Source organism: Amblyraja radiata, chromosome 33 (assembly GCF_010909765.2).
Source record: "Amblyraja radiata isolate CabotCenter1 chromosome 33, sAmbRad1.1.pri, whole genome shotgun sequence".
NCBI lineage: Eukaryota > Metazoa > Chordata > Chondrichthyes > Rajiformes > Rajidae > Amblyraja > Amblyraja radiata.
In genome coordinates, this window is record NC_045988.1 from 19,710,001 (window position 1) to 19,782,089 (window position 72,089).

The 72,089-nt window shown below is 42.1% G+C and overlaps 1 protein-coding gene across 2 annotated transcripts; it reads right to left on the reverse strand.

The window, feature by feature from the left end:
* Positions 1–5,166: 5,166 nt before the first annotated feature.
* msantd2 (Myb/SANT DNA binding domain containing 2) lies at positions 5,167–37,271 on the reverse strand. Of its 2 annotated transcripts, none has more exons than XM_033049907.1 (4): positions 36,694–37,271; positions 26,352–26,700; positions 8,657–8,714; positions 5,167–6,616 (listed from the first exon to the last, which is right to left on the reverse strand). In XM_033049907.1, exons 1-4 carry the CDS (start codon positions 37,063–37,065, stop codon positions 5,749–5,751), a joined length of 1,647 nt encoding a protein of 548 aa, XP_032905798.1. In that variant the 5' UTR covers positions 37,066–37,271; the 3' UTR covers positions 5,167–5,748. The 2 variants fall into 2 exon arrangements, with proteins under 2 accessions (XP_032905798.1, XP_032905797.1); XM_033049906.1 differs by having other exon boundaries at positions 8,657–8,717; positions 36,694–37,269.
* Between the last annotated feature and the right edge of the window lie 34,818 nt (positions 37,272–72,089).

Consider the following 72,089-nt stretch of genomic DNA (forward strand, 5'->3'; position numbering starts at 1 on the left):
ATTAGGGAGTGATGTCAAAAATGCTTAGATTTAGCCATGTCAGTGCATCTCTTCAAGCTCAAATTCTATAACTTGAAGTTGTTCCTCTAGTCCAATTAATAATAGTAACTAGCACAACTGTTTAGGGATAAACAGCCGAGTGATGTGGAGTCAAGATGCACATGGTCTGACCTACATGTACGATGAAACAGCTCAAATAGCAGAATCCCTTTTTCGATTCACATTCATCCATAGTGACAGGATTGCAGGTGGTCTTGGTCATAGCCACTCCTGTATATCAGTCACTGCCAGTTTTTCCATCTCCATCAGCTCGTCAACCAATTCCCAGCACAGAAACATCTTGTGATTGTGGTCCAGGTGTTATAGAGTGCGCCTCGTAATGTTTTTAAATAAATCCTTATTGCTTCTAGTGCTCAAAATCTGAAAGGTCTCTTTCATTAGATAAGGCATCCACACACACAGTTGATAAAGTCATAATGATCTTTAATATCTAATAATTTATAGCTTAATGCTGCATCAAGAGAGTACAAGACATATCTCACCAAAGCAGCCCAGAGCCACTAGGAGTTTCCATTGAAAATAATGGAAAATCCCCAAAGTTCATTACTGGGGGCAGTGAGAGAGGATTATATACCTCAATAATGTGAATCAAAAAAAATGTTGGAACCAACATTCTAATCCATACCATACATATTTTTCAGTCTCAAACATTTGCTAGTCAGCAGTGATGCCATATTTTTTTCCTTGAAGGATAAATCATTTCATAAAGTATTACAATATAATCAATAACAGCAGGGATAAATACGACATAATATTTCAGTTGAGAAAAAAATGGAAAGAAACACGTTGCCATTCTGTGATTACTTTTACTCGTTGCAAATTCAACATTAGGGTTTAATACCACCACTAAATGTGGTTACTTGGACATTAGTGCAAGGTTCAGCTGCACGCTGATGAAATGTCTTCACACCATGTCCTGATCTGGCTGTCATACTGTCCATGTGCATCATTGGTCAGCAACACAAGAGGAATGACTGCCCTGTTTACAATCAAAGCTTTATACTGTTCACTTACAGCAAAGAAAAACATTGGAAATAAAACTTTGGAAAAAATCAAAACAAAAATGTAAAAATTGTTTTTGTTTAAAGTTACTTCTAGCTATATCTTCATCTTTTTCTGATCAACAGTGTCTAAACTAAGAATTCTACAGTTCAGCCTACCTGGTTGGTCAATGCACAGAACAGTGGGTTGCTCTGGGGATTTTCTCCAGTGTTGTGTTGCTGACTGTTTCATTTGGTCTTCAATTATATGGGAATTGCAGTGGTCCTATGTAAATCAGGGAGTGCTTAAAACTGATCTATTTGAATGCTTGTACAACGCTGCCTCAGTGTTACACCGAGGCAAGTTTTCAAACAGCGTGTCCAATAAAACAATGAAAGATCCACTCTGTAATTGCAGGTCCAGGAGGCTAAGCATCCGTGCCTTTATAGGTTGGTCGAAAGCTACGCACAAAACAGTCCAGCACTTTGTCGTGGGATTGGAATGTTTGCAGACTGCCCAAGTTATAGATTCATGAAACTTGTCACCAGCACTTAGAAACTAGGATACAGATGCACAATCATTCAATGCTTTCCTTAACAGAAGGATCACAGATCTAATTAAAAGTTAACAGAATAGCTGATGAAAAGAGCAGAATTAAACATTTAATGATTTCCAAAAGAAGGAGACTGGAGGGATCTTCTAGTCTAATATAAACTTGGAAGCCACCCCAATAATCTTGTGGTTAAGGATATCATCCAGTATAGTGCTAAACTTTATACACCACACAATTCCTGAGCTGTATTTCATTAGCTAATATCCTGGGCAAAAGCTATTGGTTTCAATGCCCTTCGATGTGGAGGATGGGGAACTGAATGAATGTAAATGTTCTTGATCATTATCCAGTGACACCTTAGGAAAGCAAGATTCTGTGAGCAGGTGATGTGAGTTTTTTTGCAACACTTGCCGTGTTGTCTTGTATAATGTGCCAGCATTCAATGTTTAAGTACCAAAACCAAAATTATGCAAGATACCAGAAGGCCACTTCCACCTGCAGAATCACACCAAGAAACAGTCAGCATCAGGACTAGTGTGGAGAAGGTACGAGAGGCATGCTGCTTCAAGCAAAACTGTATCAAATCTATGCACTAATCTGGTTCTGAAAGGTGGACAGCTTGATTTAAGTTAGACGGACATCCACAAATCATAAGGTGCATTTTATTCAGGATCAGTAAGTTGGGAATCAAATCCTAATTAAAAGATAGTGAATGTCCAACTTTGCAAAGTTTCCCACAAACTATGTTTCAGATATAAACATTATGAAATCTTACTAAAACTCTGCATATCACTCGTTTATTCTGATAACGATAAATGTTGCAGGACAACTCCGATGAATGCATTTCCTCTCTTCTTGTAAAATTTCAAAGCATTGGACATTGATAGTTTATACTATTTTGTTTGATTGGGTTTAGTACAATTAGGGGTTTATTTGCAAATTTAGTTGTCAGATTGGTTTATTGGTCTCAGTTATCTTTAATGCTCCTGTTTAACAAGGCACATCGGACATTAAAACTGTTGCATTGTGACTACAATGTGGCAATGCTTCTTAAAAAAAAATCACGTCAGGAAGTCAAAGCCAGATTAAATAAAACAAAAAAAAACAGATAACGAGTTGCATTGGTGATGCACCAACCTAGACTGGAAAGGAATAAAATTAGCACATTGAACTCTTTTCAACGTGGGGAGAATAACAGGACCGATCTCTTACTATTTTGCATACGATAATCCAAATTGCAATTATTTACAGGGACAAATCCCAGCCTGCCAAAACATCAATGTTCCCACCATGACTGTTCAGACTAAATGGCCTAAAATACTTAAAGCTTTTTGCTATATACTTCTATATATATTGCCAAAGGTACCAGCTCGTGAAGTCTGACACAAGTCTGGATAACTTTCATTATCTTGGCCCGTAGTGTGCAACTCCAAACAGCGAGTGGCTGCTCAAAAGAGGGAAGGATACAAGGTTGACATGACCCAGCCTGAAAAGGTATGGACTGTAAGTATAATGGGCCAATGTGTAATTCTCAGCAGCAAACAGAAATAGAATGCATGATAGTCTATTTACTTCAAAGCACAAAGTAATACTCCTGCTATCTCCATATTGTAAAAGCACAGATGGGAGAGCAAATCTGGAAAGTTTCTCATCTATTTGGTAGTGCTTTGGAATCTCTAGAAGCATACCAACTCAGTGTCTTTCATGTGTTTTTATTTAAACTGGTGGAAAAGAGAGATTTGCAATCTCTGGTGTTCCACTATTACCCTGAAAATTAAATGAGGAAGATTTTAATTTATTTTGCTGTATTTTTGAAAATATTAGCATATTTCCCACTTGGTTCTGTCTGCCATGGGCTATCAACAGAAAACAGTATATATCTGAAATTTTAAAGTTACTCCAGCATTATGTACTCAATAGTGCACTGGGGATTTTTCCATGAAGTTATAGATTCCCAACCTTTTTACACTAGGGAGAATGTATTCGACAAAGTAAGATTATACTTGATTTGAAATACTTGGATTGGGGTTAAAGCTAGTTATAGCTCCACAGCTCACTCCAATAAACTTAGCTGGCCTGAAAGGTCTGAACTGTGACGGCAACTGTTATTCCTTAGTCTTGAGTCTTTAAAATATCAAAGGCTCGCCATATTATATGTTTCAAGCCATTCACGTTCCACTAATAATTCAACAGGGGCAATCACATTGAATGGCAGTGCTGGCTCGAAGGGCCGAATGGCCTACTCCTGCACCTATTGTCTATAGTACTACAACTAAAAGGTGAAAAACAATGGCATAAGATGGAAATGGCCATTATTTTTAATTGTTTGGAATATTAACTTGGAAACAATGGTTTCATTGGACCTACCTTTATACGGAGAACATTAGCAATGAATTTATACCAAAATCTATTTTGGGAAATAAAGTGCCTTCATTTCACACAATTATAGCGAATCTAATTCATAGCACACCGCAACACTGAAGTTCCAGCTTCCACCATCTCACGGGTGTCCACTGACCTGTTGCAAAATCTAGTCGAAATGTTCAAGACCACAATAGATAATACTATGCTGTGCAGATTCACAAACCCAGTCACAAGAGTAGAGTGTTCAGGTTTGTATAAGTCTTTAAGAAGAGTCCTGACCTAAAACATCACCCACCCATGTTCTCCAGAGATGCTCCCTGACCCGATGGGTTACTCCAGTGCTTTGCACCTTTTCTTAGCTTGTTTAACTAATTATGAAAGATAGCTTGGGTAGGAACTTCTCTTAAACTGCCTGGTGCTTTATTTCTGATTGTACAGCAACAGCTCTCACTCGAGTTCATAAGCTAATTGAAAAAGAAAATTGCAGAATTTTATGATTATTTTAAAGGATAATTGAAGGTAGAAATTCATGGAAGCTTCGCCTTGAACCTCGTTCAAAAAGGCGCTGCCTGCACCCTTTGTAAAGTTAGTAAATGTTATCAGTACATGTCAAGGGTGGGTCTGATCACTGATTTCAAATAGTCCAGGTAGAAATGGTTGATGCAACACACCTGGTTATTTTAGACACCATGATCAATAAACTTAGGAGATCATAATGGAGGAGGTTGAACTGGGATTCTCCTCATTAAGGGTTCGACCACACACCCCCACCACCACCCTGACTCCAATCCTTCACAAACTTGGCCATCTGCTCCCACTGCATTTACCCACCCTGGCCAAAATGTTCAGTGTGCGCTCAAATCAAACCCAGGATATTTTCAAAGGCACTGTGCACATCAGTTTATGAGCCAGAACAAGTGCAGCTGAGTAGGTTGGAGCTTGGTTAGGATCCGTACAAAATGAGGTTATCTGAACTATGTTTTTGATAACAGTCAGGTTATATTTTATCAAAGGAGGAAGATCAGATTAACACTTTGGCCAACTGAGGCTACTCCAGAGCAGCTTCTGAACAATAGAAAAAGGAACCAGAGATTTCTTCCTCATTAGTTCGACGATAATTTCAGTAGAAAAGGGGTGCTTGCACAGTCAAATCCCATTTCCATTCCATCTTTCCCTCTCGCCTTTTAGACGTTACGCCCAGACTGTCCATCTTTCCCTCTCGCCTTTTAGGCGTTACGCCCAGACTGAAATACTTGTCTGTTACTCAATTGGTGACATGGCCTGCAAACCAATGAAATCACCACCAAAGTGACAGGTCGGCTTGAATGTTGGGCAAGGCCAAGACCTCAGGATACAAGTAAAGCATGCTTCCCAATATACTGCCACAGTGTAACATGTAGGTATGCTCACAGCTTGCATTCTTGTCCTCAACTGTAAACTGATTGACCTACAGAGTACACTGTGCATCATCTGGACTGTAACCAAGACCTTAAAGCCTTTTTAAGGCTTTCCACATTCCAGAGTTGAGCTTTTATTCCACAGAACAGACTGACTCCAAACTCCATCACCATTTCAGCTCCTGTCTCGCACTTCCACTCCATCCAGTTTTGACCAAACTGGCTCGATTTCATTTCTTCATCTTCGCTCTCAGCCATTATGATATTGAAACCCATCATGTACAGCGAATGTGGGAAGCTTTAAAATCAAAACCCTGACATTATTAAGCTCTAAATGTGACCAGGCAGAAATCTTTGCACATCATAATTGAATACGTTGGCTATGGTTGGAGTTTACTTTGTGAACCGTAACGAATACCCCATGGCTTTTTCCAAACACTCTTGCACGCAGCCTGAAGAGAGATACTCTTTTTCTACTTCTATAAATTTGATGTAAATAGATCTGGAGATGGCTCCTGGTTGGCAGTTTTCAGAAAGGAAGCTGTTGATGGTACATGTCTCCACGGCCAGCATCTTGACAGGTGGTTGAAAGTGTTGCAGTATGCACTGACAAATGGTTTTCTCCTCTGCCACACCGAGATAACAGTAGCGGATTTTTGACTTCATCGCGCTGCCTTGATTAAGATCGTTCTCCAAAAGCGATGGTCCTGCAGTGGTGCTGCCAGAATCGTGTTGCAGGGAAACCCTCGGCAACACCTTAATCCCGTAATCTCGCCGTGGGGAGAAAACCTCGCCCTCTGCCTCTTCACAGCCAATGACGTAGAGGCCGTTGGTATCCGGGATCCCGCCCGGAAGCAGATATTGTACATTGTTGTCATTGGCTGCTCGGGAAAGTGCGATGGGTATCCATTCGAAAGCAAAGTGCAGCTCGAGACAACGCGCCTCACTTTTCGTGATCTCAAAAATCTTATAATATACTTTCTTCCAGTTCATTTTCTGACGCTTAGCAGATATCACTTTGCCCTCTGGCTTTTCGGGACTTAAATATTCCTTCAGTCTCTTTCCAACCGGCACTTGGGAGCTGATTTCTGTGTAATGGTATCGTATGTCCTCTACCCATCTCGTATTATAACCAATGGCGAAGATACCAAGTTTATTTGCGAAGTATGTGCTGCTGAGGTCGTCGAAACTTTGGAAATCATGCCACCTCGGCTGAACTAAGTCTAATAGTGCCATGAGAGCCTGCACAATCTCTGGCTTCCTAGAAAAAAAGCAAATAGTGGAAAGTCAGAAAAGTGTATAAACTGCTTGCAGGCTGCAATATGCAAATAATTAAGAGGCAAAAAGGCATGTTATTTGGTAGATCATGTCTAGTGATTCCACTCTTAATATCAATTACATTCCTGCAAAGTTTTCTTTCTGCATGCAGCTCCCTACGGAAAAAAAAACGTCACCAAAACTAATCAAGCAGGACAGTCCAGATCACAGCAACATTAAATGTAAATATCTTCATTTTTTAAATCATCTCTTTCTGGAAATGATCTTAAATTTGTGTCTCCCAATTACCAACCCATGGAGAACTTTTATAAGTTGTTAAATTTAGAGATATAGCAGAATGTATTTGAAAAGTTCCAATGTAATTGGAGAGGGGATATGTTTCATCAGTCAAGGCATTTACTTTGACATCAGTTATCACTTGTTAAGGCATAATGGCAGTATCAGTATTCCAACAACCAGATTTCCCATTACTTCAGCAGTCATTACAGTTGTTCCTCACTAGATGGCTTCAAGAAGATGATGTTTGCTCATGGAGTGGGTGACAAAGCTCAATGAATGACTATGACTATTGTTAAACATTAAATCTGTAATAGTCACATCAGTGTATGAATGGAATGGCTCCTCAGCAAAGGGAGAAGTGGAATGAATTCCAATGCTCCAACTGTGGGGGGCAGGGAAGGGCGGTGGAAGGAACTTGCTGATAAGGATGAATTAAATTGGTCAGCACGATATCAGCCCCAATTCTTCAGAAATTATTAGTTTAGGCTAAATATTGAGACCAAGGGTGGCATGTCGGTAGATGTGCTGCCTTACAGTGCCAGAGACAGAGGTTCGATCCTGACTATGGGTGCTGTCTGTACAAAGTATGCACATTCTCCCCATGACCTGTGTGTGTTTGCTCCATGATCTCCAGTTTTCGCCAACACTCCAAAGGCATTCAGGTTTGTAGGTTAATTGGCTTGGTATTACTATAAATTGTCCCTAGTGGGTGTAGGATAGCAGGGACCACCGTTTGGCACAGACTCGGTGGGCCGAAAGGCTTGTTTCCACGCTGTATTGCAAAAACTAAAGTGGCAAACATTTTTGTCTTCATCAAAACTTAGTATGTGGCATGAAAACACCTGCGTTTATATGAAGTATTCACATTTCCATATTTCTATTGTTGGGCTTTTACCAATTAGGATTCCTTTGACCAAGGAAAACATCGCCCAAACGTTTGGGCCAATGGAATTTATCCATCAATCAAGGAATATGTACAAGAAGGTACACAAAAAACAGGATTGAGCAGCCTGGGGTTTGGGTCTGGACTTCAGAAGTTTGAGCCACACATTGTATCTCTGATACATCAAGTTATCAGGCCTAGCAAAGTTGGACAACCAAAAGACTTTTCACAGTCCACAGGAAGTATATTTTGCCAACAATTTTAGACCAATAAATAATCTCATCTTTATTTAATCCGAGTAGATGATACCCTAGATTGTGTCATTTTAAATATGGAGCAGCGTGAAACGCGTTCCATAAAGCTATGGAATTGTATTATTTAAAAAGGAAACCAAAAATGCCAAACCAACAGAAAATGCAATGGGAGATCCCAGAAGTCAAAGATACCAGCCACTGTCACTGCTGCCTCTGCCCTCATTCATTCTGTAGGTTGATTGTTTGCAGGAATGTACTTAAAAGGTACCCTGAACCAACAAATCCTATTAAACTTGCTAAATTTTAAGCAAGATCCTCTTCACACCTGGGTTGGGAAGTGTTACCAACCTTCACTGTTTCAGCATTTAACAGCAGCAAGACAGGGGGCTTCAGCAGCTGTGAATGTAATCAGTCTCTGGATCAGGACCATCAGTAATGAATAGTGCCCAGCAATACAGATCAGCAATCGAACCAGACACTTAAAAAAAACTCAATTGCACACCTGGGAATGATTAAATAAATTTGACATTCTCGCAGACAGTGGTTTCAAATCCACGGCAGTAACCTGCTATGAATTTTACGTTTAAAATTGAGAAAGGCGACTTACTGCATATTTTCTGTGGAATCATGCCGTGCTTCCGGCTTCTTCTTTACAAAATTCATTTCTTCTAAAGAAAAATAAGATTAAAAAGTGAGCTAATTGACGAGTTTCAGAGAATAGCACATGTGCACATCACCGCTAGGTTCACCCACTTAACAGACAACAGCACATTATTCACCATGTGTTCTGAATCTGTCCTGGCCTTCTACCATAAAATGCTGCAATCTGGTCAAAGCAAAGCTGTCCGAGTCAAGTCATTTCCCACATGGAGAAATACACCACTGAACTTTAATACATTTAATCATCGGCCAATTGCAACAGGGAAAACAGAAGCATTTAACTCGTACATGCTGTGATCAAACCAGGAGTTTAACTTATTAGAGATAAAACTGACAAGACATTATTTATTCAGACTACTGAGGAACTAAAATAGACTGCCTATCTTTTCCAGCTGTTCTGATCCAGGCAGATGGCTTTTGCTCAATGATAGTTCATTCATAGAAACATAGAAACATAGAAAGTAGGTGCGAGAGTAGACCACCAGGTCCGTCGAGCCCGCACCGCCATTCGCTCATGGCTGAACACTAAACAGACACACTTACCCACAAACAGTAGACACAAGACACAGAACACAAGACACTACCCTCCCCTTTATACCGCTATCACCCCTCTCCACCCCAAGAACCGCGTGATCTCCTGGGGGAGGCAAAAAACCGGATAAAAACCCAGGTCCAATTCGGGAAAGAAATCCGGGAAATTCCTCTCCGACCCCAATCCAGGCGATCGACACTTGTCCAGGAGATCACTCAGGTCTTACTATACTAACCATACCTAGGTCCATATCCCTGCCCTCTCCCCGTAGCCCCTTATCCCCTTGGCATCTAAAAAACCATCTATTTTAGACTTAAATATATTTAACGTTTCTGCTTCCACTGCTCCCTGGGGCAGTGAATTCCATAAATTAACCACCCTCTGGGTGAAGAAGTTCTTCCTCATCTCAGTTTTAAAAGAGCACCCCCTTATTCTGCAACTATGTCCCCTAGTTCTAGTTTCCCCGATCATTGGGAACATCCTCGGTGCATCCACCCGATCAAGGCCCCTCACGATCTTATATGTTTCAATGAGATCGCCTCTCATTCTTCTAAACTCCAAAGAGTAGAGTTCCAGCCTACTTAACCTTTCCTCATATGTCAATCCCCTCATTGCAGGAATTAATCTTGTAAACCTTCGCTGCACTGCCTCCAGGGCTAGTACATCCTTTCTTAAGTATGGACCCCAGAACTGTACACAGTATTCCAAATGTGGTCTCACCAATACTGTGTACAGCTGCAGCAAGACCTCCGTGTTTTTAAACTCAATCCCCCTAGCAATAAAGGCCAAAACGCCATTGGCCTTCCTGATTGCTTGCTGCACCTGCATACTAACTTTTAGTGATTCATGTACTACTACCCCTAGATCCCTTTGCGTTGCATTACAACGCAGCTCCTCCTCATTTAGAAAATAACTTGCCCTATCATTTTTTTTCCCCAAAGTGAATGACTTCACATTTATTAGTATTAAATTTCATCTGCCAAGTTGTTGCCCACTCACCTAGCTTATCTATATCCTTTTGCAGACTCTTCCTATCCTCCTCATCCCCTACTTTTCCTCCCATTTTTGTATCGTCCGCAAATTTTGATATATTACACTTGGTTCCCTCCTCCAAATCATTTATATAAATTGTGAACAACTGGGGTCCCAGCACCGACCCTTGCGGAACCCCGCTAGTTACCGGTTGCCATCCCGAGTATGAACCATTTATCCCCACTCTCTGCTTCCTATTTGTTAGCCAATCCTCTACCCATGCTAATATATTACCCCCAATCCCATAATTTTTTATTTTTAGCAATAGTCTCTTATGTGGCACCTTGTCAAAAGCCTTTTGGAAGTCCAAGTATACCACATCCACCGGTTCCCCTTTATCCACCCGGGTTGTTACTTCCTCAAAGAATTCGAGCAGATTCGTTAAACAGGACACAAACCATGCTGGTTCTGTCCGATGAAGTCATGTTTATCCAAGTGCCCCGTTAGTGTTTCTTTAATAATTGTCTCTAACATTTTACCCACCACCGATGTTAGACTAACTGGTCTATAGTTACCCGCCTTCTGTTTACTTCCTTTTTTAAATATAGGTGTTACATTGGCCATTTTCCAATCCACTGGGACCGTTCCTGCCTCCAGGGAGTTTTGGAAAATTATCACCAATGCATCCACAATCCCCACCGCTATCTCCCTCAAGACCCTTGGATGTAATCCATCAGGCCCAGGGGATTTATCCTCCTTCAGTCTCATTAATTTCCCTAATACCACCTCCTTGGTGATCTTAATAGTATTTAGCTCCTCCATTCCTACCGCCCCCTGTTTATCCAGCGTTGGAATATTTTTTGTGTCTTCTATGGTGAAGACTGATACAAAATACTCGTTTAATGCCTTTGCCATTTCCATGTTCCCCACCAACAACTCTCCAGTCTCACCCTCCAATGGACCAACGTTCACCTTAGCCACCCTTTTTCTTTTTATATAGCTATAAAAACTCTTACTATTAGTTTTTATGTTGTTCGCTAAATTCCTTTCATAGTCTATTTTCCCCGTCTTAATTAATCTCTTAGTTATTTTTTGCTGACCTTTAAATGCTTCCCAATCCTCTACCCTCCCACTATCTCTGGCTACCTTATATGCCCTTGCCTTCAGCCGAATACTATCCTTTATAGTTTTACTGAGCCATGGCTGACTGTTCTTACCCTTACCCCTTTTTTTCTTCATAGGAATAAATTCCATTCTGTTAAAACCCAAGAGAAAGCTAGAGCATCAAAACAGGCCATACTGACGTAGAAATATCACCCTGACACAATTAGAAATACAAATATTAGTCAATGCCCAGCAAATCATGGAATATTCCCTTTTGAAATATTTCAGTCAAGTTCAGAGTGATAAAGAACCAGGGGTCAGTGAGGTCTGTACATCTGCTACCAGATTAAACGAGGAACAGAATATAAAGATAGAAAATATTTTTGACCTATTACAGACCACATGACAGGGTTAATATTTTCTTTAACATAAAGAGGATTTATTTAGTTTATTTCATAGCTTCAGACCTATACTTCCCTTATGAATATCAACTAATTCAAGAAGATAGAATAAAACAGAAGCATGCTGGAAGGCCACTAAGTGCAACCAAATGAATGCATTTCATTTTGTACTGTTGGTCAAGGGAGGATCGCCTGCCAGAACATGCTACAGACTACTTCTCAACCCTTCAAAAGTCAGTGGGATTTTTTAAGCACCTCAACTAAAAGGTTGTCATTTCACCAACAGTCAAAAACCTATAAACTCCAAATCATATTTTCTATAACCCAGATCCTTTTCCTCATCATAGTTAGCCCCCTTTTCAATATGCATGAAGTTAAGTTGCTTTGCATAACAGAAACAGCGAAAACTGTATGAACCAGCTTACCGCATAGAAGTGCATTGGTTTGGATGGTCAGATAATTCTCAAAATTAAAAAAATAAAAAATGATACCCTTGGTCCCTCTTTAAAAGTTGTCTGTGTTCATCTGGAGCCCAGAAATTGTGTTGATCCTTTGTCAGTGCACTCAACAAGAAACAAGGCAGCGAAGCAGGAGAGGATTCACGAAACAATGGCTACTCCCTGTTAACTAAACAGTTATGCGGCATGATTTTAACCAAAGTGACTGAGACTCAATAAAAGTTTCAGTTCTTTTTGATAGGTTTCAAATACCACTGATTTGTGCAGAATTCACAAGTTTTCAATAGCAGTTGCAGCTTTATCAGATGGTGAACCGGGGTAGGGTCTCACTAACAAAGACATGGCACAAGTGCAGCTGGTTCTTAATCTTCACCACACACCATGTCAAAGTATTGTGAGAACTCTGGCAGAAGACTGCCTGAAGCCATGCTGGAAGAAACAGTTGGCTCAAATCAATTCCGGCTGATGACACACTTCCAATCTATATTAAAGTTACAAGGGATCCCTCTTAGTTGAATCCACCAGTCAAATGAGTAGGACACAGAATTCTTTGACAGGAGAAATAAAGTTAAAATCTCAGTTCATTCCAAATTTCTCAGACTTACGAGGCATTGTTTTAAGCTTTAACTTGGCAGGTGTATAGTTCCTTGAAGGTGGTGTCAAAAAGGCTTTTGGCACATTGACCTTCATCAGTCAGAGTATTGAGTATAGAAGCTGCGAGGTCATATTGCAGAGACGCTGTTGAGGCCGCATTTAGAGTAGTGTGTTCAGTTCTGGGCACCATGTTATAGGAAAGATGTTGTCAAGTTGGAAGGGGTACAGAGAAGATTTCCGAGAATGTTGCCAGGACTCGAGGGTCTGAGCTATAGGGAGAGGTTGAGCAGGCCAGGACTCTATTCCTTGGAGAGCAAGAGTATGAGGGCAGATCTTATAGAGGTATATAAAATCACGAGAGGAATAGATTGGGTAGATGCAGAGTCTCTTGCCCAAAGTAGGGAAATTAAGAACCAGAGGACATAGGTTGAAGGTGAAGGGGAAAAGATTTAATAGCAATCTGAAGGGTAACTTTTTCACACAAAGGGTGGTGGGTGTATGGAACGAGCTGGCAGAGGAGGTAGTGGAATCAGAGAATATCGCAACGTTTAAGAAACAATTAGACAGGTACATGGTTTAGAGGGATATGGGCAAACGGAGGCAGGTGGGACTCGTGCAGATGGGACATTTTGGTCAGTATGGGCAAGGGGTGAAGGGCCTTATTCCACACTAAATGACCATGAATCTATGTTAGTTAACTTATTTTCTGCTCCATTCCTCGGCAGCAAAGAAATCCATTTTCTTCTGGTATTTTCTTTCCAGCAACTGCCTGCTTTGGTAAGAAAGTTAATTGAAACCTCCAGTCCTCCATACTTAGTTAATAACACACACACACATTGAATTTCTGCAACTTAAAAATGTTACAAATAATTTGTAACCATGCTCCAGATTTCAAAAGGTGTAAATGGGGAGGCGGAAAATGTGGATACAAGCACATATTGGAAGGCGACAAAAATTAGATAAAGATCCTCGAGTTTTCTAAGCAAAAGGCATGAAGAACAAAATAAAATTATTGGTTAGGTCTAGTCAGTAGAGTACTCCCAATTCTGTATTTAACACTTTAGTAAGGATGACAAGATGAAGAAGTTTACTATAAAGAAAATTGCTTGGGATAAAGTTGCCTGGGATAAATGGGACAAAAAAGGTTGGGAACCCCTGCATGATTAGGTAGAGATCTGTGGTAGGCAAAATTGCTGGAGAAACTCAGCGGGTCAAGACTGAAGAAGGGTCTCAACCCGAACCATCACCTATTCCTTCGCTACATCGATGCTGCCTCACAAGCTGAGTTTCTCCAGCATGTTTGCCTACCTTCTATTTTTCCAGCATCTGCAGTTCTTTCTTAAACAGATAGAGATCTATGCTCAGTTCAGATCCATCTATGGTCTTGCTGTTCGCATTCTCTAATGCACTCCAGTTCTATAACCGCTTCCAATCTTAGCACGCTTCAAACATCGACTGCTGCACGCACTGGTCTCAATTGTGATGAAGCCTTCAACTGCTCGAGCTCAAATGTTCAAATTTTACTTCTTAAACCTCAGTTTTTCTATTGTGCTCACCACCAATTAAGCTTTCTGATCTATCGGTTATTTGTCCCAATATCCTCTTCAAATTCTCTTTCATAATTATTTCTGTAAAGTACCTTGTGCTATACAAAAACATGAATGATGCAAATTGTGATTATACTGATGAGTAAATCTATACAGTAACCGTTTACTGCACAACATCCAAGGAGAGATTTAATGTACACATTCAAAATCATGGTCCAGTAGAAGAAAATGACATTGTTGATAGTCCGTAGGAAAGAAATGTAGATGCTGGTTTAAATCGAAGGTAGACACAAAATGCTACCTTCTGTCCCGCTCACAGATCTCTATCCCGTCCACACCCGACATCAGTCTGAAGAATGGTCTCGACCCGAAATGTCACCCATTCCTTCTCTCCAGAGATGCTGCCTGTCCCGCTGAGTTACTCCAGCATTTTGTGTCAACCTTGTTGATAGTTCTCTAGCTCCTTAAAAAAAATACCACAGCATCTTCAAAGTTGTCCCTAAAGATCAAGTGAGGTTTTCGTTTAATATCCCACGCGATGAACAGTACCCATATCAAAATACCACCAGATTGTCACCTTGGAAGTTTGAGCTGAAGTTACTGGAGTGGAAACCATCTGACCTAGAGACAAGAGTGTTACCAAATGAACCATATTTGAGAAAGACATATAAATTATGTTCTTGTTGGTAAACCTGCGATCCAACAGAATTACTAACACACGAAGCAGATAATTTCACATTAATTTTGCTCCTCCTTCTCCTCCAAATATCTGACACCAATCTATTTCAATAAATATTTTTCTGCATCTCACTTCCTTCAGCTACACATGGTAGCCATGTTCACCCACTGGCATGTCACACTTCCTCACCTCATACCTTTCCAAAAACTACTTACCTTATCCCCAAAACTACTTGGCTTACATGCTGGATGCTGGCTAGTTTGAACACTTGCTCTACAATAAAAGCTTCATTAATAAGCACACATTTCCCCTCATATCCCTATACTTTAATTTCAGATGACAGGAATGCCTATTAAGTTGCTTACCAACATGGCCACATACAATCCCATGAAGAGTCACTGGACTCAGAACACAATAGTAGAAACATTGTGTGCCATTTTATCCATGGCTTCGTTCTTGACACTGCATTAAACAAATTCAGAGACACCACCTGTACATCCAACACCAAGCTAATGGGGCAGACCAGGAGGAAAGTTCCGTTCCCAAGGGGGGGGGGATGTCACACATGGGTGATTTTAATTTAATGTACAAAAATTCAACTCATGATCAACTTTGTTAATCTGGTTTCTATTACGTGCTGAATTGGACAGGGAGATGAGAAGTTACAGGGGAAAAGGAGCAAAATCTTATGGGGAGTTTGTCATTCTTTATTCAATCCTAGCAAGGAATCTTGGCAAGGCATGGAGTTTATCTTCCAGGGAGTACAGTTCCTTTCACACAAGTGCAGCAGAGACTTTTTTTAATTTTAAACAGTCCAATACTTCCATCGAGAAAACATACCTGATATGATAGGCCAAGGGACACTATAAAGGTGGAGATAGTGTTCATAAAAGAAAACATATTTTCTAAGTGAGCATCCCGAGGGGAAATTTTACAGTAGAGGTACCCAGCTGACAGAAAGTACCCATGACATAGGAACAGGTCATCGCTGTACAATGTGGCGCAAAGTTAGTTTTACACAGTACCCCATTGAGTGATGAACAATTAACCTTATAACAGGATGGTTCAATGTGTTGCTGCTCGCATGGCCATCATCTTTCCAAATGAGGTGGACTGCTGTTGGTCAAACTAGCACCCACAGATAGATACAAGTTGTTTCATTCTTGCAATGAGAACCATATTGTAAGAACTGGGCAGGTAGGTCGCCCTTCCAATAAGCTGGATTGATTTGAGAATTAAGGCCATGGTATAGTGTAAAGCTTTGTATTGGATGCAGTCCAAACAAATCAGATATACCATGCATAAATACAATCGTCAAACTTAAGTACAATAAATAGAGCAAAGGGAAAGACAGAGTGCAGAATATAGTTCATTGGTTGCATGAAGTCAATGGTCCTCACTAAATATTAATGGAAAGCCATGGCTACTTGGCGCTCAGAATTTAAAAAAAAAACAGAATGACTTGGATTGGTAAAATCTAGTAAGAGAGCTGCTAACTGCTTGGGAGTAAACCCATTTGTTGAGTCCTTTAATGTATTTTTGGGTTATAAGTGAACAAATGGACCACTATTAAAACATCCGCATTTTCTTGCCAATAATTATACCGATTCTTTTTCCCAAATCCCAGCACTTCCTACCTCCAGAGCGACGAATTAAAAATTCCCAAACAGTGCAGGTAATTACTCCTTTTGTAAAGGATTCTTATTGTTGACTTTCTTTTAACCAGTGTTAATTATATCTCCAAAATAAAATTTTGAAATTGGTCACATATGGAAGCAACACTACTGCTGCACTTGCACAAGTTTCCACTGGTGTGGCATCATTAAAAATTTTTTTAAATGCATACACAAGTAGCTGCTGATTTTACACAAAACATTTCCTTGCAGACTTGAGACACAGCGTGGAAACGGGCCCTTCGGCCCACGCCGATCAGCGATCCCCTGTACAGAAGCACTGTCCTACACACTAGAGACAATTTACAATGTTACCAAAGTCAATTAACCTCCAAACCTTATGTTTAAGAAGGAACTGCAGATGCCGGAAAATCAAAGGTAGACAAAAATGCTGGAGAAACTCAGCGGGTGAGGCAGCATGTATGGAGTGAAGGAAATAGGCACCAGGGGATACAGATTCACACTCAAATGCGTACAAAGTTACAGCACAGAAGGAAACCATTGGATGCATACTGGCTCTCTGAAAAAGTAATGCAAATAATTGCAGTCTTCCACTCTCTACCCATATTTGCAAATTATTTTGTTTTATATATTATCCAGTTCATATTTGTGAACACCATAATTAAATCACCTTCCACTTAACCTTGGTAGTGTATTTTAGAGGATATTCACTTTTGGTTATTTTTGGAATCAACTTAATTCTCTGACTTCTGCTGGTTAAACATACTTGCAAAAGGAACAGGTTCTCTCTAACTACGCTGCCCGTACTCAATGACTTAAATACCTCTTAGCTCCCCCTGCAACCAACTGCATTCAAAAGAAACCAGTTCCAGTCTCTGCAGTCAACCCACATTACTAAAGTTTCTTAATCCATGGAATCATGCTAATAAATCTCTTCTACACCCTCTTAAAAGCCTTTACATCTTTGCTAAAGCATGACGCCCAGACTGGTCATAATACCCTAGTTGTGCCCAAACAAGTGTTTTTACTTACCTTTTTTGGCAAGCTTCAACTATGAAACTCAAAATATTATTTTTGCCTGTGGAAATGCTGCAGACCAGTTGATTAATGCAATTATAGATATCAAAATGGATACGCTTCATAAAATCCAACACCTCTTGCTGGGTTTCTGCGAGGCTTTTCAGGGGGTGGAGGATAATTATTAACTAGATGACAGTGTAATTGTTGAATTAGCAGAGATACAGATCTTGTGCACACAAACAGCACCCCATGTTCCCAAGAAGACAATCGATCAATTACAAACAATGTTTCTTGTCGGGAGAAAAATCTGATCTCTTTATGCCAATAAAGCAGCAAAATCTGCAACACTAAACAAGAATTCCTCCTATTAAAAAAAAGCAGCTGCCCATATCCACCAAATAATTTTACTGGAGGTGAAAACTTAATTTAGCTTCTATATTTTAGGCTTGGTATCAAGCCAACTGACAAATTATTGAACCTAAGACGTGACTGCGTACAAAAGAAGAGGAATAGATCAAGAAAGAAGTTGACGAAGGTCAGAGTAGATGGAACAAATGGAGCTGTACTCCTGGATTATACTTTGGCTCAAGTTAAACTGCTGACACCTCCGCTTATAACTGGATATTTTTTTAGAGTAAATTCCAAATGGAAGTGCTTTCTGAGCCAGTTCTGAATTTATATATTCAATTGCCAGGCAGATTTAACCCGATATTGAATTCAGACCAACACACATTGGAGCTACAAATCCTCCATTAATGTACCGACAAACAATTCACAGGTAACGCACCAGCTGAATAAAACTGGTGCATTACCGCCTTCGCAAGAGTAGAAATGCAATATTAATTTTACCAGTGACAGTTATCAGGGAGTAACCATAAGGAATTATTTCTCTGGTGCTTTCAGCAGTATTTAGAGAACGCTCACAAAGATTGTACAGCTTCTCCTCCCTTAGAATATCTCCCAAAATAAGTAAAACAATATTAAGAGTATTTTAAAAACATATTACAAACAGCTGGCTATTAACTACACTTCCTCAAATATCTCAGTTCATTAGTTGCTCAACAGCTTTGTATCACTTACTTTGTTTCGATAAAACCTTAATGAAACATCTGAGAGAGAATTATCTACTAAATATAATCCTACATCATAAACAAGGACATGTCACTGCCTCATTCCTCCAATGCCCCTCAGTTTCACATTGTTATGCTGGCTTTCCAAAGCAAGTATTTAATAATATGTTGTGCAGAGCTTTCAGTATCTGCCAACAAGTAGAAGAAGCCTCATCAAGTCAAAGAACAGGGCTGCCTCTGAACCACAAATGTTTTTGAACAAGAACTGAATGGCAACAGGGACTGTTCAGGTGCAGTTTTCTGCAAGTTGATACAACATACGTTCAAATTAGTTATGAATCATTCCATACTTTCTATGCTCCAGTTATATTATCATTCTTTTCATTTGGCTGATAAGGAAATGTTCATCGTTGGATCAGTCTGCCCAGCAACTTAATAGGTCTGCCACACATGCACATAATCTTTGCCCCAAAGAACAAAACAGAATCTCCCTTATGAAGTGCAGGAAATTGTAGAGTCATAAATATATGATCTGCTTGTTTAGCGTCTACCGCTTTGGGCTTGTTTTGCTTATTCTGTGCTAGCAAAGTGTGGAAACACATAATTAGTTGACATGCCCTGCTGAAATGGTAGGAATTATTACCAATTTCAGCAAATTGGGTAGGAGTAGTCATCAGCAATAAAAGCAGTTTTTGAAACTGTGGTATCCTTTTAGTGAGACAATGAAGGGAAAACAGGAGAGGCTCACACATCCTGATAGAGGTATTGCCTTGCATCAGAAAATCTTTGAGAATATCAGCAATTAACTCACACTCATGAAATATCCATAAGAGGTAAATTCCATACAATTAAAACATATGGGTGGTATAATTGTGGTATAACGAGGATATTTGGCAGCGCAGTGTCAGTGGTCTTTAGTAAGAAAATCTTATACAGCCAATGGTTTTAAAGTTTCACATTCAACTTCTCACTACAATCCAAGGAACCAGGCTCTGGAATTTCTTCTTCATGCCTTTCTGCGGTTTTTTTCTCATCCTTCCTGTAAAGTTGGATTTTACGGTTGACATTAATGACAAAAATTAAGGTAAATCTTAAAATCCTAATAAAAATGTTATCACTCAATGTCAAATGCAACTTATGACACTCCAGTCAGGTGCTTTTGTGACATTTTATTATGATAAAGGATACTGCAAAATACAACATGATATTATAAAAGGTGACATTATGGACATGGTAGCATGACACTGGACTATTGATCTGGAAACAAATTCAATTATCTCCAAGGCAGCTCTAGAAACAAAGAAGGTTGTACCAGTATCAGCTGACCATGAAACACACTGAACTATCATAAAACGATGCCCGTTTCACATCATAACCCTTGGGATAGAATAGTTATCTTTACCTACCCTGAGGGATCATTAATTGACTCTGGACACAGTGGTTGGCTTTTAACTGCCATCTGAAACGACCTGGGAGAATTAGAGGTTAGCAATACATGCTGACTCGCATTCTTTGGTGGTTCAAAATATACAGCAACATATCTTGCTCATTTCCAGAATTTTATTCCTGGAGTTTTTTTTAATTTGAAATTCAGAAAATGACACTGATATATTTATAATAACTTTATCTGATTTTTCTTTAAATCACCACAGCAGAACTTTAGCCTTTATTCTAAACTGGTCATCTATAATGATTTTGCTTCAGATTTTACATGATTTTTATTTAAATTGCAGTTACTATTTCTATTCAATTTGAAATGACGCACACACACGCAACTATTAAGTGAGAAAAATAGGTTTGGGTCATATAATCCACCTAAAAAGCAAATGAAAGTTTTAACATTAAAACAAACCAGTAATGTGATGTTGGGGGTTTCAAAGGGAATGGAAGATATTACTTCTGGACTGAAACGCATGCCAACATTGTGACCATGTCAATCACCCACAAAAGTGCTATGCTGGTCCAATACTGTTGTTTTTTTAGTAATAAAGGGTACTTTGCTAAGTTTTCATCCAAATGGATCCATGTCTTAGAAACTATTCAAATTCAAATTTTAACTTTAATACTCAATTTAAAACTCTTGTTTTGAAAAAAATGTACAATTAATTTGGGTGGTTCTTGAATAATGTACAGAATTTTCTCTTACATAGCAATGGTAAAACAACTTTGTAACAAGACTAGATCAGCAAGGGTATCAGGGGTTATGGGGCGAAGGCAGGAGAATCGGATTGAGAGGGAAAGATAAATTAGCCATGAATAAAAGGCGGAGTAGACTTGATGGGCCGAATGGCCTATTTATGCTCCTAGAACTTATGATCCTGTAAGACTGGCACCAATATATATCAGCAATGCCGACCTGCTCTAGTCAGATGTGAAAAAAAAGTGTCCATAGAGACAGGCCTCATTGGGATTGACAACTTTAAGTAGGCCTAAGATCTTACTCGAGTTATTGCTTTTTAAATTCCCTACACAAGAAATAAAACTAGTGTTTTCAACAATCCACTGAAATGTGGCAACATTCCCACATGTTCGAGAAACCACAACTTTTATGCGCATAAAAACAGTACCCTTTTCTCGTTAGGGTTGGGGAAGGATTGGTTGGTGACCGGCCAGATGTGGAAGACTCAAAAACTAGAAGAAAATCCTTTTATTTAAATTTTGAAAGTTCCACCTTTTATCACATTAAATGTCACCAATCTAATAAAGGACTTGACTATGGTCCATAGCTAACTGAAATTCAAGAATTTTTGTACTTCAGATTATCTTAATTCCCATCAAAAACATAATCCGAGCCAAGTTCAAGCAACTGAAGTGTAGGAGTACTGCAATTATCCCAAATCATCTCGGCTAATGTATTGGTGTGGAGTGGGATTTAGGTGGAGGAACAGGAAAGCAGGGGGGGGCAATGAAGGTATAAGTGTGGAAACATTAAGAGCACAAGAAGAAATATTATGCTGATGCCATACTGCACTAGCTTTTACTGGATGAACTGGGATGGACAATCAAAGAGCAGACAAAAACATTACACCAAGATATATCAGCATGATGCCATAGCAGGAAAAGTGACAACTACTGAATGGAGACCGGCCGCAACTAGTGGAGTTGTTGGGCGGCACAGTGGTGCAGCAGTAGAGTTGCTGCCTTACAATGCTAGAGACCCCAATTCAATCCTGACTACGGGTGCTGTCTGTATTGAGTTTGTACATTCTCCCTGTGACCACGTGGGTTTTCTCCGGTGTCCTCCCATATTCCAAAGACATGCAGGTTTGTAGGTTCATTGGCTTCTGTAAATTGTCCCTAATGTGTACGATGGAACTAATGCACTGGTGATCGCTGGTCGGCAGGGATTTGTTGGGCCAAAGGGCCTGCTTCTACGCTGTATCTCTAAACTAATTCTTAACAGGTTTTATAGAAAAACACACAATCACTAAGCTTAATTATGTGCAATTAACTATCAGCCTCTATCAGATTTATTACTTTATAAAATGATCTTAGAAGGTAAAGTATTACAGAGGTAGAACTAGATTGCATGGTTATGGCTTGCAGCTGTCAAAGGGGAACTAGAAACATAGAAATTAGGTGCAGGAGTAGGCCATTCGGCCCTTCGAGCCTGCACCGCCATTCAATATGATCATGGCTGATCATCCAACTCAGTATCCCGTACCTGCCTTCTCTCCATACCCCCTGATCCCTTTAGCCACAAGGGCCACATCTAACTCCCTCTTAAATATAGCCAATGAACTGGCCTCGACTACCCTCTGTGGCAGAGAGTTCCAGAGATTCACCACTCTCTGTGTGAAAAAAAGTTCTTCTCATCTCGGTTTTAAAGGATTTCCCCCTTATCCTTAAGCTGTGACCCCTTGTCCTGGACTTCCCCAACATCGGGAGCAATCTTCCTGCATCTAGCCTGTCCAACCCCTTAAGAATTTTGTAAGTTTCTATAAGATCCCCTCTCAATCTCCTAAATTCTAGAGAGTATAAACCAAGTCTATCCAGTCTTTCTTCATAAGACAGTCCTGACATCCCAGGAATCAGTCTGGTGAACCTTCTCTGCACTCCCTCTATGGCAATAATGTCCTTCCTCAGATTTGGAGACCAAAACTGTATGCAATACTGCAGGTGTGGTCTCACCAAGACCCTGTACAACTGCAGTAGAACCTCCCTGCTCCTATACTCAAATCCTTTTGCTATGAAAGCTAACATACCATTCGCTTTCTTCACTGCCTGCTGCACCTGCATGCCCACTTTCAATGACTGGTGTACCATGACACCCAGGTCTCGCTGCATCTCCCCTTTACCTAGTCGGCCACCATTTAGATAATAGTCTGCTTTCCTGTTTTTGCCACCAAAATGGATAACCTCACATTTATCCAGATTATACTGCATCTGCCAAACATTTGCCCACTCACCCAGCCTATCCAAGTCACCTTGCAGTCTCCTAGCATCCTCCTCACAGCTAACACTGCCCCCCAGCTTAGTGTCATCCGCAAACTTGGAGATATTGCCTTCAATTCCCTCATCCAGATCATTAATATATATTGTAAATAGCTGGGGTCCCAGCACTGAGCCTTGCGGTACCCCACTAGTCACTGCCTGCCATTGTGAAAAGGACCCGTTTACTCCTACTCTTTGCTTCCTGTTTGCCAGCCAGTTCTCTATCCACATCAATACTGAACCCCCAATGCCGTGTGCTTTAAGTTTGTATACTAATCTCTTATGTGGGACCTTGTCGAAAGCCTTCTGGAAGGATATCTAAATTAAGTTAGAACAGGGAGACAGTTGGTAATTCAACTGCAGAGGAGAACATAATTGGATTTTGACTTTGGTTAGATTAGTGAGAGCATGTCAGAAAGTTTAACAAAAATGTCATTAAATACAACACGAGTGACTGATGTAATGTCCAACAAATCACAAATTGTAGAATATAACATTAGCACAGCAATCAGAGGGTATCTTTAGCTTGGTCATTGAAGCAAAGCATCGGGCCCACACCCCAAGCATTGTGCCCACATTAGACCCATTGGTTGTTGTAGCGGCAGATTATCATATCTTTCAGGTAATTAGCACCCTAGCCGCTTTTTGGATGAGCATGGTCTTCTAAACGCAGGCAAGCTCACTCAGAGACCTTCAGAGCATCTTCTCAGATATGACTTCAAGACAGTCTTTTGATGAGTAAATGCTTTATTGTTGCTAGAAAACAGTAAGATACATCCAAGTTTCTTCCGACTCGTTACGGCAATCTTCTTCAAACTCCAACTTATTGCTTTAGACATTAGCAAACTCCTAGTGTCGCCCGGAAGTGGCAGCGCTGGTAAATGGCTGCGGCTCGCCTGCAGTCCGTTTGTCTTTACTTTTTTATGTTGTTTTTTTTCGTTTTGTCTAGTTAGTTTTTGTTTTTTAGGTTGTGTTTATGTGGGGGAGGGGGGTTGAAACGGGGCTTGCTGTCTCTCTCTTCGGGGGAATACGACTTTTTTTATCGTATCCCCCTTCTCTGCCTCTGTCTGCGCTGAGGCCTGATGGCGGAGCTGGCTGCCTCGAGACTCCGGAGGCAGAGCCAGTCAGTACTTGCACTGGGCTCGCTCCCGTGAGGGCGGCCCAGCTCGGGGCTGGAACGGCGCTCCCGTCGGAGTGGCCCAGCCCGAGGGAGGAATGGCGCTCCCGTCGGAGTGGCCCAGCCCGAGGGAGGAACGGAACTCCCGTCGGAGTGGCCCAGCTCGAGGGAGGAACGGCACTCACGTGAGGGCGATCCAGCTCGGGGCTGGAACGGTGATCCGGTGGCTGGGACGGCGTTCTGGCGGCTATGACCTGAGTCCGGGGTTGAGCCGCGGGCCAGCGGCTGCATCCGTTGGACTGGAGGGCGGCAGCTTCGACCACCCCGGGCCGCGGTGTTTGAGCCGGCCCGTTGCGGGGTTCGGTGAGCCACGGGACTGTTTGTACCATCGCCCGGTGGGGTATCGCCTCAGCGCAGAGGGAGAAGAGGAGGGAAGAGACTGCAGCCCTAAGATTTTTGCCTCCACCACAGTGAGGAGGTGCTTGGAGGACTCACTGTGGTGGTGTTAATTTGTGTTTATTGTTGTTATTATTGTATGATTGTATGTATGACTGCAGGCACGAAATTTCGTTCAGACCGTAAGGTCTGAATGACAATAAAGGCATTCAATTCAATTCAATTCAATTCAACACGGGCAAGATCCACATGATCTCACGTGCTGCTCTCACATGGTAGAAGGGTTAACCTCCCCCATGGCTCTCCAAACTCATCTAAAAAACTAAACTTCTGCGCGAGCATCTAAGCTCCAAACACACCCAAAAACACGTCATAAATCCCACCCACAATATAACGGGTAGTCTAAAATTTAAAGGCACATGCCATCCTCAATGACATGCAAAACAGGCCAAATGGCCACTACAGTTCTGTCTCTTTTGAAAAGTATTGTCAAGATTTTCAAAATATGTTTGACCATTAATAAACCACATATCCAATTTCATCTAAGTAAGCACGAGTTACAAAATTAGTAGCAAGAATAAAGAGGTAAATTAACCTGCAACTCGCACTCCTTTAGTATATCTGCATTCACAAATGGTAGCGAGAGAAGACTGAAGTTTGGTTGAATCCGAGTGCCAAGATAGTTGGTCTCAATAAAAACAAGCACTAAAACTACTATCTTTAGATGAACGAAGGTGATGCTAATAGATCCAGTGCTGAGTATCATTCATGGATGTGGATCATTAATGACCAGACAATAATTGCATGCAATGAAAACAATGATACAAGATTGTACACTAATTTTACTCTTGTGAACCTATTAGTTTAATTGTGGTGACTCTTTGCCATACAAGACTTTATACCACCCGGAATCGCAGCACGATGGCAGCCTCGCCAACAGTCTGCCTGTCTTTTCGTCTTTTTTGGGTTATTTTTAGTGTGTTTTAAAAGTACGTGTTAATGTTCTCTGGTTTGTTTTATGTGGGGGGTGAGGAAGAAATTTCAATCTCTCACCTTGCCAGAGATGCGATTGTTTTTCGGATCGTATCTCCGGTCGCTCTGAGGCCTAACATCATGGAGCTGGCGGCCATGCTCGGGACTGACTTTGAGCCCCACCGCGAGGCCGTGGACTTAACATCAGAGCTGATCCCTCGCCTGGGATCGACGCTCCAACCGCGCGGCCTGCGGATTTCACCATCGAGGACTAGCCCTGACCCGGGGTCAGATCGCCCGGCGCGGGGGAGCTGAGATTCTCTCCCCCTCCCCCGATGCAGGAGCTTGATTGTCCCGACTGCCGGCTACGGGAACCAAGATGGCCCCGTCAACAGAAGGCTCGAAACCCTCGAGCGCGAGAGTACAAAGAGAAGAGATTGAACTTTTTTTTCACCTTCCATCACAGTGAGGAATGTGGAGGAGTCACTGTGGTGGATGTTTATGTTAAAATGTATTTTGTATTCTGTTGCTTTTTATTGGTATAACAGTATGGCAAATGAAATTCCTCGTATGTTGCAAAACATACATGGCTAATAAAGTTTTATTATGATTATGATTAAATCAAAGAAGACAGACTGATTCAAAAGCCAGAAATGACAAGACATATGATCCTCTGGTTGTACTAAAAGTATAATGCCAACAAGTTGCTCACCTACATCCTGATCTGCGTCCTGGTACACAGCGAGATCCTGCCTCTGGTAGACCTGCAGTTCCGGCCTCGGATTCATAAGCACCTCCTGCTTGATGAGCAAATCTGGTTTTTCGTTTCTGCAATCTTCCAACTCTGTTGGCTGAGCTTCCCGGCTTTCTTCCAGATTAATAGTGACTGGTTTTGTGTCCTGGTAGAGTCCACTGCTGTCAATAAGGACAGGCTGATAGGCGTGTGGTTCCCACACGACAGGCACGCGTCCAAAGACCTGCTCCAGCTGTTGAAACGTATAGTTACAGGTTCTCTTACCACGACCTCGTTCCTTCACTCGACTATAGCACCTCTTTAGAGTCTGTATAGGAATGAAAATAAGGCAGACCTTAAAAGTAGTTTTAAACACGAATTAAAATGTATTCTTTCTTAGAACCCCAGAACTGAAGGACTACTTTCCTTCCTCCCACTGAGTGCAAATCCAGAAACTCCTATTTGATCTCCTAAATTTTGACCAAAAATGCTTTATTTACTGCTCTTGGTGCTGTCCTACATTACAGGCCCAGCTTGCCCTTCAGATTCATACTGTGAACAAAGAAAAACTTGATTCAGTTTAAAAAAAAAATCTTACTTGATACATGCCAATCTAAGAAACAGTAAAAACATAGTTTCACTCTCACACTTATAGTGTTCAATGATGGTGACAGCAGACAAGTACTCTCCCGATAGTGGCAGGAGACTGCCAAGGGTGGAACAGTAATTAGTGTCTTTCCTGAGGACCAGTAGCAAAATAATCTTATTTCTTATTTCCCTTAATACACAAAGTTGAGACAATAGTGACATCAGGACTATGACGCATTCAAAGTTATAGGGACCCTGACTAAAACATATTTATTTATTAAAGCAAAGGCCTCATTAGACATCATGCCTGAAGTGGTTAAAATCACAAAGAAAGTTACGTGGGACGATTATTGTGGACTTTTGGTGAAGCTAGGTAGTAAATTTACAAGTTTTCACCTCGCAGAAGAAAATGGGCGCTTACATCAAAATCTGAGAGATTTGGAAAGTTACTTAAGAGATTCTGCTGTTGTTACATAGAGCAATATACTGCAAATAGAGCTGTTCAATACCTAGCTCCTTTGTAAAAGTCCCTCAGAAAATCCTGGTGATACTTTCCTGGTCCATCACAGCTTCTAAAGACAAAAAGCCAGGTAATGTTTCAGGTCTGCATTTCCACACACAACAATTCTCCTCACTCTAGTAATGCCAATTGCCACTCTAGTATGAACATTAAAGGATTCTTATGTTGGCTATTATAAATTAAAGGTTCCCAGTCCCTATAGAAGTATAGGCCAGTGGGAAAGTTAAGGAATTTGGGAAAGATATTCAATATTCCCTAGTGATGCTGCAAGTGTAAGTGTTTTTAATTCAAACTGTTTCAATGCATTTACAAAAAGATGCAACACATTAAATGTAAAATTATAGGTAGTTAACAACTAATGTTTCCAAAGTCTGTTATGTACATTTATTAAACACGATTACTTCACAGCCTGTAAACCACAATACAATTTCCACAGGTATTATTCTACAAGCAGTTGTACATAGCACTCTCTGTCCACCTCCAAAACAGATTTATTGAGTAACATATAATAACAGTATGACTTACATTGCCTCACATATACCAAGGAACAGGGAATTGATTATTTCTACAACATGCCAAAAATATCCAATTTAAAAAGATAGTAAGTAAAAATGTGGGCAGAGAAGGACACACTGATTTTGAGTCCCTCTCTTCTGCTCCCCTTACTCAGCTTAAAACATGTCAAAGCAAATCGTGATGCACAACTTCCATGCTGTTCAAAAATCACCTCAGCACATGTACGTTCAACCCTGGACAAACTGTTACTTCAGTGCACGTATCCTTAAAATTATTGGGAAGACTGTTCTATGTCCATTTTTTAAATTACCATTACCTTATTTTGGGAAGAGCTGTCTCTTTATTTTTAAATTGTATTTTCTCTCGTTTCAAAGTTTAGGAACTCCTTTCTCTCCCCCACTCCCCAGAATCCAGCGATTCAAAATTTAAACCACTCAAAAAAAGGGCTTTCAATCCATAGACAACAAAGTTACCTTGCAGCTTCCTTTCTAATGCAAACCATTTTTGTGGATGAATGATACAAGGATAAGTTCAATTCCCATCCATTAAAAAAAAATAGAAAAGACAAATTGTTCATTAAATGGAGTGGAATAAAAAGCCAGTGCAACCATGAAACTAACAGATTGCAACAAAACTCCATCTGGCCCAACAACCTTCAAGCAAGGAAGTGTCATCCTTTGCCAGTCTGGCCTATATGTGACCCACAAATATGTGCCTGATTTTAATTCATTTTTAGTTGAAACACATTTTTTTTTCCTGGGAAAAGAGCAAACACTTGAGGAATCTGGAGGTGACTCAACAAATGCAAGACGATGGAGACACACAAGCAATTAGATGGGAAATGGTTGTTGCCACTTATTGCAGCAAAATCTTGCTGAGATTGACAATACTTCAGTAAACCCTCACTTTGAGTAGTGTATGTAATTGTAATCTCTACATCCAAAGGCTCATCTGGTAGCACTTGCCCTAGAGCAATAAGGTTCAAAAAGTGCCGATGAACTGCATTGTTAAAGTGTTTAAGAAGGAACTGCAGATGCTGGAAAATCGAAGGTAGACAAAGGTGCTGGAGAAACTCAGCTGAAGTAGGCAACGTTTCGGGTAGAGACCCTTCTTCAGACTGATGTGAGGGTTGGGGAGGGAGAAGAAAGGAAGAGGAGGAGCCAGTGGGCTGAGAGAGAGCTGAGAAGGTGAGGAGCAAGTAGGCACAATGGGCTAAGTGTTCGGCTGGCAACCGGAAGGTAGCCGGTTCGAATCCCGCTTGGAGTGCATACTGTCGTTGTGTCCTTGGGCAAGACACTTCACCCACCTTTGCCTGTGTGTGAATGTGTGTGAATGTGTGTGAGTGATTGGTGGTGGTCGGAGGGGCCGTAGGCGCAGAATGGCAGCCAAGCTTCCGTCAGTCTGCCCCAGGGCAGCTGTGGCTACAGAAGTAGCTTACCACCACCGAGTGTGACTGAGGAGTGAATGAATAATGCGATGTAAAGCGCCTTGAGTATTAGAAAGGCGCTATATAAATCCCATCCATTATTATTATTATTACCTGAAATTAGAGGTCAATGTTCATACCGCTGGGGTGCAAGCTGCCCAAGCGAAATATGAGGTGGGGCTCCTCAAATTTCTGGTGGTCCTCACCCTGGCCATGGAGGAGAACCAGGACAGAAAGGTCGGATTCGGAATGGGAGGGAGAGTTGAAGTGCTGAGCCACCGGGAGATCAGATTGGTTATTGCGAACCGAGCGGAGGTGTTCGGCGAAGCGATCGCCAAGCCTACGCTTGGTCTCACCGATGTAGAGCAGCTGACATCTAGAGCAGCGAATACAATAGATGAGGTTGGAAAGACTACTTGGGTCCTTGAATGGAGTCAAGGGGGGAGGTAAAGCAACAAGTGCAGCTCTTCCTGTGGTTGCAAGGGAAAGTGCCCGGGGACGGGGTGGTTCGGGTGGGAAGGGACGAATTGTTAAAGTTATCTCTTGTGTAATGAAGTGAAAGTGAGCATATAACTTTCTACTCAAAAGGTTTCTAAGTATCATACACTGAAATCAGGATTGACTTTAGTGCCTGGTCAGTGCGACTGGGCTGAAAGGGTTGAGAGACACATCCCGCCCCCTCAATTTATTCCAAGTCCTATCAATGCATGTTTTGAAAGGGGATCTTGTACAAGCATTAGCACTTGGATGGTCTGGAAAATACTAATCCTGGTAACTTTTCATAGGTACAGTAAACCCTCGTTATAACAGACATTGGGGAGGTGCAGGCATTGGGGGTGGGGGGGGGGGGGGGGGAGGTGGGGAGGAGGAAAGAGGAGATGGGGTGGGGAAGAGGAGAGGAGAGGGTGCCCATTATTACCAATTGTCCGTTATAACCAAGTAAGGGATTATCATTGCATATAGTTGTATGGAGTAGAAACAAAGAAATGCAGATGCTGGTTAATACACAAAAGAACAAAGTGCTGAAGTAACTCAGCAGGTCAGGCAGCATCTCTGGAGAACATGCAAACACTTCTGCTAATATATCCAGCTATTTCTAGGTCAGCAATCAGCTTTCATAGAAACTATAAGAGTAGAGATACAGGAGCAGGCACACTTTTCATTCACACCAATCACCCACCTCCAGTTTAAATTCCATTTGGAATATTTTGGAGGACCAAGAAACCAATGACGGGTAGGCACAAATTCTCACCCTCCTTGCACATCGTTCGCCAATGATTTCTTCTTCACACATCCATTGATTCAAACACAACCTTCCCCTCACCATGACCATTAACTGTTTAAGAAAGAACTGCAGATGCTGGAAAAATCAAAGGTAGACAAAAATGCTGGCGGAACTCGGCAGGTGTGGCAGCATCTTTGAAGAGAAGGAAAAGGTGACGTTTCGGGTCGAGACCCTTCTTCAGACATTGCACCTTTTCCAATGGAGACAATAAAATAATGAACTTTGCCGCTAACAGGGGCCCAGCAATCAAGTTGGAAGATTACTTCTCTTGTTTGGATTCACCTCAAATTATGGCAATCTTTCACACCAGAGTGGCACAGAGGTGGGACCTACATGCAGGCAAGTAAACAGTACCCAGGCCAGGGGGCAAGTTATTTTGTGTACAGGTCCCTGGTGGCAAAAGTCACACACATTCCACACTGAACTGGGCAGATAGGAACCAGTGGTGCAGTTTATAGGTCATGCCAGAATAGAATGCATCAGATGCTTGGGACATAACATAACCTGTACAAATGCCTGCTCAACTGTCTAGATGGTTAAGATAATCAATTTTTAATATTACATAAAGCTCTGCACAGAGCCTTCAGACCATTTACTCATAGGCCTGAATATTGTAAATACACCAAGACCAGGAATAATTAGCAAATAAAATGATAAGGGAAGTTATGATAGAAAAGCCTGGCTATGACCATCAGCATTGCAGAAGTCTCATTATTTCCATATGGCATTGATTGGTATTGTTGTAGCCCATTTCTCCACAAGCAGAATTCATGGCAATATACTATTAACCAGAAAATTGCTGGAAGCAGCTACAATTGTGGATATTAACAGGAAGCTGTGTAAGCTGCAGCAGGAACTCAACTAACTTCACAACAGAATTAAAATATCTACCAAGCTCGTCAGTGTATTGTGGGAAACATATCCAACTGTCCCAGTTATGGAACCATACCTTGCAAAATAACCCTTAACACCAAAGCCCCATGAATGCCCCTGGCCCTGACCCTGCACTGCAATGCAACATAGATGCAGAGGCAGGTACTTTTCATCACTATTTGAATGCACCAAGAAAGCCCTGATCTGACCCAGTGCATTGATTGTGGTGAGGGTATACTCATGATTGAGCATTCAGGAGAGGGAAGACATATGGGAAGACATATTCAAAACAGAGAAGGTTGCATTTCTTTATCTACCTTGCCTATCCAACAGTGACAGAGCACCAATGCTTTATTTTGATTATGTATTGGAAGACACATTTCAGTTCAGGAACCATCACTGCAGGGGAGGAGGGGCGGTTTAAGGTACAGCATTGGTCAATATCTTTATGGCTGTAAAGAACTTCTCTCAGCTTTACACATGGAAGATATTCAAATTCATGACGATGGTCAAGTCCCTCACAGTAGCATATCCCATCTCAAATAAGCTTTTAAACCAACAATTCCGATTACTTCCAAGAATTCTCTTTCCAACGTAAAGCCCCAGAATATTGCTGGTGGGAGAAATGGAGCAATGAATATCATGGAAATAGTCCTGAAGCATCTATCGTGCTGGTACTCATTACTAAGGATTACAATCACATCTGTCCTTCATTATTGCAAATTCAAATAGTTATAAAATCTTGCTGCACTTAGCACTGGGCTGATTAGCTGTGACCAAACGACCAACGATGCTCGAGTGGAATTCTGAAGTGAACATCAGCAATATTAAAGGTACCCTCTAAGCATATTCCTGCAGACATCAATGTTATCAGCATTTACTGGGTTCTTTCTCCTACTACTATTGTAAGGGGGGGGGGGGGGGGGGGGGTTGTGGCATGCCCTCAAAATGGTTTAACTGTGGCAAGTTACAAAAGTGTAAACAACTATTTAGTATATTGTCAATTCTCTGTGAAACGTTTGGAATGTGGAGTCTCATGGAGGATCTAGATCCCCCCCCCCCCCCATTAAGCTTTTGTATATGCCCAACATGTCAAAGTATAGCCATGTTAAGTGCACAATGGAAAAGACTAATTTGCTGTACCCAATCCAACTTGCAGATCAATTCAATACTTCACGCTAAGGCAATGCAGCGCACAATTGAATTTCAGGATCCAACAAGTTACTTTCTTTGTACTGTAATGGCACCATGCTGCGTGTAACTTGCCAACATAACAATGACTTAAAAATTATGCATTCATGAACAGATTTGAATGCGAGTTCCCATTTACTTTCTGTCACCAGCTTGAGAAATGAACTGTAGTTTGGATGAAGAGTTGCTGATTGTAAGTTAATAGTTATTAATTATAAAGCTTAGTGAGCAAAGACTGATTGATTGAAAGAAACAGCATGTAAACAGGCCCTTTGACTCACCAAGTCCACACCGACCATCAGTCACCCATTCGCACAAGTTCCATGTTATCCCACTGTCTCATCCACTCTCCGCGCACACAAGGGGCAAATTACAGTGGGCAATTAACCTGTAAACCTGCAAACTCCACACAGACAGCACCTGAGGTCAAGATTGAATGCGGGAATCTGGCGCTGTGAGGCAGCAGCTCTACCATCTACACCACTGTGCATTATTATGTCAGTGAGACCTAATTGCAAGTTCTCAAATAATGACGATTTAATTTTAAATAAAAGCAGTCAGATTTTTTTTTTTTTTTTTAATTTCTGGACCATAATAATCATGGGTTAAATTTATTGTTTTTACTAATATAAAATGCTTTCAGGTAGTTCCATTACTGACTAGTGCATCCATTATATCCGATTACAAATTTTCAAACAAATTCCAACATAAGTTTAAAATCTTTCGAGCATAGCGTCTCCTGCTGTGAACAAGAAAATTGAACTCACAAATAAATAACATTTGCCTATTGCTTTTAAATTAAACTTGCCGATAAAACATTGCCAAGTTGAAAGCAAATTCTCTAAGTATGATCTTTATAGATGCTGACTGACCTGCCGAGTGTTAAAAGTACTTTTATTGGTCCTGAGCCACATTGAAGTTCTTATTTACTCTGACAAATGAGACATAATGCAGCTTTTTTTTTTAAATGCCCCCAAGGTATTTGAATATGTACTGAAATACAAAACAAAAATCCCGCACTACATTAGCTACACTTTTTTTTATTCGAAGGGTGAGATTATTCATAAAATTTAATTCTAACTGACTGGTCAATTTTCGATAGTTCTTTCTGTTTAATGACTATCAAGTATTAGTACAGACCTTATGCCTCATTTACATTTAATTTTATGAAGGTTACATGTTCTCTGAAATGTTATGTGTAAGAAGGAACTGCAGATGCTGGTTTAAACTGAAGATAGACACAAAATGCTGGAGTAACTCAGTGGGACAGGCAGCATCACTGGAGAGAAGGAATGGGTGACATCTCAGGTCTGAAGAAGGGTCTCGAACCGAAACATTACCAATTTCTTCTCTCCAGAGATGCTGCCTGTCCCGCTGAGTTACTCCAGCTTTTTGTGTCTATCTCTGAAATGTTATGCAGGATCAAAAATCAGTAGAATTTAGATAAAAAATGAACGTATATTTAATCTTTGGAAATATGCAATATTTTGAATACCACTGAAACATTGTCACTATTGCAAAGCTAAAAAAAAACAATTACATAAGGTCTTTAATGTGAATAAAAACACAATCGCTGTTGGCAGATTGAAAAGGTGTTAACTAGATCAGTGACATACATACAGAATTGTAACATGCAACTTTTACACCTGTCCAGACTCCCTGGTTAACAAGTTATTCAAAATCAGTCCTCTTAGAAAACAAAACATTACTCCTATATTACTGTTTAAGAATGAACTGCAGATGCTGGAAAAATCAAAGGTAGACAAAAATGGTGGAGTAACTCAGCGGGTGAGGCAACATCTATGGAGCAAAGGAATAGGTGACCTTTCGGGTCGAGACCCTTTGAAGAATTATCTGCTTTACCCAGATTATCTGCTTAAATTTATGGAATAGGCCTTATTTTAACAACTAAAGGATGTGACATCTAGTTGCAATGGTTGGTTCCATGACTCAAATGCTCAAAGTGTCACCAGTTTTTAAAACCAGAAAAGATACCTAGCATTTAAACTACCCTTGGCCAATCTGTGTCCATGGGGGTGGTTTCTTGAACTTACAACCTTAGATGTGAAAGAAAAAGGCTGCTTAAAATTGTAAATGATATAAAGATATGAAAAACAGAAGTAAATACTCGTGAACTAAAGGTTATAACTACTGATATAAAAAATAACTGGGCAGATTAAATTATAACCAAGTTTTAAGATGCCATTGGAATATAATATCACACATGAATGATATCAAACCAACTGAACTAAAGCTGAAGAAAATTTGCCAAACTTGCCAATTTGCCAATGCCAAGCATGGCGTTATACAAACAGAATAATATGGCAACCTTATAGGTGAAACAGTTGAACACCTTGGAACACGACTTTCATCTGTGGCACAAGACAACACAAACCACGCCTGGAATACTGCAGTCAGATCTGGAGACAGACATGAGAATCACTCAAGACCTGGACACAATCCAGGGGGGGGGAAACCCCCACTAATCACCAATGTCAACTGAACTACAAATAATAAAGATAGAAGTTGAAAAATAAATCAGCCTTTGAAGGACAGACATTATTGTCTTTACTTTTTCCCTAGGAAGATGGATTTTCTTCTTTCAGCTCCAAACTCAGCCCCATTCCAATCTTAGTTTGTTTCGGGTTTGTAAAAAAGGAATGTAACCACCTGGAGATGGAATGATAAGACAGGAACAATGAAACTAATATCCAGTCTAAATGTGGGGAAGAAGCAAAAGTTTCTGATTTTCAACTTGGGAATTAGAGATCATCATGCAAAAAGGTAACGGTTTAAAATGTTGCTTGTGACAAAACTATAGGACTCAGAGGATGGGTAGATAGACCGCGACATACTTTTGACATTTGTGAACGTGGGGTCATAGATTGAGGCTGCTGTAAGTTTAGATAACTAAGTAAGGTGTCATCAATTACGTGCACCAGTGATTCAGAAACATGTTTGTGCTCTATTAAGTAAGAAAGGAATTTTAAATGCAAGTGATTGAAACAGATATGGAAGAAAAAGATATAGTATGATAAACATGAAACTACATTTAGCATCTTTCTCAAGGTAGAAATACAATCTAGTCTGACAACACTAGATCTAATTATTTGGCTTTCGGCCCAAAACGTTGCCTATCTCCTTCGCTCCATAGATGCTGCTGCACCCGCTGAGTTTCTCCAGCATTTTTATGTACCCACTAGATCTAATTAGTTGACTAGCCTCTGAAATTACCTAACAAGGTAACATAGTCATTGAACCCTACTATCAAAGTATGATCCTGTGATTTTATTTTGAAAACAGAATGGTTAGAGTTTGGAATGTATAGTGGATTAAGTAAACTCAGTTGTAGTTTTCATATGGAAGCTGAATAAGTATTTCAAGGGAATTAATTTGCAGGGCTAAAGGGAGAGAACAGGCAATGGGTCAACCCGAATTGCTCTCACACAGAGTTAGCATGGATTCGAAGATCTCCTGTGTTGTAACTATTGTGTGAATGGAAAATTGGTTAATTCTGTGGCCCAACTCCACTTAGTACCAGTTCCATATCAAAAACAACAGAAACCATTCACAGGTACAGGGGGAAAAGGGGCTTAGAAATGCCCAAACTGAATCAATAAGAGATGGGAAACATGAAATAGATGGCAAGTTAATTACATAACACGAGTTACCACACAGATTAGTTGGTTTGGGCTATTCAAAACAGTAGAGTGCCCTTTACATAGTCCCAACTGCACTACATACAATATTGCACTCCCTTTTGTTACACTCCTGTCCGATTGTACTTACGCATGGTATTGCATGCAAAACAACATTTTTCACTGTATCTGCGGCAATAAAGTACCATTGAACCATGGAGACGGTGCCTGCAAGACACCGGTTATTGGTTACAGTTAGTTTACTCGCCAGGAGTCTCGGCTACCTTTATCCTCTCCTTGCACTGGTTAGCGCTTCTCTCGTAGCCCATTTCCCGCAGGGCCTGCGAGATCCTGTCGAAGATGTGCGAGTTGCGCAGGTTGCCCTCCAGCACGTCCTGTAGCCGCTCGTCGCCCCACACTGCGATCAGCGCGTTGGTCTCGGCCGGGGTCCAGGAGATGCCGCGGCAGGCGGCCGGCCGGCTCGGGCTGGGGGCCGGGTTCTCCACCGCCCCGCTGCTCCAGCTGGGGGTGGGAGGCTCGCTGGCAGGGTCGCCCGCCACTTCTGTCCAGGTGGGAGCGACGATTTGGAGCGAGGCATCGGCCGCCGCGCTCGGCCAGCTCCGACTCGGGGAGTCCGCTGCCCTGGGCGCCGCCATCGTCCACCGTCTACATCCGTGCACTCGCCCCGGGAACTGTGGGATGCAGAGGGGCAAACCCTGCAGCCCCCTCCTCCCGGGACAAACACCACAGCCCTTAGCACCCGACAGCTACAAATAATGCCCGGAAAACGCTTCAATTACTTCACCGCGACCCGCAAACTCCAATTTAAACGCAGAGACGCGGCCATTCCGCCAGCAGAGCCCCGTGCCCCGCACAAAGATGGCCGCTCGGCGAGCATTGTGGGACATACGTCCGCCCGCGCCCCTTTGAAAAATGGCGAGCGCTCTCATTTAATTGGACTGGAGAGCGGTTTAGGTGCAGAAACTGGCCCAAAGTATTTCAAAGAGCAACGTCAGGTCGCTGAAAGCTTTCTGCGACACTAGAACGGGATTCGCGAGGTTACACCCGGCGGAGCGCATAGGAAGCAATCGCGCCCCGCACAAAGATGGCGGCCGTGATTTGTCATTCAGTTCATTACTGCCTGTAAATTCACGCAAACTTCGGCTGAAGTGCTTTGAAACGATATAAACATCGATAACAATCAGAACGCGTGTCTAATAGGAGAGCGTGTAAGCCCTGGGTTTATCTCCGAGACCCTACGGCGGCCTGGTGCCCCAAACAAAGATGGCGGCAGCAGCCAGAGTGAACCCGCTTAATTCGAGGTGATTAGACGTTTCTCTGATTTATCACCAATTCCGAAATAGAATCGCGTGAACCCGAAACATCTTAATGTGTAACGTTACCCCGCCACGCCTCAGAACTGTATGCAATTTGAAAACATAGATTTACGTACTTTAGATTGTATGATAGCAGGTCATATGGGTCGAAGCTGTTGCCCCCTTCAAAGATGGCGCCGGTGACTTCCACCCGCTGCATTGTGGGACAGTTGACTCAACATGGGGCCGTTACCCCTATACCGATGGAGCCAACACAACTACATTCCTTGTCCACTAAACCGTCTGGGCATAACATTACAGCAATGTTATAGTATTAGAAGCAGTTGGTAATATCAGTCATTCTAAAGAGACTGTGTTGAGTTCCTTCTCTCTCTATCCCTCCCCCAATTCACACTAGCTTCTCATTTTCACCCTACAAACAGCTTACAATGGCCTGCTAGACAAGAATGTTGGAGACACTCTGCGGGTGAGGCAGCATCTATAGAGCGAAGGAAATAGGCAATGTTTCGGGTCAAGACCCTTCTTCAGACAATGGCTTTATCATTGTTACTTTTTCACATATCTTTCATTCATTGTTCTTTATCTCTCCACATCACCATCTATATCTCTCGTTTCCCTTATGCCTAACCCGTCTGAAGAAGGGTCTCGACCCAAAAAGTCACCCAATCCTTCTCTCCAGAGATGCTGCCTATCCCGCTGAGTTACTCCAGCTTTTTATGTCTATCTTCGTATTGAGTTTATATTTATTCCATTGGATATACTATTCTGGCCATAAATAAATGGAGGGGACCTCTTGCCCCAAACAACTATAGCATTGGTCATGTCAACTTGAGGATCATGGGACAAAGAGGAGCTACTCTCTTATGCCTAACAATCCTTGAAAGAAGACCTTGTCCCAAAAAAGTGTTGAACTTCACAGTCCAGGCAATTTATGAATCTTTTGTTTGACTTGTATATCTATTTGAGGTGTGTTTGGTATCCCACCACCAGTTACATTTTCCCCAGTCTTTGCCCCTCCTCTCCACTTTTGGTGTTGCTCTCCCTGGTCTATTAATTCCTCCTGCTCTCACTTCCTCAGGAACCCGTGGGATGTACACCTCCTCCCTCACGACCATCAAGTTACCTAAACAGTCCTGCTCAGTGGGGTAGAGATTCACGGGCACCTCCTCCGACCTTGGCTGTTGCATTCAGTGTTCACAATGTATACCTGTACATCAGTGAGACCAAACATAGTCTAGACGACGGTTTTGGAGAGCACCCTCACTCTGTCCATAATAGCCACCTTGAGCTTCCAGTTGCATGACATTTCAGCTCTCCTTCCCATTCTCACAGTAACCTGTCCATTCACTGCCAGGATGAGCCATGTGCAAAGTAGATGACAACTCGTATTCCATTAGGGTTGTAATCCAATGGTATGTACGTTGCCTTTTTCACTGTCAGGGAACCCATACCCTTCTCTGATCCTCTTCCATTCCTCCTGATCCACCCAGATTGTCTCTCACTTTGTTCACTTTTACCAATCACCTTACCATTATCAAGATCTGTCAACCACACCTACTTGGTTCCATCTCCCCATCATCTCTCCCTTACCTGGTTACACTCTGCATCTTTACCTTGGAGATACAAGAGACTGCAGATGATATAATGTGGAGCAAAAAAAAACTGTGGAACTCAGTGGGTCAAACAGCAAATGTTCATGCATTGTGTGAACAGAACTGATGCAGGATCTCAACTCAAACATCAGCCACACACTTTGGCTCCACAGATGCTGACTGATGTGCTGACTCCTATAGCAGTTTGCTTTTCATTTTGTAACTACCTTCACCACCACTCACCCCAGCTGGCTCCATCAGCTTATCATCTTCCCATCTCATCTGGTTCCATCTATCACCTACCAGTCTTTGCTTCACTCCTCCCTCTCATTTTTACTCTCTCTACTCACTCAGTCCTGATTCATGGTCTTGATCCAAATTGTTGACCATCCCTTTGCTTGCATCAAAGTTGTTTGACACACTGAGCATAGACTTTAGATTTTAGAGATAGTGTCTTTAGAATTGTGTCTCTACTTTATTCTTTTGTTTAGCCGTGCACCAATTCCTGCCATTCAGTGGAAATCTATAAAGATGTTCAACAGCAGGGATCTTGCTTCATTCAACATGGAACTATGATTAGTTCTTAATTCCTATATTACCAGCTCCAAAATGCCACTTGAAATGTACTAACCACTACGGAAATAAAAATTATGATATGATTATTTTCTAGAATTTTACGTGTTATTTTCAAAGTGAAACTGCGTTTCAGATTAGAGGCCTGACAAGCCGTTTACCCGCGGGTTGGTCTGTTGTTTGTCACGTATTAATGATTCAGATAAGAATGTAGGTGGCGTGATTAGTGTGTTTGCAGGTGACCACAAAATTGTCAGTAGAAAGGACTGAAGATGGGTGTCTCAGGTTACAACAAGAACTAGTCAACTGGGAAATTGAGCAAGGGAATGGCTGATGGAATATTCACTTGGGCAACTATGAAGTGCACTTTGGCAAGTTCAAGTAGGGCTGGACATACATAATAAATTGCAGGGTCCAGGGGCATGCAGTTGAATTGAAAGAACTTGGATACACTGCATAGTTCTTTGAAAGTGGCAACACATGTGGGCAGAAAGGTGAAGAATGTGTGTAGTGGATTCAGACCCGAAATGTCACCTCCGAAGATGCTGCCTGACCCGCTGAGTTACACCAGCATTTTGTGTCTTTTTTAAAGGTGTATAGTGTGCTTGTCTTCATTGTCCAAAGCATTAAGAAGAAAAGTTGGGATGTCATGTTTATAATGGTGCAGAATATTGGTTAGCTCACATTTGGAGTTCTGCATCTAATTTTGGTCACCACTCTGAAGGAACGGTGTGAATATTCTAGAGGAGGTTCGCAAAAAATAAGGGTGTTGCCTCAATTGATTGATTTACCTAAGTTATAAGGAGAGAATGGATAGGCTGGATTTATTTTCCCTGGAGCAAAACTGGCTAAGAAGTGACAGGTTAGAGGTATATGTGAGAGGCATAGACAGGTAGATGTCTGTTGTGTCTGTTTCCAGTGACAGAGGTGTCTAAAACTAAAGGGCATATATTTAAGGTCAGAAGGAGAAAGTTCAAAGAGCATTTGGTGGGTAATTCTTTTTCACAAAAGAGGGATAGGATTCTGGAATGAACTGCATGAGGAGATGATGGTGGAGGAACTGTAACAACATTTAAGAGGCATCTGAATACCTACTTGAATGAGCAATGCTCGTGGAGCAATGCATATGGAATTAATGCAGGCAATGGGAATAGAATAGATAGGACAAAATGTTGGGACAAATGGCCTCTTTCTATGTTGTATAACTCATGACTTTATGACCACGATGCCTACCACTGCATGTGGTATAAAATAAATTACAGGACAATGATGAATAAAGAAGGACACTCCATTTGGTTACATTCAACTGTGTAGAAAGACTCTAAATTACAACTCATGAATCCAATTCTTGCATTGGGTCTCATATGGATCAGTACTGAGCTCTCAACTCTCACAGATGGTTAACCAGGCTTCTCTTTCCTCGGTTGTTGCTTGTCACCTGTCTTAAGAAGGGTCCTGATCTGAAACATCGTATGTCCAATTCCCCCCACAGTTACTGCCTGCCCTGCCGAGTTTCTCCATCACTCTGTGTTTTGCTCAAGATTCCAACCTGTAGTTCCTTGTGTCCCCAGCTGTTGCTTGACCTTCCAAGTACTTACAATGGTTTCTGCTATTATTTCAGCCTCCCGCTCTGTAATTTCTGCAGAGCCAGGTTGAAAGAAAGGACAACAAGCTGGCAGATGGATTACAACATGGGAGAACTTGGGATTATTCAATGGTAGGAGGACAGGAGACATTTTTCTTATTCCATATTATATATTATTTAAATTATAGCAATTTTAAATGTTAGGGATACCATAGGTTATTACAAAAAATGGTGTGCTGGTTCACTACGCAGAAAACATGCAGGTACTGCAAGCAATGACTGTAGTTATGTTGATTTGCATTGCCAGAGGGGTTAGTATACATGAATAAGTCAAAACGAATTAAACATGGCATATATTCAAAAATATTGGTTTGAACATCTTCTCATTGTAGTTCACTGGTTTTAATTTACGTAGCTGGATTGCATTCTTTAATCATAGCAATCTAACACAAGGTAACCGAAAATATATGTTCTAATTACATATTCTAATTGACATGACCAATGAATACAAAGGGCAGAGAAGAAAGATAATGTTTCTTTTTTTCAGGATCCGGGCATCACTATTTATTGCCCACTATTTATATGGATCATGTGTAGGCAGAGCAAATTAGTTTAACTTGTTCAATGTTCATCATGCACATTGTGGGCGGAAGGCCCTCTTCCTGCGTTGGTGTTCCTATACACTTGTTGCCCTTGTCCTTCTTGATGGTAGAGGCAGGCAGGTTTAGGAGGGTCTGGGAAGTGAGTGGGAAAGAACTGCAAATGCTGGTTTTAGGAGGGTGAATCAAGATTATGCTATTAGTGTGTTGAAAGCTGGCATGGATCCTAGGTTGAATGTGCTGTAATATATAAGTAAATCTAATCTCCATAAAGAAACTAAATGTAAAAGGAAAGTATGCAGTAAAGATAGGACCTGCAGGAGTATAGATGGATAGAAGGATCTTGGAGGTGGAAGTCCATAGCTTCCTGAAAATGGCAACACAAGCAGGTAGGGTAATAAAACCATAACACATATTTATCTTCATCAGATGGGGTGTTGGTTATAAAAGTCAGGAAGTCATGTTGCAATTGTATAAAACATTTGTCAGCCACATTTGAAGTATTATATGTTTTTCTGGTTGCCTCATTACAGGAAGGATGTAGAGAGGATGCAGCAGGTTTTACCACACTGTTGCCTGAATTAGAGAGTATTAGATGTAAGACGGATTGTTTTATCTGGAAAACAGAGAATGAGAGGCATTTTCCCAGGATGGGAATGTCAATTAGAGGGCATAATTTTAAGGTGAGAGTGAGAAAATTTAAAAGAGCTTTACGAGGCAAATTTGCTTTGAGAGAGTGAGTGGTCGATATCTGGAATATGTGGCTGGGGAAGTGGTGGAAGCAATATTTAAGCGGCATTTCAACAGGCATGTGAACTGTGGGGGAATAGAAGAATGTGGACATGTGCAGGCATGTGTGCAGTGTCAAATGGCTTCATGGTTGGTATAGACACCGTGGGCTGAAGGGCCTGTTCCAGTGCTGTGCTGTTCCATGTTCTATGTGCTTTCATTGCCAAACATTTTTTGCCATCCAGAGAGATGTATACTGAGGTTAAAGACTCACCCTCTACTGCTGTCATTCCTCACACCAGTTTGGACTCGAAACTTACTAACTGAGCACCAACGTAATAAGAGTCAATACAGTATCAGTTTCTTCGCAGAACGCACTCTTGATTTAATGAAGCTGAGATTCTATTGCATGCGTTATTCAAGGGGTGCCTCCTTGTGAGCATTCACCAGATGTGATGGTATGCGTACGATACAATACGATGCGATAGAACTTTATTTATCCCAGCAGAGAAATTGATCTGTCAACAGCCATAAAAACACTAATTACATGAATCATGACTTGAAAGGGCTTGGGGGTGCAAAGATTGGGGGGGGCGGGGGGGGGGGCAAAGACATGGGCCAACAGCCTGCATGGGTCATCATCAAGGGGTGATCGGCATTTCAGGTTGTCCATTTGAATGTTGCTGCTGTCTTAAGAATTGAGTATAGCGCACCAACATTAAATAGTGTGTTTGTGTACTGCAGATTCTAGTTTATACCAAATATAGACATAAAATGCTGGAGTAACTCAGTAGGTCAGAAAAAGAGAAAAAGGATGGGTAACGTTTCCGGTCTGGACGCTTCAGAAAATAAACAGTGTGTGTGTATGAAACTGCAACATTTATCTGAATAGTAACATAACCTAATGTCTTCCCTATTTCATGTCTGTAGATGTAATTTTTGATGTTCTGGTGCTGTGTCGCAATATGTAGCTACTGCCTGGCTGTTGAAAGAATATTCCCCTTCACTTTGATGTTGCACAGATGGTCTGAATGGTTTTGGGTGGATAGCCTGCCCAGACAAGGTGAAGGAGCTGTCTGGAATGTCAAATTGTGGAACATGGGCAACTATTCTGACTAAGCAGCTACAGTTGGAAGTCAGCACTATGGAATACACTGCAATTGATTTAATGTCCAGACCAGAAGCTGAGCTGCTGACTGACCCCAATCAGAGGTCATTTCTCCTGCTGTTTTCACTCTAATCCTTGGAGTCAGATTTCTGTGTAATTTTATAAGACTTCCTTAATGTCAAAACAAGGAAATGCATGTTTACACTAAAGGACACAAGGTGCTGGAGTAACTCAGTGGGCCAGACAGCATCTCTGGAGAACATGGACAGGTGACATTTCAGGTCGGGACCCATCTTCAATCTTCTTCAAATATCACCTATTCATGTTCTCTATAGATGCTGCCTGATCAGCTGATTTACTCCAGCACTTTGCATCCAAGACTTCCTTAATGATGTGTGGGTGGAATAATTTCATGTGCACTATATATCTGCTGTCGGAGAGCAATCTTCTCATGTGCAGCATCTCATTGATCATGTCGAGATGCAGCCCACAGAGATGCAACACCTCTCTGTTCATGTACAATATTTTCTTACTCCTGGAGGACCATTGACAGCTCTCAAGGGCAGTTTATGTTATTAGTCTGCTCCTGCTTGATAATGGACTGACTTCAAGAGGACATCCTCCCTTGTTGGTGGCCTCCCTCCTTGCTGTTTTAGCCAAAATTGAGGAGACGATGAACACTGAGTAAACCATTTATTGTGCAGCACAATGGTGTGCAGTAAATAATGTTGTTGCCTTTCACATCCAAAGCTTCAAGTTCAATAGTGATCTACAGTGCTGTCATCTGTATGGAGTTTGCATGTGGACCTTGTTTATTGTGTGGGTTTCCTTTGTGGCCCATAAAGAATAAGGAGCAAATTAGGAGACTGCAGATGGTGGAATCAGGATCATAAAACAAACTGCAAGACAACTCAGTGGGCCGAGCAGCATCTGTGTGTGTGGGCAGTGGGGAGGATGTAGGAGCTGTTAACAATTTGGATTGTTTAATATTGAACTATTTAATGTTGGTGTGCTATTGAGTCTGCTCTGCCATTACATCATAGCATCTATTTTTCACTCTCAACCCCATTCTCCTACCTTCTCATAACCTTTCATGCCCTTACTAATCAAGAACCTATCAATCTTTGTTTTTAAAATACTCAATGATTTGTCGTCCACAGCCATCTGTGGTAATGAATTCCACAGATTCACAACTTTCTGGATAAAAAAAATCTCCTCATTTCCATTCTAAAAGTAATTTTTTTTATTCAGAGACTGTGGCCTCGGGTCCTAGAATCTTTGTCTACTGTAAACATTCTCTCCACGTCTATCTAGGCCTTTCTAACTAACGAGCAACCTAATGGTTGGGGATGGGGAATGGGGTATGAGGTATGGGGTGGGTGATTGATGGACCAATGAGGGATGAAGGATGAAGCTAGGTGAGGGGGGCATGGGGTTGGGAAACTGAGGCAGGTGAATAATAGGTAGAAGCAAGCAAGGCAAAGAAATGTGGATAGGTTGGGGAAGGGGTATGTGAAAATGGATACCAACACTGGAGAGTGATGAGCATGGACACAAAGCTCCCAGTGTTGGAATCAGATGGGTAAGGAAAGTGATGATGGGTGAATCAATGTCCCATTGGGAGAATTGTGTGGTGGTGAGTGAACGACTTGTGTCCGTTCACTCACTAACTGCTGTAGACCCCATCTCTGACTGTGCCTTTCACAAATCGATTATCATGGTGATGGACACTGAGGTTTCCCACTCACTCTGTGTCCTTTCTCATTTCAGTGTTTCTTCCAGGTGTTGTTCAACATGGACGTGCACTGATTGGTCAGCTGAGGGAAGAATACAGTAGGTCTTCGGTCCTAGACTTGTTGCTATGACACATTTTTAGGGTTTGGAGTCAGTCCTGAGACTGAAGGTCATTCATCTCAGCTGAATACCACTGTACTGACCTCCATAATGGGTGGAAGATGGCGGATTTCAATAGTCTCAGTTACTTGACGGAACTTTGGTAATGCAGATATTAAACTATTTTATGAATTTATTAGTGGAACAACATGTAAATAATTCTGAGTGTAGTAACAGGGAACTGCAGATATGGGTTTACAAGAAAAGGACACAAAGTGTTGGAGTAACTGATCAGGTTAGGCAGCATCTCTGAAGAGAACATGGTTGAAGGAAGGTCCTGACCCGAAATGTCACCTATCCATGTTCACCCAGTGATGCTGCCTGACCTGCTGAGTTACTCCATCACTTTGTATCTTTAAAAAAATAATATTTCAAAGGACTTGATAACATGTTGACAATTGGACAGAAAAGACAGAGTGTTGGAGTAGTTCAGCGGGTCAGGTCAAGACTCCAGCATTTGCAGTTCCTAGTGTCTGCTTGGTAATTGTACAGGAATGGGTAGGAAGGAACTGCAGAAGCTGCTTTAAACCGAAGATAGACTTTAAATGCTGGAGTAACTCAGCGGAACAGGCAGCATCTTTAGAGAGAAGAAATGGGTGACGTTTTCGGGTCTGAAGCAGGGTCTCGACCCGAAGCATCACCCATTCCTTCTCTCCAAAGATGCTGCCCGTCCTTCTGAGTTACACCAGCATTTTGTGGTAATTGTACAGGTTTACTCTCGCATTTGCTTCAGCTATTACTGTGTTACTCTCATAGCACACTGGATGGCAGTATTGGTGCTGAGTTTTACCCTCACTGTCCAAATGAGCTCCAGTTGTCCCTCAATTCTAGTTTGTATTCTGCTCAAATATTTGAGTGAAATCAACTACAAGTTATTCAAAGTCAAGAACACCGTTCTTTAAATGTTCATTCAGCAGAATAATTTGAATAAACATACTTTAATAAGCATGGTCCATCATGGTCTTCTGGTTTTGTCATGTGATCTCTGCAAATGAATAACATACTTTAATAAACACTAGAAATAAAAATGTAGAAACAAAGAACTGTGGATGCTCGTTTACACAAAAGGACGCAAAGTGCTGGAGTAACTCAGCAGGTCAGGCAATATCTCTGGAGTGCATGGATAGGTGACATTTCGGGTCGAGATCCTTCGGGCAGTTTAAAGAAGGATCTCAAGCTGAAAGGTCACCTATCCACGTTTGCCAGAGATGCTGCCTGGCCTGCTGAATTACTCCAGCACTTTGTGTCTTTTTCTCTAGAAATAAAAATAATACTTAATGCATTTGTTAATGTAAGGTGAGAGTAAAGTGGCTGTCCCACTAGGCGATTGTCATAGTTGTAGCAGGTCACCGAAAAACCGGTGACTGGACTAATGGGCCTGTGCCACTTAGGCGACTGCCGGCGACTACGACAATGGAATTTACCGAAGTCAGCACCAGCGACAACCTACATAACCTGGAGACAACCTACGCCATCCTGGCGACAACCAATGACAGCACCTACGTCAGTAGAAGACAAGCTATGACAAGCCCACGGTTGCCGACAGTCGCCGAAAGGTTTTGAACATTTCAAAATCCAGCGGCGACCAGAAAAATGCTATGACTCTTGGCCGATTGAGGAGACGACTCCCGACCATACAGGCAACACCCCGGTGACCGTGTGGCCACAGCCTAGTCGCCGGCAGTCACCTAAAAAATCACCCAAGTGGGACAGGCCCTTCAGGGAATCTCTAGGGAGTTTCCAGTGCATATTCCAGAGCACAGATTCTAGACTAGTTATTTGTTAAAGCTTAACCCGTGATTTAAATATTAAGGGTTGAGATTGATATATTTTTTATTATCTGGAAAGAGTTTTGTGTAAAATCGATCAGAGGCAATCTAATAGTGTTCAAGTATTATACATGAATTGATGTGAGTCTACTTTTTGCATGTTTTTTGCAGGGATTTAAAAACTATGGGGAATTAAATATTTACACATCATTGTATCTTTTGCACTTGTGCATATGTTATGTTAGATTCTATTCTCTGTAAAATGTATTCATGACTCTGTTGCCCATGTCCTAACTCGCTCCAATCTAATTGACCATCATTCATATTCTCGCTGATCATTAGAGGCTCCTTGTTTAAATCTTATCCATCATGGTCCTCTGGTTTTGTCGTGTGAGCTCTGCATTCCCCACCTACTAAATAAATCTCAAAAATATCTTTCTGCTCTAATTCTGGCTTCTTGACAATCTTCTCAGTAAATTGCATCATCAGTTGCATTCATGCTTTCAGATAACAAATCCTAAAATTATTGCCCAAGATGTCTACTATTATACATTTTTAAACCTAGCTTAACCATGCTTTTGCTTGCCTGTCCTGTTATTTCTGAAGATAGGCACAAAAAACTGGATTGACTCAGCAGGTCAGGCAGCATCTCTGGAGAAAAGGACTAGGTGACATTTCAGGTCGAGACCCTGTTGTTCACCTTGAACTTGGTTCTGCACCTGCAAAATGGCTTGGAAAACATTGAAGGTGCTGTATAAATGGAAGTAGGTATGCACCAGAATTTGGGGATAAAAAGTGACATAATATGACAAGTTCTACTTTAACTTTCTGCAGCTGAACCAACATGATTACGGATATAAGTCTAGCCACAGCCATGAAGTATAAAGAACTTTAGAGAGTGGAGCTTCTGTGCAGTGGCATTCACTATCACCTCTGAGAACTAAGCTTATCAGAAACTCTCCCCATCTCAAAATAGCCTCTAATCAATCCATCCCTAGTCTTATTTGCTACTTTGCTTTCAGAACCATGTTCATTTTGAACAGATAATGAAGACTTCCATTGGTACTCCACGTTTGCAGTCATGATGTATTAAAGTGTTTTACTGCTGTTGAATCTGAATCTGAATCTGATGCGTCTTGAAGCGTGGCCATTGCTGTCACATATTAAACGAGGCAAATCTTTGCGAAACCTTCCCTTCTTGAAAAAAAGACGTGTTTTTTTAATTTAAGTAACAAGGCAAGCTCTAACAATCAGCAAAGCAATAGCAACAACCAGGTGATCTGATTTAGTGACACGGTTAATGATCTTTTTCATATAGTTGTGATGTTTGGTGGACCGTGTGAGGTGGGAGGACCCGTTGCTCCTCCCGTGCAGCAGGTGGCGCTGCACAGGACAAAGGGAGATGTTTTGTACATAGTTATCTCCAAAGATTATAGAGGAGCTCCTCTATAATCTTTGGTTATCTCTGTCTGTACACTGTGTGAGTGTGCAGTCAGAGCGTGTGGTTGCAGCCAGTTTTAGTTGTCTTGCTGCCATCATTGTGTTCATGTAATAAAGACTTCTGTTGTACCTTGAAGACTCTCAAGTTTTATGCAGACATAGAACAAGAACACGAAAATAGTGCCCTACTATCCTCATTCAACCGAGGTGGAAGACAGGGGAGTTTAACATTTCATCTCGAAGATGGCATCTCTGACAGTGCAGGTCCTTTGGCCCACCGAGTTCATGCCGACTATCAATCCCCTATTCTCACTAGTTCTGTTATTCCACTTTCTCATCCATTCCCTACACACTAAAGGCAATTTCATGGAAGCCAATTAACCAACATACCCCATGCCTTTGGGATGTGCGAGGAAACCGGAGCACCCGGAGGAAACTCATGGGGTCACAGGGAGAACGTGCAAACACCTCACAGATGGCACCCAAGGTCAGGACCGAACCCAGGTCTCTGGCGCTGTGAGACAGTGGCTCTGGCAGCTATGCCATTGTGCCGCCCCTATTATTTAGTTAATTATTAATAAGCTGTGATATTGAATGGAGAGGAGATGTTTCCGAAGAGGCAAGAAGAAAGGAAATGAGCCTAAGGAAAGTTGTCTATCTTCATTGAGCACAATCACCAAATACCTTTCATTCTGTTCCTTCAATTCAGAGACCTTCTTGAATTTTGCTGCAATTCAGAAAATCTCAGCCATGCCTTCTATTTCCACACAGGAAAGATAATTGTGCTCACTATGCCAGTTTAAAAGAACTGTTTCAATGAATCATAATAATAATAATAATAAATGTTATTTAATGGGCGCCTTTCAGACATCTCAAGGACACCTTACATAGTAATTGGAATAAAAACATATAATCGGAATATAACAAGTATTACCTTGCTATCTCCCCAAACTACCTTGCAAATGTTTCCAATCCAATGTTTCCTCTCCAAAGGTGTCCAAGGACCATTCTCACTCATCACTTACTCCATGGTGACACTCATGTTTGACTGGATTGTACTCATGCATTGTATGAGGTGCTGATAGCACACAATAAAAAATGTTTTTCACTGTATCTCGGTACATGTGAAAAATAATACGGCAATACCGAAACCACAGTAAAGTTGGCTGCACTTTGTAGCAAGCCAGCTGATCCGTTTATCCAGAGTGAACTCTTTGGATCTCTGAATTGAAGGTGCAGAAAGAACCATCCAGGTGTCCGCGTGAGATTCCTCCAGGTGCCTAGGAATTTAGGTTAGTTTAGAGATACAGCGCGGAAACAGGCCCTTTCGGCCCACCGGATCCGTGACGACCAGCGATCCCCACACATTAACACTATCCTATACCCACTAGGGACAATTTTTACATTTACCAAGCCAATTAACCTGTATGTCTTTGGAGTAGGAAACCGAAGATCTCTGAGAAACCCCATGCAGGTCACGAGGAGAACGTACAAACTCCGTACGGATCAAACCCGGGTCTCCGGCGCTGCATTCACTGTAAGGCAGCAATTCTGCCGCTGCGCCTCCATGTCGCCCTGCTTGCACTCCAGTTTTGCGGGTTTGAGGTTGTTGATGAAGCCAGTGTGGGGACGAGAGATTTTTACAGAGTGTTGAAAGGGGATACAACCTGTAAAGGTGAAAGGATCTGTTGCAACAACCTCTTCAAGTTCAGCCAACATACTGAAGGACAGCAGCTGCTATCTGCAGCAAGTACAGGACAGGTCAGGGTGGAGAAGCTCTTGGAGATTGTAATCTTTGGGGTGAAAAAAGGCAGGTGGTGCTTGGAAAAATATGGATTAAAGATAAAAGCCAGCAGAAAATTTGTGAAAGGCAAATTATGTTTGACTGAGTTCTTTGACAGAGTAGTAGAACAATTTGAAGAATAGTACACTTGATATTATGCATATGGATTTTCAATGGTGTTTGCTGAAGTACTACATAATAGACTTGTCAGTAAAATTGACGACTGTGACATTGGAGGAGCAGATAAGAAATTGACCAGGGCACAGGAAGCAGAGTGTGGGAATTATGTATTTTGACACGGAAAATGTGCAACTCTTCTCCAGAAAGAACTGGAGTGTTTATTTAAACTTTTTATTTGTTAATATTTGCTTTCTTGGGAACAGAATTACACAGACACAGACACAAGACACTGTCACTCAGAAACATACACTCAGACACATATACAGACATACACATACAAAGTTGTGCGAAACATTTGTAAATCACTGATTAGGTCCCAGCAGGAAGTGAGCAGCAAACTCGCTGGAGTTTAGAAGAATGAAGAATATAGAAACATACAGAGTAGTGAAGGGCTATTCCTTATGACCATATGACCTTATGACATGAAGAAACAAATATATCCAGTGAATTAAAAGAAACCAAACTGTTGCAGGAACTTAGTGGGTCAGGCGGCATGTGTGGAGGGAAATTGTCACACAACATTTCAGGGCAGGACCCTTTTTCAGAAGTTTTCCCCACCTTATGCAAATTGAGATTAAAGATTAACCATAACCAACTTCATGCAGAAATAAGGAATTACAGATGCTGTTTTACAAAAAAGAGACAGAAATTGCTGGAGTAATTCAGCGGGTCAGGCTGCATCTCTGGAGAACATGGATAGATGACGTTTCGCTTCGGGACTCTTCTTCAGAATCTTTGAATCAGATGGTTGTGGGAACCTATATTTGAACAAAACATTTAGTGTGAGATTCTTGTGCAGTACAGAATTGCCTGAGATGCTGCATTACAAATTCGATATAATTCTGTAGGTCAGTCAGATGGATGGAAAAGATCCTAGGTCCTATTTCAAATAAGTTATTTCTCACATGTTCTTCAACTATTAATACTGAATGAAACTGGGTGGTACAGTGGCGCAAGATGGTTGAGCTGCTGCCTTACAGTGCCAGAGTCCTGGGTTCGGATCTGATCTCGGGTGCTGTCTGTATGGAGTTCTCCTTATGACCACATGGGTTTCCTGTGGGTGCCCTGGTTTCCTCCTGAATCCTGAAGATGTTTGAACATTAATTGGCCTCTGTAAATTGCCCCTAGTGCAGGGAGTGGATGAGAAACTGGGATAACATAGAGCTAGTATGAACTGGTGATTGATGGATGGTGTGGACTTGGTGGACCAAAGGTGTAAGAAAGAACTGCAGATGTTGGCATATATCAAAGATAGACACAAAATGCTGGAGTAACTCAGCGGGACAGGCAGCATCTCTGAATCGATGGAATGGGTGACCTCATCCTGGAATTGGGAGAAGGGGATAGAGTCTTTACAGGAAGCAGGATGGGAAGAAGTGTAGTCTAGGTCTGCGCCCAGGATGAGGTTTTCCATACCAGGGCATCGGAGATGTCCTCATTCTTTAGAACGTGGGGGGTTTCCCTCTTCCATTATAGATGAGGCTCGCACTAGGGTCTCCTCGATATCCCGCAGCTCCGCTCTTCCTCCCCCTCCCCCCATTCGTAACAAGGACAGAGTCCCCCTTGTCCTCACCTTCCACCCCATGAGCCGTGGCATACATCCTCCAACATTTTCGCCACCTCCAATGTGATCCCATTACTGGCCACACCTTCACATCTCCACTCCTTTCTGCTTTCCGCAGAGACCGTTCCCTCCGAACCTCCCTGGTCAACTCGTCCCTTCCCACCCAAACCATCCCCTCCCCCGGTACTATCCCCTGCAACTGCAGGAGATGAAACACCTGTCCCTTTACCTCCCCCCTTGACTGCATCCAAGGACCCAAACAGTTTCCCAGGTGAAGCAGAGGTTCACCTGCATCTCCTTCAACCTTGTCTACTGAATCCGCTGTTCCAGGTATCAACTTCTCTACATCGGCGAAACCAAGCACAGGCTCGGCGATCATTTTGCTGAACACCGCCGCTCAGTCCATCTTAACTTACCTGATCTCCCCGTTGCTCGGCACTTAAACTCTCCCTCCCATTCCCAATCTGACCTTTCTGTCCTGGGCCCCCTCCTTCGTCAGAGTGAGGCCCAGTGCAAATTGGAGAACAGCACCTCATATTTCGTTTGTGTAGTTTACACCCCAGCCGAATGAAAATTAACTTCTCTAACTTCAAATAGCCATTGCTTTCCCTCTCTATCCCCTCCCCTCCCCATTCCCAGTTCCCCCACCAGTCTTACTGTCTCTGACCACTTTCTATCTCTGCCAAGCCCACTCCCCTGATATCAGCCTGAAGAAGGATCTCGACCCGAAACATCACCCATTCCTTCTCTCCAGAGATGCTGCTGAGTTACTCCAGCATTTTGTGTCTACCTTTGGTGGGCCAAAAGACCTGTTTCCATATGTATCTGTAAACTAAACCACTGCAAACAAAAAAAAATCTTGGAGTGCATCATATTTCTTTCTGTCTTGCTTGCTGTTTTTCTTTGTGGCATTACTCGGTAATTTTATTTAAAGGCCCTTGCACACGGAGGTAGGAATTGGTTTGTCAATGGAGTAGGGTTGAGGGGACAGGGAAATGTCTGCAGCCCAATCTGCTCATGGAATGTATTCATAACTGTACATTTCCAGCAGCGGTCATTTAAAACTGCAGGACGAGAAATCTGAATTGATTCTGCACAGTCTTCGAGCAGGGAACTGAGTGAGGCCTGATATGCCAACCTTGTTCTGCTTCATCTCCACTTCAGACGATGGTAATCATGTGGAATCACTGCATCTGATCAAAAACTATAAGACATCTTGTTACAAGGGAAGGAGATCAGAAATCAGACCACACTTGTTAAATAGACATTGAGAAGAATACGGAGCGTGGTGCATTAACACCAGATTATTTTACATCCAAAAATAAAATTGCCAACTGTAAACTTTCTACACTCTGGGCAAAGAATGGATCATTTATTAAAAAATGTCAGAATCAAAAGTTTTTAATCCTAGGTATACATATTTTCGCAGGCCCCCCTCGGTCATGACTGACCATGGGTGATGCATCCTAGTTGTTGGCTGCTTGCTCCAAACCTCGGCTGGAGCAGCGTTGCTTGTGGCTGAAGAGACCAATGCGGGAGTGACAGTCTCTGTGGCAAAGGTCACATTTGTGTGTGGTCTCTGGTTTGTTGAAGTTGCTGCGCTCCTTTCTGCGTGCCCGCTTGCCTGCCGCTGCATTCAACGGTTTCTCTTCCCCCGTTTTGAGATGTTGCTCCACCTCGTGCGGTCAGTGCTGTCAGGTATACAGTGCTGTCAGGTATACAGTGCTGTCAGGTATACAGTGCTGTCAGGTATACAGTGCTGTCAGGTATACAGTGCTGTGTTTAATTCAGTGTCTCTTTGAGTTCCTGCTCTAATGTGGTTGCAATCTCACGCATTATCTGTTCCAAATCATATTATGCCGTGTTGTTCATTTGGAAAGGGAGCTGGTTCATTTTGACAGTAAAATTGAGGAAGCAGACATGAATTCTCTAAGATGTATACATAATTGATGAGGTTTTGCATCAAATCCTGGATCAGACAAAAGGCACTAAGCCTGTTTCCTGTCTCTTTCTGCCTGATCGCTCTTTGTGGCGGAATGTGTAGGAAGGGACTGTAGATGCTGCTTTAAACTGAAGATAGACATGAAAAGCTGGAGTAACTCAGCGGGACAGGCAGCATCTCTGGAGAGAAGGAATGGGAGACCCTTCTTCAGATTAGTCAGGGGAAAGGGAAACGAGAGATATAGACGATGGTATAGAGAAAGAACAATGAATGAAAGATATGCAAAAAAGTGATGATGATAAAGGAAACAGGCCATTATTAGCTGTTTGTTGGCTTATGGTCCTTTATTGTACTTGTTAGGTAGAGGGTCCTAAGCACGATGTCACCATGACCAAGAAGTGGAACAAAGTGCCTCTACCCTCACTGCCAGAGTGAAGATCAGAGCAAAAATGTGGCTTGTGGTCTTGGGAGAAGAGAGGAGACATGTAAATGAGCCAAAGATACAGAATGCTGGAGTAGCTCAGCGGGTCAGGTAACATCTCTGGAGTATGTAGATTAGTGATGTTTCAGGTCTGCGTCACTCCAGCACTCTGTGTCACACTACATCACTCCAGCACTCTGTGCACCACTGCATTACTCCAGCACTCTGTGTCACACTGAGTCACTCCAGCACTCTGTGTCACACTGTTTCTACAGCACTGTGTCACACTGTTACTACAGCACTCTGTGCCACACTGAGTTACCCCAGCACTTTAAGTCAGACTGAGTTACTCCAGCACTTCTTGTCACAATGAGTTACCCGAGCACTTATTGGCATCCTGAGTTACTCCTGTTCTTTGTGCCCTGCTCATATACTAAATCACTTTGTGACCCACTTAGTTACCCAGCACTTTGTGCCCATCTCCAGCATTTGTGTCCTTTTGTGTAAACCAACATCTATAGTTCCATGTTTCAACAAGCCAAGGATAGTGCATACAAAAGAAGAAAGAGATTTTAAAAAAAAGAAGGGAGTCACAGAGGGAGAAGGACTAACGTTGGAAATATTTCTCAAGGATCATTAAACCCCCGACTATGAGTGATCTTGAGTCTGGTTCCATAGGAAGAGTGAAATTTGAACATTCACTGATGTTCTTTGAGTGTGGAAGACATAGGTTTTGAGAGATAAAGTGTGGAAATAGGCCCTAGGGCCCACCCAGTGCACACCGACCAGTGATCACTCCGTACTCTAGCACTATCCTACTCACTGGGGATATTTTCAGAAGCCAATTAACCTACAAACCTGCATGTCTTTGGAATGTGGGAGGAAACTGAAGAAAATCTACATGGTAACAGGGACAATGTACAAACTCCGTACAGGCAGCACCTGTAGTCAGGATCAAACCTAGCTCTCTGGCACTGTGAGGCAGCAGGCCTATCGCTGCGCCACGTGCTGCCCTTAACGAGATTCAAATGAGACCAAAATTATGCTGCTTTCACAATAACATTTCCCCCCTCACTTTCTCCGCTTACTATGAAGCCATTAAGGGTGAGAATTCTTTGAGTTGTGATCTGCAGTGAAACAAAACCCTCCGGCACAGTGGCGCAGCGGTAGAGTTGCTGCCTTATAGCGCCAGAGAGCTAGGTTTGATCCTGACTACGGGTGCTGTCTGTACGGAGTTTGTACGTTTACCCTGTGACCGTGTGGGTTTTCTCCGGGTGCTCCGATTTCCTCCCACACTCCAAAGACGTACAGGTTTGTAGGTTAATTGGGTTTGGTAAAATTGTAAATAGTCCCTAGTGTGTAGGATAGTGCTAGTGTACGGAGTGACCATTGGTCAGCGTGGACTTAAGGGCCTGTTTCCGCACTGTATCTCTAAAGTCTAAAGTCCTGGTCTCCAGCATTCCCTCCCCTGTGAAATTCTTCCTATTGACTTGGTAAAGGACGTACGATCTAATTAAAATACTCAGCAGTCATTCTCAGAATTCTCAACCCAGCCACTAGGTGCCATCAGTTAAAAGTCACAGTGTCGGTCTCACACAGCGAGTCACACTGACAGCAGTGTTTATGGAAAAATCCACAGCCCCATCTGCCCAGCCCAGGGACACAAGAACCCTTTGGAGAGACATAAAAAGGCCCGTAGCCCAGCAGTGCGGTGTTCGAGGCAGAGAGGGGCAGGCACCTCCACCAGATGGTTACCAGTTTGGGTCTCCATGCTGTCTCCGAAACCCAGTACCCTCAATTGGATGAATGCCACAAACTCCCAGCTCTCTCTGCAGCCTTCAGGAACAAATAAAAAAAGTCACACTCTTGAGTTAGGATGATATGAACATTTCTCGCTGAATAAACTCGGCTTTCTATAACCAGATATCCCCCAGGACCTCACCAAAACAAAGGCCACTGTGAATAAATGGGGACTGGATGGGGGGAACGAAGAGGGGATTTTTTGTAACTTTGTCGGTGCCGGTGATGACTTTTTTGTGTACTTTTTATGCAAAAACAAAGAATGTCACTGTACCTAGCTGGGAACAAGTGACAATTATGTGTCATCATCATCATCATCATCTTTCAACTCACTTGAAGTCGCAAATTATACCTGAGCAGTGCAGATCTTTCCTTTTTGAACAGATGAAGACTAAATTGGAGCAGTCCAGAGCTAATGTACACTTAGGTACAAGTTTCCCTTTGCATCTGCAACTGAAAGCAGTCTGTGTTATGCACATGCATTTGGATTCGCTATATGCATGTGGAATCACTATGTACATGTGGATTCTGTGCATGATTTGATAATGTTGATGCCGTGTGCATGTTTATCTGGCTTATGTGTGCATGGCTTTGTGTTCGTCTGTTTCCTGTGCATGTGGTGTCTGTGCACGTTTACAAATGATACATCAGCAATATGCATGCACTCGTCATCGATCCCGCTGCACTCCACACCACCATTCCATCCCAAACCTCTGAACCCTGCAGTGCCTGGACCTGGAATTCAACAGGTTTCTTCCATGTGCTCTTCAAGGGACGTAAAATATGGGCTGCAGAGTGCTAAAGAGGCAAGTCCCCATTTATGGTGCTTGGTGGTTCATCACACAACATGTACGACAACAACATTTAAAAGAAGTTTGGACAGGTACATGGATAGGAACGGTTTAGAGGGATATGGGCCAAACCCAGGCAGCTGGGACGTGTCAATGGGGCTTCTTGGTCAGCATGGGCAAGTTTGGCCAAAGGGCCTTTTCCGTGCTGTATGACTCTACTACACTGTGCATCTATGACACCTGTTTGGGTGTGAGCGTGGTGACACTGGGTAGGATCTCCAAGCTCCAGAGAAGGATGGGCTAGGCCAGGTATGCAGAGAGGGTCATGATTTTCAAGATACTTTTTCTTTCCAGTCAGTAAGGTTGCCACAGTGGTGCAGCTGGTAGAGCTGCTGCCTCACCATTCCAGTGAGCTGGGTTCGATCCTGACATCGGATGCTGTCTGTTTGGAGTTTGCACGCCCTACCTTTGACCATGTCAAGTCAAGTCAAGTCAAGAGAGTTTATTGTCATGTGTCCCAGATAGGACAATGAAATTCTTGCTTGCTGCAGCACAACAGAATATTTCAGGCATAAATACAGATCAGATCAGTGTGTCCATATACTATAGAATATATATATATATATGTATACACACATAAATAAACAGATAAAGTGCAATAGGCTGTTATAGTTCAGAGTTTATTTGAAGTTGTGTTTAATAGTCTGATGGCTGTTGGGATAAAGCTGTTCCTGAACCTGGATGTTGCAGATTTCAGGCTCCTGTACCTTCTAACTGATGGCAGCAGTGAGATGAGTGTGTGGCCAGGATGGTGTGGGAGCTGTTCCCTCCTCCCTATTAACAACACCAGCCATTTACTTGTCAAATTCAAACTTACAAATCATACCTCTGACTTTCATATTTGAGTCAATGTAGCACCAGAGGATCAAAGACCCTTGAGCATTGTTGCTCCACCATCAAAGATGTCTATCATTTCACCCCTTGCCCTCACTTTGGGAAATCCATTACTTCCTACAAAGCAAACTCAAGTGGCAGCTCACCCACCAGCTTGGTTTCACTCCTGGACGAGCTCCATCTGTTCTACGTTGTTGGATGAATTATGGCTAATGAGGGTAGGAGGGAGATCGATTGTCTGATTGAATGGTGCCAGAACAACAACCTTTTTCTCAACATTAGTAATGACCAACAATGAGCCGATTGTCGACTTTAGAAGGGCTGAGGATCTACGAACCAACCTTCCACCCCGTCAGCCGTCGCACACAACACATAATCCTCTGAAATTTCCGCCACCTCCAACTTGATCCCACCACTAGCCACATTTTCCCATCTCCACCCCTTTCTGCCTTTCGCAGAGACCGTTCCCTCCGCAACTCCCTTGTTAACTCATCCCTTCCCACCCAAACCACTGAGCAACACCTGTCGCCATACCCCCTCCCTCGACCCTGTTCAGGGATCCCGACAGTCCTTTCAGGTTAGGCAGAGGTTCAGTAGCACCTCCTCCAACCTCATCTATTGTATCCATTGTTCAAGATGTGGGCTCTTCTCCATCGGCTAGACTAAACATAGTATGGGCAATCGTTTATCTGAACACCTTTGCTCAGCCTGCCTAAAATCACCTGAGCTCCTGATTGTTAAACACGTTAATTCTTCTTCCCATTCCCACACAGACCTTTCTGTCCTAGGTCTCCTCCATTGCCAGAGTGAGGCTAAACGCAAATTGGAGGAACAGCTTCTCATATTTCGTTTGGGCAGCTTACAGCCCAGTGGTCTATAGCTCTCGCTTCCCTTATCCCTAACCAGTCTGAAGAAGGGTCTCGACCCGAAACGTCACCCATTCCTTTTATCCAGAGATGCTGCCTGTCCTGCTGAGTTACTCCAACTTTTTGTGTCTATCTTTGGTTTAAACCAGCATCTGCAGTTCCTTCCTACACAACCTGTCTTCATCGACAGGTCAGTGATGGAGTGAGTCACCAACTTCAAGTTCCTGGGCGTGCATATCTATGAAGATCTGTCCTGGACCCAGCACATTGATGCATTCATAAAGAAAGTTCAATCAATGCCTCTACTTCCTTAGAAGATTGAGGAGATTTGGTATGTCGATGAATATTCACTTCAACTTCTACAGCTGTACAGTAGAGAGCATAATGACTGGTTGCATTACCACCTGCTTTGACCACTCAAACGCCCAGGAGCTTATAAAAAGTGGGTTTATCTTTTGAGTACTTGGTTTACATACCTATTATAGATCTATATATAATACTAGACCAACTGCAGACCCGTAGGGTCTGTTCCCCCAACGTGCGGTTGTGGTGGGGGGGAGGCGGCATGCAGCGTCACACACACTAACTATCCCCCCCCCTCCCCCGCACTCACGCTAATTACCCCCCTTGATATTATATTAATATTATTAATTTGCTCCTTTTACCCCTTAACCACCCTATCTACTGATGCATAGCCCCCAACTTGGAGAGGAGAGGGGGTTGAGGACAGGGGGGGGAGGAGACGGGGGGAAGAGGAGAGGGGGGGAAGAGGAGGGGGGGAAGAGGAGAGGAGAGGGAGAGGAGAGGGGAGGGAAAGAGGAAAGGAGAGAGGAAAGGGGGGAGTGAGGGGGTGTGCTGAGAGGGGGGTGAGGTGAGGGGAGGGGGAGAGGTGGGGAAAAGGGAGGGGGAGGGGAGTGCAGGGAAGGGGGTAGGGGTGTGTGGAGGGGAGGGGGGGTTTAGGGGAGGGACAGTGGGGGAGGGGATGGAGGGTAGGAGGTGGGGGAGAGAGAGAGGGGGGAGTAGAGAGGAGAGGAGGGGGGAGTAGAGAGGAGAGGAGGGGGGGAGAGGAGAGGGGGGGGGGAGAGGGGAGGGGGGGAGGGAGAGAGAGTGCCTTTTTATTTCAACCCAAACCCCCCAAACAACCATTTGCAGGCAGTGCTTTTTTTACTTTAACCATATTTTCATTTTCAAACCACATTAAGGGTACTTACTCATAGTTGTGTGGACATGTGTTCAGTGTTATTCACAGCTCAGAAAAACGTGACCCTCTGCCTTCCTCCAGCTTGCAGACTAATTGAGGCACATCACTTCCTGGTTTTATAGTCCATCCCCCCCTGCCGCCAGCAGGGGCAGCAGAGAGAATGGGGAATTTTGTAAAATCATTAATATCTCTGTCATTTTTCATCGACTGGAAAAATCCTCGGCACACATGCGGCGAAGGGGGGCTCTGAGCGAGGTGGCCAAAAATGACGGCCGTAGGTGGCGGCGTTCTCTCGGAGATCGCAGCACAGATCGCCAAAACCGGTCAAGAACAGACTTTTAGTAATATAGATATATATATATCTCTTCACACTGTGTTTTTGATTTTCTGTTTTTGGATTGAATCCTGTTTTTAATTTGTGTCTCTGTGATGTCTTTATTGCTATATTCCGATTATATGTTATTCCGATATACTATGTAAGGTGTCCTTGAGATGTTTGAAAGGCGCCCATTAAATAAAATTTATTATTATTATTATTATATATATATCTAATATATACATAGATGCTCCCCGACTTACGTACGTTATGTCCCATGGACCCTTGTGGGTCGGATGTTACGTAAGTCAAAACGTGAGTGCTACAGTGCTTCGCATAGGTAAATTTACTGTTCAATGCTGAGACCACGTGGGAGCTCTAAGGCAGAGACTATGTGTAGGTATGTTGCAAAGCCTACCTGAAGCGTCGCTGAAAATCTGTCGCTGCGGGTGTGCGCGATTTTGGCGCCGTTTAGAGGGGGGCGGGTTTAAAACGCGATTTTCTCTAGGCTGTTCAAATCGAAGATGCTCAGCCTAGTTAATTATTAACGAAAAATCGCTGAAAGACCCCGTCGCAAAAGCTATTATTAGTTTTAAAGGCCTCGTATAATAGTTATAGTAGTTTAAAAATCAATCTCTAAACCCGCGACCACCAGCAACCGCAGGGTCTCATAAAGCAGACAATTGAAGGTAGGCTGTATATTTTTACATTAAAAAGGTCTTCTTAAGATCCCTTTATACAAAGTTTAATATTGCGAGTAGCTCATTTTGGGCCCATTATATCCCGCAGTATTTTTCTGGGCATTTGGGGGCACAAATCTACCGCAATGTGAACGTTCTAAACCAGCGCGTTCCACAGGGACCCACTGGAAAGCTGATTTAAAATGGGCATTTATTTACAGCAATTGAACACTGAATTCCTTCCATTTGGCCTATAAATTAATGTAAATGAGATTTAAAAATCATGTTTTATTGTGAATTATTTGTGAATATTATTTGGACATTTAGGCTATTTAAAAATGTTAATCATTTATTAAGAAACGGATAGATGTTTAGATCTAGTAATTGAAGTCTGAAATTAGCTACAATTAGGTAACTAACTAATTATATGCTTTAATTTCAGGTCATCCAAGTAAGATTATTTTATATTTGTTTCAGAATGCTTCAATCTATGATAACTGAAAATTTCATTCAGTTCTCTTAATTTTTAAGAAAGTTATGAGCTTTTGACTGTTCACGATCACAGCTTTTTTGTTATATCCATAGAAAATCAATAGGGAACAAGATGCTCATTTCCGAGTATGAAAATGGCCATAACTTTTTAAATACTTGAGATATGAAAGTGAATTAGGTGTCAAATTAAACTTATTTTTATGCTTTATCTGATGGGATAAATTGCAGACTTGATTTTTAAAATCTCAAAATTTTGTAACATTGCTACTATGTGGGTGTCAGTGGGCTTATAGAATTGCCTACCTAAGTGCAAGTTTACATAAATCATCGATTACGTAAGTCAGGGAATGCTTGCATGTGTGTATACATAATGTTTGGGGCAAAGATCCATAATGTTTGGGACAAAGACCCATCATTTACTAATTTGCCCCTGTACTCCATAATTTGGGATTTGTAATAGAAAAAATCACATGTGGTTAAAGTGCACATTGTCAAATTTTAATAAAGGCCATTTTTATACATTTTGGTGTGTGTGATATAATTTAATTTCTTGCATTCATCAGAGCACCTATGAGGGAGCCAACTCAACCATTAAGTATCAACTGAGCCTAGGTCATAAATCAGGGACTGCAACCCCCAGATGCGGCAATCAATCAATTGTCTCCACTTCACTGTGTTATTGAACTGGATTAATCAATAATCTGAAGTACTCTCGCCCAAACCCAAAAAGGAGATCCGAAGCTGGGGTTTGGCAATGCAGTCAGGAAAGAACTGATGTTTCCAGGATTAAATTACAAGAACAAGCAAATTGAAAACCACCCATACCAATCAAGTGCAGCCATTTATGTTTTATTATAAAATGTCCTTTGTTCTCAGTCCTGACACAGCACTGCAAGTTACAATGAGAAGAATTTGTCCACTTATCTACAGATCCAAAATACTTAATGAGAAACCGGGAAACACAAAACCAGAAATGCTCCAAGCATCATCTCTGCAGGAGAAATGATTTGTGTGACAGATATTGAATTGAACACTTTACTGTCAAATGTGACAAGCCACAGTGACATTCTTCGCTTGCATACCTTGCCACGGTATGCAAATAGTCGCCCATAAAGGGCGCTTACAAATTTACCAATCCCTCCACCCCCACAGTTGCCTGACTTCTTTTGTCTATAAACCAGTTTGGTATATGCTTTTTATTCACTTTCAGCATCTGTGGCATTTGTTTCTTGCTACTTTTTGAGCAGGATGTGTTCTGTGAGGGACACGTGTTGTTTTAATCCAGAAACTGAGCTGCAAAGGACAAAAATCACAGCTGAAAAATGGGATTGAAGCTGATTTTGATGTAACGAGGTGACTGGTAGAGATTGCAACAGGTTGGAGATTGAATGCATTCAGACACCAATAAATGATGTCAGTCATCTGCCGCACTTGGAGGCTATAGAGATCACACTGGGCAGAATCATCTGTCTGTTGTGCTGTTTTGTTAGAACAGCTGTCACTTTTTCACATTTGGTATGTGTGTGTGTCTGGTCTGCTTGTCTGTGGAGATTTGGCAGTTGCGCTGCTTTTTTTGCAGTTCTGTTTCTTTCCCTTTCAGCTAATGATTCTGAGCAATTAGAAATAAAAAACAAACAGCTGTCGAAGAAGGTCGGCCATCTTGACTGCACATCCAGAAATAATGGGCAGTGTGTAGGAAGGAAATGCAGATGCTGGATTACACCGAAGATAGACACAAAATGCTGGAGGAACTCAGCAGGACAGGCAGCATCTTTGGAGAGAAGGAATGGGTGGCGTTTCAGGTTGAGACCCTTGTTCAGACGTGCCGCACTACAAACAACTCACCAAATCTATCTCTTCCATGGCACTTGAAGATACTGGAAACGCCCAGCAGGTCAGGCAGCATCTCTGGAAAGAGAAAACAGAGTTATGCTGCCTGACCTGATCAGTGTTTCCAGTCTTTTCTGGTTTTACTTTGCCTTTCATCACGTTACATAGAAAGTGGTGGGTGTTTGCAATGTGTTGCCAGGGGTGGAGGCAGATGCAGATGCAATTGTGGCATTTAAGGCTTTTAGATGGGCATGTGGATGTACTGGGAATGGAGGGGTATGGATCATATATATGTATTTGAGCAGCAGATGAGATTAGTTTATCTTGGTATTTTAGGATGAAGAGCCCTTTCCTGTGCTGCACTGTGTTCTTTGAGGTGAAAGCGCTGGGAAACTTGTGATAATTAATTGATCTAAATGTTGACAAGAAAGTGTATGTATTAATGGCAGTCTGTTGTTGTTTACTTTTAACTTGCAGTATGTTTGTGTTAGACATGGTAGACACAAAATGCTGGATGAACCCAACGGGACAGGCAGCATCTTTGGAGAGAGGGAATGGGTGTCATTTTGGGGCGAGACCCTTCTTCAGACTGAAATTAATGCCATTGTGGACCAAAGGGCCTGTTCTGGTGTTGTACTTTCTATGTTCCACGCCTGATGCTTTTGTGATCTCCTATTATAAATGATTCTCTTATTCTCTTCAGCAAGTGGTATCATGCCTTCAAAATTCACAATCTACCCCCCCCCCCCATCTCTCTTTATCGCCTATCCATGTTCTCCAGCTGACTGACCCACTGAGTTACTCCAACACTTTGTGTACTTTCACGTTCTTCAAACCCACCTTCAAACCCGTTCTTCAAACCCACCTGCCTGCCCCTGTCCCTCATCAATTAGGGTCATGTCAACCTCTGCTGAAACCCTCATCAAATCCCTCAGAAAGATTCCTGCCTATATCAGAACATAGACAATCTCAGCGACTGTTCAAAGATGCTGCCTGTCTGACCCGCTGAGTTATTCCAGCATTTTGTGCCTATCTTCCCCCTAAAGCTATCCTATCCATATTTTTTTTTTAACTGTGACCAGTGAATTAACAATGGATTTAAATCTTTAAGAGATTTCTATTTTATTTGTGCAAGTTCTTGGCAGTCATGTTTATCTTGTTTTTTTTAATACAATGTGCTGATAAAGGTTTTGTCATCAAGATGCTGTTCATTGCTTTAGCCAAGACAGATGGCCAAAGTTGCCAGAGCACTAATTGATATTTGTCATATCACAACACTTTGGTTATTATAGTCATGCTGAACTTCAATGGCCCAATAAGGAAATCAAACTTCACTGATAGCTCTGCAGCAGCTGGTATATTCTGCGACAGAAAATCTGTTCTTTTAGTAAACACAAGGGACTGGGAAAGGGTTAAAAAATTGTCTGCTGGACCGATCATCTTGAAAGGAGGAATGTTGAGGTCCAAGCTAGAATCTTTGTTCATTGCTTTTCCATGTCCATAGAAATTCATGGAGTGCCTCTAATTCCTCCTGTCGGTGACAGCTGAGAGAGTTTACACACACTTTCATCTTCTTTGGCCCCAGTCCAAAACCATTATCCTCTCAGGAGCAGTTAGAAACACTTTGATTGGGTAAACAGTGTCTCGTTTTCTCCCCAGAGGGAGGCAATTCCCATGCTGGAGACTGGAGCAATGACCAAAGCGATCGGATTTTTTACAGTGATCCATCTATCAAGGAGATATCTGCTGCCAGGTGCTCTCTGTGGGCCTCCTTACCAAGCCTAGGCCCAGCTGAGGCCTATCCCAGAAGGCAGCACTGCACCTTGAGTCTCCCTCCCCAGAGTCACAAATGATCAGGTGCTGGAAAGGCAGGAGACGGTGGAGTAATTCTCTATCATCCAATATCACACACACACACGTGGACACGTAGACTGCTTAACGGCCTTTACACTACACAGTTACTCATTAGTGAGATGTGTAATGGATGCATCTTAATGAGAGAATGTGTAATATCAAAACAGCTGATCTTTTACTAACGACAAACAGAATGGTTGTCAGTTCAAGGGTGAGAGAAAGATGTCACTGGGGCTGACCAACCTTTAACCCTGAAGTGGATCTTAGTAATATTTCAATCTTGGCTCAAAGTAGTGAGAGCACCACTTAAAAATATTTATAAAATCAACATAATCCATTTTACAAGAGTAATTTTAACACTATGGTCATGTTGTTACAGTAAATATAAAAGGCAAAACACAGATGCATTTATTTTCCACTCCAGTCCAATCTTATAAAATATTCACTACAGTGTTCACTGCCTGGTTCGACAACTCGTATGCCCAGGAATGAAGGAGATTGTGTAGACACTGCCCGGTCCAACACAAGTACTGACCTCTCCACCATCGAATGGATCGATAGGAGGCATTGCCTCAAAAGGCAGCCAGCATCATCAAGGACCTACACAACCCGGGTCATGCGCTCATTTCGTTCCCTCCATCAGGAAGAAGGTAAAATAGTCTGTGAACTGTGACTCCAGGTTTAGGAACAGCTTCTTCCCAACAATCACCAGGCTATTGAACACTATGGATATCAACTACCTTAGAACTATAAACTGCCCTGGTTGCACGAAGGACTTAGGACGTTTGTTTTGTTTTGAACTATATTGGAGTTTTATATGTATTAAACTTTATTGTGTTATCTGTTGAGTTCTGTATTTACAAACCTGTTTTGCTGCTGCAGGTCAGAATTTCATTATTTTGTTTTGGTACATATGATAATTAAACTCTCATGACTTCTGGCAGCTCTCTGGTACATAACTTGTTTGTTTAAAGATACAGCGTGGAAACAGGTCCTTCGGCCCACCGAGTCCGTGCTGACCAGCGTTCCTTGCACACTAACACTATCGACAATTTCCAATTATACCAAGCCAGTTAACCTACAAACCTATATATCTTTGGAATGTCGGAAGAAACTAGAGCTCACGAAGAAAACGCACTCTGGTCACAGGGAGAACAGCCAAACTCCATACAGACAAGCATCTGTAGTCGGGATCGAACTCTCGTCTCTGCCGCTGTGAGCCAGCAAGTCACCTGCTGCACCACCGTGTCACCGTAACTGGTGTGTGCCAGTAATGTTATTGGTGTTATACAGCACGGAAATTGGCCCTTTGGCCAACTAAGTAAGCTCTGACGATAGACCACCCATTCTGGGGTCATGGAAGATGCTGCACAAATTCAATTACTTTTGTACATTCATTGTTGGTGTTGAGGAACTATACATGTCACATCCTTAGAGCAGAGGGAAGGGAAAAGATCAGCTGTTTTGGTAGTACACATTTGCTCATTAAGTTGCATCCAACATGCATCTATCTGCCTGCCGCACAACTATTAACCCTGTGGAAAAGATGAAAAATAAAATCATGAAGGAAATCTGGGCACGATGTTGACCAAGTCAGGTGGAGCACTGCACATTAGGTTTGTGAATAAGAGCATTATAAATCTGCCCAAAAAATGTATTTAGCAGTCACAGGAAAGGATATGAAATATCCATTGACATGGTAATCCGTTAAATTCAGTGCCCAACAGCACGAGCCTGGTGTCCATTAAAAGGTTTGATTAGTCCTGCATCAATCTTGTGGATAATGACCACTGATTGTTAACAAAAACCTTAATTTGGATGAATGACTCGCACAATTCTCTGTCGTTTATGGCTTAGAGAGGCTATTGGCAGCCTTCTGGGCATTGCATTAAAAAGTTGTTTATTCTAATATTGCCCATGTCGGCTGCTTTGTGCACTTGCACTGACCTCTTGTAAAGCAGTGTGAGATCTGTGTGCAGTCAGCTTGGAGGTCCTTCTAAAGGGAACAAATTCTCGGAGTTGGATTGTTTTCATTGTACCAACAAATTAATCACTCGAGCAGCCCAGACAACCCACTGTGTAGATTTATTAAGTGCTGCCAAACTGAACAACCCAGAACATCCTGGGCTCAGTGCTCGACTGGTGCAGAGCCTGACAATCGGTCCAGGGACTTTCCTGCTCAGGAACAAAAAAACGATGTCATGTGTCCTTGCCTCAGTGAGTGTCAGCTGAAGGTGGAAGACCTATAATGGCTATCCTGGCTAAGATAGGCACAACATTCTGCAGTAATGGCAGGACAGGCAGCATCTCCGGAGAGAAGGAATAGGTAACTTTTCGGGTCAGGATCTGAAGACCCGAAACGTCATCTATTCCTTTTCTTCCTTCCTCTCCAATGGCTCACATAGTTGACAAACTGACTGTGTCAGAAGGAGCTGCAGATGTTGGTTTACACTGAAGATGGACACAAAAAGCTTAAGTGACTCAGCGGGTCAGGCAGCATCTCTGGTGAAAAGGAAAAGGTGACATTTCGGGTCAAATTCCTTCCTCAGACTGAGAGTCGGAGGGGGGGAGGGAAACTAGAGGTATGAAAAGCTTGCAGGGCAGAATAAAAAAAATTCTGGACTGATTGAGATGCTTATAATGTTAAATAAATTCTCTTTGATGAAGCCAGCAAAACCGTTCCTTGAGGTGGTAGGATCAAGAATAAGGGGACATCATACATAATGAGCATAGCCAATTAGACAGGGAATCAGAGACCAATGTCAACACGAGATAAAGGAATCTGGAATTCGCTTCTTCTGGATGCTGAATTAATGAGGGTTTTCAAAGATGGATTTTTGTCTGAGAAAAGGTATCAAAGGATAGCACTGTGGCAGGTGAATGGAGCTTGGGTGCAGATCAGACATGTACTTACTGAGTGTCAGACCAGGCAAAGGGTGCTAAATGCTGCACTCCTAATGTTCCCACATCTCTGCCTCTGTGAATCTCCCTGAGCCTGTTTAGCAGTTCAATCCTGGCAGCTTATTAGACAGTTTTAGCACAAATGTTACAGAATTTTAAAAGCGAGAGCTGGACTGCAGGATCAGCATTCAACGGAAAGGTTTTCTAAACCGCTGTGTTTTAGTTTAACTGTATCCCTTAGCTGTCAGTCATTGCACTTACACTGATAACAGTAGTGGCTGAAACTGGATCATGCATTTTTTTCGGCTAAATATCTCTCTGAAGGCATTGATCCTTTACAGGGATTCCATGTTTTTGAAGATGCCTGCTGGTCCTGCATTTATCACTTGTCTTTACATTTGAGTTCTGATAATGACAGCAATGGGGCAACGTGCAATCTTCCATTTACTCCATCTACACTTCACGTTGCCTCGGTAACACCACCAGCATAATCAAGGGTGAGTCTCACCCCGGTCACTCCCTCTTCCCTCCTCTTCCATCAGGCAAGAGGTGTAGAAGTGTGAAAACACACATCTCCAGATTTGGGAACAGTTTCTTCCCAGCTGTTATCAGGCAACTGAACCAACCTATCACCAACTAGAAAGCAGTCCTTAGCTACCATCTACTGGACTGTCCTTAATTGGACTTTACCTTGCATTAAACGTTACCCTGAGACTTATGAATAACGTTATTCCTTTTATATTGTATCTGTACTCTGTGGACGGCCTAGTTGTAATCATCTTTCCGCTGACTGGACAGCATGCAACGAAAAAGTTATTCACTGCACCTCGGTACATGTGACATTAAACTAAACTCAGCTAAATTAAATTCCACACAGACAGCGCCCAAGATCAGGATTGAACCAGAGTCTCTGGCCCACTCTACCAGCTGTGATACTGCCCAATAAACACACAACTTTTTTTCGAACAGCATCATTGGGAAACAATCAGAGCACTGTAGTACATCAACTTGAGATTATTTAATAGAACACAGCGGAGAAAAATGTACTCCAAATTCATAATTTGACTATTTTAGTACCTCACTGTTCACGTTACAAGCTCTCACTCAAACCAACAAGTTTTCATCACAGCAGTAGAGTGGTGTTCATCTTGTGTTTAGAATGGTTCAATTTTACATAGTTTCACTGTAACTTTATTTGTAGACCTTGTTTCCTCCAAACCCGAAGCTGAACACAAAATGCTGGAGTAACTCGGAGGGTCAGGCAGCATCTTTGGAGAAAAGGAATAGGTGATGTTTTGCGTTGAGACCCTTCTTCAGACTGAGAGACAAGGGAGAGAGAAGCAAGAGGTATGAAAAGATACAGAATAAATCACAGCTGGCACCGACAACTCAAGAAAGGTGGAGCCCACAATGGTCGAATGTTGGCCGTGGAAGAGGTGATCATTATCATGCCTCTAGTTTTCCTCTCCCCTGACTTTCACTGAAGAAGGGTCTCGACCCTAAGCGTCACCTCTTTTCTCCAGAGATGCTACCTGACCAGCTAAGATTCTCCAGCATTTTGTGGCAATCTTTGTGCAAACCAGCATCTGCAGTTCCATCCTACACAACCAGAAGCTGGATCTTTCTTCAGTGATTTGTTCTTATAGTATTAAGTGACTCACTGGATAAACAGTTACCTATTCTGTGGCAAACCACATATTACATTATTCGCAACTCCCAAGTAAGGTATTTATTTTGCACTGGTCCTATCCCCTTTAACTTAGTGAACGGTTAAACATATCTGCTTTTGCACAAGCTAAATTAATTAAATACCTTCTCTAATTAATAGTATATTTAAAAATTAAATTATTGAAATGTAAAGCTATTAAAACCATGTGAATTTAGGAAAGCTAAATACAAAATGAAAATATTAACATAGTGAGAATTGTACGTAATTAGCTGTTCCAAGAAGTCTCTTTATAAAGTAATGGTGGCAATCTTACAGTACCTTCTATAATTGTGTTAAAAGGAGTGATCAGTCTCTATTATCCATCCACTGATTTCCATTTTCATTGACTTCAAATTAGGGAAATGTGTACGTCAACTAAAATGATGTTCTTCTTTTTCCACTTATCACCAAACTCAAAATAACCCACACTGAGTCTTTAGGCTGCAGTATTTTATTGAACTTTTGGCCTTTTACGGTTTAACTATTATTTGGATAAATGTTAACCAAATGTTACAGATCACTAATTCCGGCTGAATATCAGAACTTCAGAAATATTTGGAAGTCAGCAAGCATTTCCTATTTACATAATATCCTTATTTGGCAGATTCCCAACCAAACTTAAAACCCAGTTACTAAATGCTCCATTAAACAATTGAAATAATTGGTAAAAAGTTGTTAACTCAATAGCTTCTCATGATTCAATCAGCAGGAACACATGCTGCCATCTGTGAAAAAATAGTCGAGGACAAGAATTATTACTCAGCAGTATTATACATTTTGTGATTGAAAACAAAATCATTTTTGATGGTGTATAGGAAATTAATGCAATTTATAGCCCCAGCTACCATTAACACTTTATCATCAGTGATTCCGCTAGATTAGTGAACCTGGGAATGACTTCTTTTGTTACTGGATCTTTGACATATTTCAGGATATGGGCTATGTACTTAAATGAAAAATCTTGACAACGTGATGTGATTCAAAATTGTTATTTTGACGGCACTTAGATGCAGCAGGTATCTGTCGCGTAAAATGATTGAACGTTCTTAAAACTAAATTTCACTGTGTTAAAGTTGGAGATACTAAACTGTAAACTGATTAATTTTGTCACGTTAATGGTTCAGTTGTAATATTTCTCTGATACCCTCTGATTCAGGCTCACTTTGTGGTGTGTAATGTAAGGATGCACTATTTTTGGTGAGAGGCACTCTCACAGGAATCACCCTTATGCAAATAAGTCCTTACACCACCTCTATTCACATCTTCTATCTTTTCCTCTCTGGCCTTTGTGCAACTATCTGCCAATCAAAAACTCCCCTCACCTGTATCCATCTATTAACTGGCGGCAGCAGCGACTGAAGAAAGTTCTCGACCCAAAATGTCATCCATTTCTTCTCTCCAGAGATGCTGCCTGTCCCGCTGAGTTACTCCAGCATTTTGTGTCTACCTTGCATCTATTAACTGCCAGGTTTTGTCCTGCCCCCCCCCCCACCCCCACCACTCGCTACCGCCACTCTCCAAACAATCATTCTGAAGAAGGAACCCAACCTGATTTGTTACTTATCCATGTCCACCAGAGATGCTGCCTGCCCCACCGAGTTAAGTAATTTGTGCTGTTTTTTCTTCAAACTACGGATCTATTCCATGGTCCTTATCAAAGAACAAGCGAGTGTTGCTCATTACGTGGTGAAAGTTTGATACTCAAGAATTGTTCTTCTCACGGTCTTCTCATTTTACTTCGTAACTCAGCAGGTCTTCGTAGGACTTAGCTGTGTATGAAAATGGTTGCCTCAATTTCATACACAGGCCCTTTCACTAGACTGGACCCTCAT

Excerpts from the sequence above, each read along its gene's own strand:
- msantd2 (XM_033049906.1), bottom strand. The coding sequence starts at position 37,065 with ATGGCGGCGCCCAGGGCAGCGGACTCCCCGAGTCGGAGCTGGCCGAGC. Across the intron at positions 8,718-26,351 it reads GGACGCAGATCAGGATGTAG|AAGAAATGAATTTTGTAAAG; the intron begins GTGAGCAACTTG and ends ATTTTTCTTTAG. Across the intron at positions 6,617-8,656 it reads GATTCCACAGAAAATATGCA|GAAGCCAGAGATTGTGCAGG; the intron begins GTAAGTCGCCTT and ends CTTTTTTTCTAG.